Here is a 72,089-nt window from a genome sequence, read left to right on the forward strand (position 1 = left end):
CATTTAGCAGACAGATTTTTTTTATACAAATTTGTTTTCTGCTATGCAGTCTATTTTGGGGTTGATGTATGAAGCATTAAGGAAGAAAGATTATTTTTATGAGTTTTACTGTGTCAACATTGCCAAAAAGGGATGAAAATTAGTCTTCCTTTCCCCAAATAAGCTGAACACATATGTCAGCAATACCGTAAGGAGAATAAGTGAGCTCAAAACAACATTCATCATTACTGTTTTGTTTTGTTCTCCTAAAATCCTAATTTCTAGTCAGTATAATGAAGAGATTGCTTGTGACTATTTGCCAGTCTAGTATTTGGAGAATTTTTATGTGTATTGATCAAATTCAGGTTTCAAAACATTCCCCATTTCACATAATTTAATTAAGCACAAAATGTATTTTGGCCTATGTTTTTTTTTTTTTGTTTGATTATGTACTGTGTTGTTTTGTTTGGTATTGAGTTTCTTAGAAGACTTTGAAGAAACTTCTCTTGCAATTTTTGAGTTCTGAGACATTTCTTTTTTCCTTTTATTTTTTTTTTTCCCATTTTTTGAATGCTTTCATTTCCATGGAACTTCCAGTGGTCCAGTCATTGACTGGATAAAGCTGAGAGTACTTGTAATTAGCTTTACATATGCTGTAGATGTTGCCAAGAATGTGAGTTTGCTTCTGAGAACATTTAGTGCCTCTGGCCACGTGAAATTCTCTGAAATGAAGTCGGAGCTGTACATGGGTTGTATCACAGTGGGACCTGGAATGCCAGTGTGGGTACACACACCAGGCTCCTTTTCGTGGCTGGCAGAGGCAGCTGCAGCTAAGAATGACAGTAATTGTGGATTTATAAGCTGCTGGTAGATCATTCTTTATTAGGCACAGTACTGGGATTTATTCTTTAGAGCAGCTATCATTTTTCACACTTTTCTCGCAAGTACATATTCTTTACTGTAAGGTGGTTTAAGCGCTTAGGCTGCATTAAGGCCCAGATTTGGATCTCTCTCCCATTGGAGCAAATGAGTTCCAAAAGAGTAAATGGAATAATACTATGACAATAGTTTTAGAAGCAGAATCAGCACTCATCAGCTAAGGCGTATTAAAAGTTTATGGGTCAGTAATGGAAGTGTGGATCAGCAGAGCTTCACGAGCTTCACTGAAGATAATGAATCTACTGTGAGTTGGACTGGCTGAAGAGTTGGCCCTAGGTCACGCAAAAGTTTGATATATCCATATTCTGCCTGAAGAATTTACAGTGTTCTGAAGCTTTATACTGTGAAGGATTTTACGTAGTTTAGCAGTAAGTACTTTTTCACCATGAATATCTGCAGTGGTTTGAAAGTTCATGACTTCTTCAAGTATCTAAACTTGCTTTAATGTGCTCCATGTTTCAGAAATTTTTTACTTTTAATATGTATATATATTTTTTTGTTTATTTTGAAAGCAGAAGAATGTGAATGAGAAAATACTTCATCATAACAATCTTGACATGTGTCAAATCCACTCAGGATTTGAACAAGTCAAGGTTTCAGTGTCGGTGATCATCTGTCAATATTGATCAATGTTCTTGTCTATTCTTGCTTTTCTTGTCAGTTGTGGCACTGTCAGTAGTGTGAAATATACCATGGAGGTCATGCTGCATAAAACTAAAGAGCATCTAAAAGCACCATCTACTTATTAATTCTTTATTCGGGAAAAAAATATGGGAAAACTCTCTTAAATGTCATAAGTTATTGATCTCATTGCAGTCATAAGATTTTAAATATTACTGTACTATTCCCTGTATGTTTTAGGAAAGCGTAGGTTGACCAAATAGTTCATTTAAGTATATATAATTTACTGTAATTAGGCTACTCCTGTTATAAGTATATTTTAAAAGAGAATTTGGACCATGTTTTGTATCTGGCGAGATTGAATTAATGTGTTGTGGTGTCTCTGAATGTGACAGAAATCAATACAGTGCTGCACAATGTGGCCAGTGCAAGATTTTGAGAACTTTTGGGAGCTATTCAACATTGGCAGTTTTTACTGTAGGCTATATGTATGTTCTTTTCACTTACAGCTTCATCTACAAGTCTGCTAAGTCTCTGTGGAAAGAGCAAGCAGAGGCAGAAGAGACTCAGTAGTCAGGAAATGTTATTCCTTGAGCCAGCCTTCACAAGCTATAAAATAGTCTGAGATGGAGATTGTGTTTTTTTTCTTTTTCTTTTCTTTTTTTTTTTTTTTTTTTTTTTTTTTTAAGGATACTTTTATGTAGTCAAACTATGGTGTAGTAGGAGGTGAAAGAGAAGAGCCCGCATGCACAGCTCAGCTCATACAGTGGCCAGTTGGCTCGCTACGCTGCCAGACAGCAAGCAGTAATGGTGCAGCATGGACGTGATTCCTGCTGCTGGTGCTGCTGCAAGGGCTGCTCTGTCATTTTGAACTTTGGAGGCTGGTGAGAGTGACTGGGGACAGGCTGTGAAACCACACAGCAAATGGGAAGGGTTGGCCTAGGCCTGTCATTAACTTCACCAATTTTTAAAACCATTTGCACCCTGTCCTTTTAAATACAGCGTGGAAAGCGAGCTCTGTGGAGACAGTCCTCCTCTGCATAACACTTATCAGGAGGAAATGTTGGGATTCACTTCCTTCCTATGTGTTTATATTGAATATAGATTCAAATCTCTTCGTCTCAGAGATTATTCAATATTTAGCCAGCTGTTAAAGTTATCCTTAATTTACTTTAGACATTATTAAAGCTGCAGAGAGAATAGTGCCCTACACATTAGGAAGAACACAGACTTTGGTGCAGACACCTACTTTCTTTGCAATAATGATGGCAGAAAAAAATGCTTTAGTGCTGGAAGTCTCCAGCATGTTCTGTATGCTTCTCCCAATAGTACTTCAGTACTCACAGTATAGCTGTATATTGCAAGGCTGGTCTCAAAAATATGACAGCAAGTCTCTCAAATCAGAGAAGCACAATAGCTTCTCTCACACATTCAGCAGGGCTTTCTCGCATTTCTGGAGCTGTACTATGACTTCTTTCCTGTTCCAAATTCTACTCTGCAGACCATGAGGTCAGGCTGGTCTGTGAATGGAGCTGAAGAAGTGATAACATGCTGCAGCTGGTGACTTGCCACTTAGCAGACATAATTCTTACTAAAGGAACATCACTAAAATTTACATTCTTCCCACTCATCTCATCCATGGAGTGGAGTTTTGTTCAGAAAAACAGAAGCAATTTCAGGGACCTGCACTGTACGCTGTAGGACCTAGATGGTGCACAGCACTAATGTAGTTAAGCCAAGAAGCCTTTTTTCTACCTCAGACTGTAATTATAGATCTTCTCCTGGTATTTGTAGTATTCTTAGTCAGGCAGTGCTACTTCAGTCAGAGCAGTCAGGCTCGGAGTGCTAATTAAACCCATGTGACGGGTTGCAAGGCCAGGCTATCTGGTCAAGTGCTGTGTAATTTTTTTTGAGGGAGTGGAAATGTGATAAAGCTGTAAGTATTGATCACCATAGATAAGCCTTGAATGGTCTCAGTGCAGACCAAGGAGAAGGCAGACATCATGCATATGCCACAGCAGCAGATATGGGAAGACATTTGAGAACTAACATTAACTCTGTTACTTATTTTCCAGTCACACACCAAACTAGGAAGACCGTCAGCACAACTGAAAGCTGTTCCTGTGCTTTTGCTATAACCTCAAGCAACCTTCTCTGGCCCAGGTTAACAGCAAAATTAAATTCAGATCAGACATATTGAGTAAGAACAGCTGATGAGAGAGCATCACCACCTGAATGAGATCCTGGGTTATCTCTCATAGAGATAACCCAGGTTCCCCCATGTGTATCTACATGGGGGAACCCGAAGATCTCAGACACTTACTTGTTTATTGGTGGAGTAAGAGGAGAGACCAGGGAAGGCTCTCTGCTTGCCATACAAATTAATACTTTTATTGTCAAGAACATGAACAGGCAGAGGGTTGAGAAACCTCATGAAAGTTTTAGTGTAGTTGATTCTATGGGCTTTCTGCTGCTGGTCAGACATGTAGGACTGTTTTGGGGGGAGGGGACACACAGAAGAAATAGGGGACCCAGAGGGCAGGAGCAACCAAAATCAGTGATGAGGTTCTGTAAGCAGATTTAATAGGTTAACTTGATTTCAAATCATTGAGATCAACCAAGTCATCAAAGTCACTACAAAGAAAATGGTCATAAAGGTCAGTTCGGCTACTATAAGATCAGTGCAACAAGAAATGGTGCTGAGCTGCAGCAATGGCGCTAGCCACAGCAGCTTTTGTTAAATGAACTAAAATGGTCTGCAAAACTTCCTAACCACTGTCTTGCAGGAGTTGGCTGGTTATGTTGTCACAGACCTTCAAAGATTAAATAAAAAGGACTGAAATCCTCAATACAGGCATAACTGTATGGCTTCTGTGGAGGAAGGCAGAGGGGGGAGCGGAAGAGAGAGTGAAAAATGCTTTTTCACCTCTCTATGATTTTGTAATGTTTCCTGGCATTCCAGTGATTTATAGGAATGGAAACAATCATCACGAATTGGCAACAGTACAGGGGGAGTAAGCTGATGAAAGATGAAATTAATAGCAGTTGTATATGCTTAAGGGATCAATGATGTATTGGTGCTATTTCTTTTTCAATGTCATATACTCTGTTAGTGCAGTAGGTCAGATGATATCTAAAGACACTGACCTATAATCTACTCTGTTTTCTCAATGTCTTGCTGATATTTTATTGAGGGCTTGACTATGCTGCAGCTTAAAACAGAACTTTGCCAAGTGCAGGAAAAAGATACAAAAGACAATTTCTGGTGCTTTGTACAGAGAAAATGAAGCTGCTGGATTTAATCATTAGTCATAATCCTCTCAAACCAGTGGAGCTCAAAACAGCAGTGAGAGAAAATGTCAAACACCTTGCCTTGGTAAAGGATTACAGTCATCATGTTATAGTGTGTGAACCCACAGATCCAGCCCTTTCCCTTCAAACTCCCATTACCCGCTGGAGGAAGGGTCCATGGACCATGGCAGAGGAAAGTGCCACAGGCTCCAGACAGGGGTCGGTATTAGTGCTGCTTAACACTAAATGATGATGGTTGCTCTGCTACATGGTTCCATGCATTTCTAGAGCATTTTTAGTGCAGGAGAATCCACTCGTCTTGTCAAATTGGATTAATTGCTTCAATGGGGTTATTTTCCTTCTTGCCAAAGAACTGTGCCTGGTTTTGGATCCTTCTCCTGCCTGATGGGCTGCATATGCTGTCTGATTCCCTTCCCTGGCCAGTCAGCTACTCCTGCTGTCTGATCCAGCCCTGCTGCTGTCAGATCCTGTTATTTTTATAATCAATTGCTTTCTTTCCCATTCTGTTTATGATATGGCATTTTCTATTTCTGTTGCCTGGTCTTGGGGCTCTCATATCATTTCTTGCTGCCTAATTTCAATGTTGCCTAATACTGCAGCTGCCCCATCATTACATTTGCTGAGTTGTTACTGTCTAAGCGAGCAGCTGCATGTCCTTCTGTTTCCAAGTTCCAGCTGTCTGATCAGCTGATTTTGCCAAGATAGCCTGCCATGGTCTAATCCTATTGTCTGGCTCAGTAACTGTATGACCAGTTCTTTTACACAAATCTTCTGGTTGTTTAATTATATATTTCATATGTCATCTAGTTAATATTCTATTTTTAGGTTGTTCCAAGTATCCAGGTATCTCCCTCTCACTCCCTTTTGCCTTTCTTGTATTTAATTTCAGTATGCCCTAATCACACTTCATTTTTCCAATGAATTCGTATTTCCTTTCTGATTTCTTATCAGCTGCTCCTTAGCATCTATTTTTACTCTCACAGCTTCTGCTAGTCAAAGATTCTGATGTGTGAGCTGCTATTCTTGCAGCCCCATGTCTACCACCATCAATATAATCATCCCTATTGTCTGCTGCTTCTGCTGTCCAATCAGCAGTGATTTTTTTTTTCTTTTGTACAGGCCTTCTATGATTTGATCAGTACTTTCTGCCACGATTGCTCCTGGTTATCATTCCTACCAGACAATCATCACAAGGAACTCTCTTTCTCAGTCTTGGATAATTATCTGCTCTTGCTGTTTTGGTGACTGTTTCTCCAGCCCACAGAGAGAACTTAAAACAATTGTTGGAAGCACATGTTTAGGGTATATGCTGCAATAATGATAATGCTGGACTTTGAGGGGTTAGTATCCTGGAGTTAAATACATTAATGGGCACTGTTAGGTAAAAGCTTTGCAGATAGCTGAATTTCACTGTACAGTTGTCAATGCAAAAGTTTCCATCCTCTCCCTTCGGTTTTTCGTATTTTTCCCTTTCACACATTCCTTTGTGTATGTAGTAAATACATAATGGTTCTTCATTAAGCAAAATCATCAAAGACTAGAGTTTCATCTAGCAATGCATGTTTCCTTCTATGTACTTACCCACCCAGCATAGCTAGACTGATTCCTGGTTCACTGCTGTATTGTAATATAAAATAATAGGACAATACTCAACTGATGTAAATTATCATTGTTAGTTGACTTCAGTGGACCCCAATAATTAGACAGTTCATACTCTCTGGAAAAGATGGATGCTGTGGCTAAAGAGCACTGTCTCCTATTGCTGGCTGAGAAAAACAGATTGATTATCTTTGCTTTCCAGGAGAGGATTAGGTATTAGTTGAGGAGAACAAAAGAATGTTATAGACTTACTAAGAGCTTTAAAAGATATCAGACAGAGAGATGCATTTTTCACAGCCATACAGAAACGTGTGAAGTTTGATAAAGGGGCAAGCTACCTTTCCTTCCTAAAAGATCTCTTTCCCCGCATATATATGTGAGGAGAATGGCTGTGGTTACATTTTGTGCTTTACCTCTAAAGGTTTTAACTGCCTGGGTTACAATGATGATTTATTATTGGAAAGTTAAAACCAACTTGAATTGCTAAATTTGCCCTTTTCTTTTCCCATATCAAACCAGTATGTCATAATCTGTCTCATCTTGTAGCTGCTTAGAGAAAAATTCTCTTCCAGTCCAAAAGCAACAAAGGCCTGCAATACAAGAAAACATAAATCCCAGGGCTTTGTCTTAGGTAAAATCAAAGGAATTTATTTTCCCTGTTAGACCCTGCTGAACAAATGATAGCTAATACTTTTTTCTATTACTAGTTTTGATTGTTTGTTTGTTTGTTTCTGAAAAAGAAGTCTTTGTCAAAAATTTCAAAGTTTTTCTTATGCCACTGACACAAAATAGTGCTTTAACTCAAATTGTTTTGAAATGCTTTATTGCAAAAAATGAACCCACTGTAAAGATTGATTTCTATGTTGATCTTATTAAACATTTTAAAATTCTTTGCAACTGACTTGTTCTTTGCAAGTTCTGCAAATAAAAAAATCTTACTGGGAAGCCTGTACCTAATTGAGAAGAGGGCCATGAAGGAAGGGTGAGAATACTCAAATAAAATAGTTTCATTATAGGTAACCAAGACCTAAAGATGATGCCACTTCTAGCAATAATACAATACAATACAGTACAATAATCTTGCACTAAATCTGTGCAAACAGAAAGGAATTGTAGTGGCCAGATAGGTCGTTGCTGTAGTTTGTGTACTGGGTCTGGCTGGAATGTTAACTTTCCTGGCAGCAGCCCATACAGTGCCGTACTCTGTACTTGTAGCTGGAACAGCAGTGTTATCACACCAGTGTTGTGTCTGCTGCTGAGCAGTAGTGGCACAGTATTGGGCCTTTCTCTAACCCTCCTAGGGGATGGGCAAAAAGTGAGGAGAGAAACATCACTAGGGCAGCTGACCTAAACCAATCAAAGGGATATTCCATACCATGTGATGTCACACTCAGCAATAAAAGGTGGAAACAGGAAGAAGAGGGGAGGGGTGGGCTCTTGTTGAGAAGACGTTGGTCCTCCTCTCAACACCGGCTGCGTGCGTTGAGGCCTTGCTTCAAGGACGTGGTCAATCATCGCTCACTTGTGGGAAGTAGAGACTAATTTCTTTCCTCTGCACTTCCACATAGCCTTCATTTATTTTGTTTGTTTGTTTTCCTCCCTTCTTTTTATTTTCCCTTTTCCCCTTTCCCTTTTTATTTCCCCTTAGTTAAATTGTTTAGTTCATGGTAGTCTTTATTTAATTATTATAATTATTTCCCTTTAATTAAATTATCCTTATCTCAACCCGTGAGTTGTTCTTTGCTTTACTTCTCCCCCTCCTCATCTAAAGGAGGGGGAGTGAGAGAGTGGTTGTGGGGTTTAGCTGCCCAGCACGGTAAAACCACCACAGTTTGGTACAAGTTTTCTTTCCCACAGAAGGAGAGACCTTCAGTTCATATGATGGCTTGGCCTTATCTTTACTTTTGGAATGTTAATACTTTTGCTGTGGTATGTCCTCCTTTGCCCTTGCCAGTCAGGTTTAGGCTGTCATCCGTAGCTTAATATTAATGCTTTTCACCAGGGAGGGCCTATTCTCTTTCATCTAGGTCATGCACGTTTCATTGTGGAAGGCTTTTAGTCAGTTCGTGTTCAGCTTCCAGTTACATAAATGTGAGTGTTTGGCTCTTAAACAGAGAATATTCTACGATTTGTTTACACCTTAGCCAGTGGCATTATTACTTTACAATTTTAATGTCCCTGTAGGCCAAGAATTAGAAATATTTTGTTGAGGCTAAATTGTCAATCCGATATTCTCTTTTCCATATCTGTAAAACACATTTTTAATTATTCTTTTTTTCCCTTTTCCTTTGATCACGTACACACCTTTTCAGTACTTCCCCTTCTCTTTTCCCTCTGTTTTGGCCATCTTTTCCTTACCTACAGTAAAATCAATGAAAAATCAATGAAAATGTCCAACTATCTTCGTCTACAGACTTTGTTGGTTTTTTTTGATCAAAGCCTAAGGATTTTTTTTCTGCTCTGCAATAAAGATAATAAAATGAAATCATCTTGGTATAAAACACTTCATCTTGGTATAAAATTAGATTATAGTTTTTTTGCAAGGTTTTTTTTTAAACAGACTGGACAAAATATGTAGAAAAGTCATGCTGCTGCTTACTACCATTAAAATAATGAATGGCCTCAATCGCAGGAAAACCATAGAGCAAAATATGCTCTCAACATCTCATCTTAAAAATAAATAAATAAATAAATAAATACAACAAAAGACCAAACCTCGGTATCATTTATCAAAAGGCACAGAAGTTTTCACTTGAGATTATGGTATTTTAATGTTTTGTATAAAAAAAATGTTATTTATTTTGGACTCTGTAGTGTCCAAGGGAAGAAGTAGTTAGAACTTTTCTGAATTTGGACAAATTTTCAAAGCTTTCTGTGTAAGAAGCAAGAAGTATTCTTGACTATTTCCTTGACATTTTCAATACTTCAGGAAAGGGAACTAAGATTAAGTGACCTACATCTGTTGAAATTAACTCACCCTGGAGGGATGCAATGATCAGAGTAAACAGGTTTTGCAGTGGGAGGGCAGATGAAACAGCTTCCCAAAGTATCTTCCAGATTCCATTTTTTTATTATTGTCTTCAAACTGAGGAAGATTTATGAAATTTTAGAAAGAGCTACTCAATTGTCAGATAGTATCCCAACTGCTCGCATATTTACTCAAATATTTCTGATTTATTAAATCTGAAAAAATAGAAATATGTAAAAATGGGCAAAAATTTACTTTATGGCACATATATGTCCAAATTTGGAGAAATATTCAATTTTTTTCTCCAGTGCATTGAGTAAAAGCATACATTTTAGAAACATGAGCTGTACAGCACTGTGAAACTTTTTTTTTTTTTTTTTTTTAAGGAAAAATATTTGTAAATATAAAATATGACTTTGTATTATTAGAATCTTTTCATATTGAAGCAGTAGCAAAACTAAATATTCTTCATTTATAGAATCCTTAACAGTAGAAAAGAATGTCACTCCATGCTTGTTTTATCATTCCCTAGCACTGACTTTGGCTGTGACAACTACACTAAATATTGCATCCACTTACACAGATAGCCTTCAAATACATACCTTAAATTCGAAACATACTACAGCAGGAAATCCAGCTTCTTCATCCACTGTGATCTCGGTAGATAATAGACTCTTCTTGGCTTCTTCTTTATGCTCCTTTCTTATCAGTACATCTCTACTTAATTGAATTAATTCTGTCTGTCTTTCCATGCATACAGACATTTATTTAAGTGCACTGACACAATAGATTAATGCCAATTCTTGTAGTGTATTTGCGTAAGGTAGAAATCAATTGTAAAAAAAAACTTTAAAGTGTTTTGATTTTTTTTTTTGTACTTGACATTCATTCTAAGAAAATGTAAAACAGAAAACCAGATGAATGATTGCATGAGTCTCTCTTTCCTGCTCAGTCTGCAGATGTTCAACAGTCTTTGGACTTCACACCCACAATTTTACAATCATGATTTTTATGACTCTTTAGGTAAAGATGAATATTTCATATGTTAAATTTAATGGAGTATGATCCAGTTAAGAACAACAGTTCAGATTGTCCATCTAGAATCCTGGTAAAATAAACCAGGTGTTAAAGTCCAACAAAGGATGCAGAGAATGCAATGAACTGAACCGTGTAGTTCCTTAAGATGATAAAATAAATGAAAAATCATCTTCTACAGGTTTCTTCAAACACATAAAAAGCATTTGAAATTCCAAACAGAACTACAGAAAGTATTTCAGATCTGACTGTGCCTGCAAGTCTCTGTATTTCTCATTATCTCTTTCAGTTCTTGTTAGACTATTTGAAAGCATGGGCAGCACTCACAACAGGATGCTGTCTGCTAATACTGCTGATAGTTATGAACACGGAATGCATTCATAGAAGATTTCAGAGTTTTTCATTGATCAGCACTATACTTAATTATTATAAATTCAGCATTCTGAACAAATTCACTTCTTCTTGTTATGCCTGCCTGGGCATTCATTTTTCATTAGATTAAGAAAATAGTGTAATTCATATAGTATGATGTTTGAGCTTTGAAGTTTCTTCATGAGCCTGATCCAGGACTATGATCTGATCGTGAGAATGACGGATTTTTCCTTTGGCTTTGCTGGTTTATTTAAAAGATTGATGGACCACCATAGACTTAGCACTACCTCTTCTAACAGCCAATAAGATATTAATTAATCAGAGGAGGAAAGCAGTATTTATCTGCTTAAAAGAATATCTTGAAGCAACTATTTTCCATTAGACAAGACATATACCTGTATAAAATAATAATAATAATAATAATAAAATGCTGTTTATATTTAATGATCAATTTACAGTTTAATAAAGCCAGTGAGCCAAATACTGATCTCATTTATTCCATATTAACTAGGAATGGATACAATTAAGTCACTATAATAATCCAGAAAAATTGTTCCTTATGCATTTCAGAGGAAACATTTGTTGGAATGTACCTTTAAATTTGTAAATCAGTTTCCGATAGGCTTACTATGTCTAAATCTTTGCCTAATACCCACAGAAGTCACAATATAAAGTAATGATGAGGATTTGTTGAGCTCATTAATAATTACAAACACTTAGCAAGATAAGACAGTGAAAAGAATTACAGATATCTTTCGAGACTGTTCATGCTAAGTTCCTTATGAACAAGAAGGAAAAAAAAAAAAGCAAACACCTTCATATTCTCTCTCTTTCATTTTACTTATTTTTTATTTAACTCAGCTAATTCAAAGTGAGGCTGTTAATTAACACCCAGAGTACAATCTTTAGTTACTGGATTAATTACAGAAGACTTGTGGGTTTTCAATTCTCTTGGGATATTTTTAAATCTGGTGGGCAGTAATACTGCCATCTGTTTTGTGAGCTGATGGTTAGTTTACTGAAATCATTAAAATCTTGAAAACTACATTGCCTGCTATCAAGGTTCATAAATAGGTGCTTTTTAAAAAATTAAATCTGTTTATTCTCTGCTGTTCACATGTAAAACAACATTCAGTGTACCTCCCACACCTGTCATGGGGAAACAGCTGGTTTTGGAAAGCAAAATGAAAAATGTCCCTATCTAGATCACATAAAATTTTCAGATAGCTAAATGAAAGGTACAGCTGTAGATCTTCATGTTACAGAAACTTTCCAGCAAATACAGTCTTTCAAATACAGTCTTTAAATACAGCTGTTCTAAAAAAGTTATCAATTTGCATCTGATGCTGGAAAAATTGATCAGAACTTGTTGTTGCTGTTCAACTCAGCATTCTCTGTAGCCTGAGAGGCTCATCTAAATTCATATCTCTGTATAAATAAAATTAATCTGACTGGGATTACTGTTTACTGATTACTGTAACACATACTTATCAAGAATTGCCCTAAGGGGGAAAAAATACCTTAAGTTGGACTAATTGTAGATTACAAAGTCCTCTCTCATTCTGAAATAGAAGTATTTTCATTTCTTTTTAAAACCCTCTTGCATGAGATTATTTTCCATCTGTATTGCTGGCATGAACCTGACAGACTTGTAGAGATCCAAATCCTTTCCAGGCAAATTTGTATGTAGCGTTTAATTTAGAATTTTCAATTAATAGAATTGTCAAAATCTGGCTGACGGTCCCTTTAAGTACAGTTAGTTCAAACTGTATGTTTCTTGGTTTGGGATCCTTCATCTTTCTATTTCACGTTATGTACTTTTCAGTGATCTCAGTGCTCTCCTATTTTTTCATCTTAGGATACATGCCTGCATATTAACATGTCATGAAGGTATTGTTTCCTCATTACTTCAACAAAAATCATATATGGTTTATGTGAAAAGAATAATTTTTTATTTTTTTTTTAAAGAAAATCTTTTGAAAGTCTTGTAAAGACCCTAAAGTTACACCATGTTATGTTTCATAGTTTATTCACGTCTATGACTTACTGTATCAGTGTCTGTTAGTCTGGAAAATAAATTGGTATTTACCCATAGAAAAAGCAAAAAGGCAAAAAGGTGTGGTAACAAAACTGTCTGGCTTTCTATGGACTGAGCAAATCCAGAAAACTGACCAAAGGGAGAAAGACATGTACAGTCCATGACTCAACATTGTCAGCCTGGTTGCAAGATTCAGTATTTCCTGAGATAATAGAGATATATCTAGGAATCAATAAAGGGTAAGAAAAATAATGAGTCTGAGAAAAATATAATATTAAGTTCTGTAATCATACACATTTTTAATGTGCCTGTTACTTAAAATAACAGTTTTTACTTGCATCACACTTGAAAGAAATAAACCTTCCGTACTGATGAATAAGAGGAAGGAAATCAATCATGAACTGCTCGGTACTGAAGCGGGTACTAAGCAGCTGTCTTACAGCCCCAGCCCAATATGGTGTTTTCAGATTCCACTTGAAGGAACAACTCAGAATGAAATGTATCTTTTCTGGTGTATTATATTTCAGTACCACTGCTGCAGTGTGAACATACTTTCCCACCCCCAATAAAAATCTCTGAAGCTGTGTTATACCAGCTGGTGTGCTCAGTGCCCACTGACATGACAGAGCGAACTGCTGGTGAAAACAGCTTGACTGTGCAAGAGAAAGGAAAGTGGTTTTTTTTTTTTTTTTTTTTTTTTTCTTTCTTCTCTTTGCTCTATCACTGTTTTAAGATTAATTTCAGGTCTGACCTTCAAAAGCTTAGATACCGAAAACACATGTATTTTAGATATTGTTTGGGCAGAGTAAGACAGTTCCTCTTTGTACATTTCCACTGGGGAAAGCAATTTCCCCAAAATAAAACTTGTGAATGTACTGATTACCATTGAATATGGTCTTTCCCCTCTTCTGCATAAAAAGCCAACCTTACTTTTCCTGTGTAAAGATAAAGACTGACCAGCAAATATTTGTTCTTTAATGAGTTTTCTTCTAAACCATCAGGTAGAAATTATAAAAGTTAGAAATTGTGTAGCAGGAGTTAAGGTATCAATTTAACACATATTAATGCAAATACTGTACAAGAATTCATATAGCTAATTGTATTTGCATATCTGATAAACACTAGAAATACCTTCTCAGGAAGACAATTCTGCAACTAAACTCTTATGCATATTATTTCTGTCCTGAAACTTTGAAACCATGAAATATGCTCTGCTCCCATAGCCACCCACCACAACACTGATTCTGAATACTGTTTGATTTCACTGAAATCATAGAACAAGCATTGTTATTAAAACAACCTTTTACCTGGTTTACAAACTTCTGAGCTCTAACACACACATCCCGTAATGGAAAACATGCTCTTCTTCCTTGTAAACTCTCATTTTCTTAGTGAAATGGTAGTATACTATTTTCACTATTATTTCCGAAATCTGAATACTCATACAATAAATGTTTGTTTGTCTCCTCAAGTACTGATTGACTAAAGTTTTGATGACTCACTGTCTCAGTGTAGAGAACAAGAACTTGGTGCAGCAAGATGCTGCCTTGCCAGGACAATGCGCACCGTTGCTGTCTCCCAGCTCAAACGAGAAGCTGTACATCCGCAGTGCAGTTTCATCATCATAGAGTTACTTCTCCAAACAACAGTGAACTCAGAGCTTGAAGCAATGGTTTAAGACCCCTTTTCTTTTATTGATCTTGAAACCCTTCCTTTCCTTTCCTTTCCTTTCCTTTCCTTTCCTTTCCTTTCCTTTCCTTTCCTTTCCTTTCCTTTCCTTTCCTTTCCTTTCCTTTCCTTTCCTTTCCTTTCCTTTCCTTTCCTTTCCTTTCCTTTCCTTTCCTTTCCTTTCCTTTCCTTTCCTTTCCTTTCCTTTCCTTTCCTTTCCTTTCCTTTCCTTTCCTTTCCTTTCCTTTCCTTTCCTTTCCTTTCCTTTCCTTTCCTTTCCTTTCCTTTCCTTTTTTAATTTTGACTCTGTGTTTGGTGATTTCCTTTTTATCCCTGAAGGACAAATCACTGATGGGCAGGATGGAGTAGCAGGAGAAGAACTTGCAAGATGTCTTTCAGTTACTGTAGGGAAAATGACTGGCCTAGTGCTACTGCTGTCCTGAGGAGTTTTTTGAAAAAAAAAAATAATTTAATATGCAGAGTGTCAGGCTGGAGAATGTTAGATAATCTCTTCCTATGAAAACTTTTTTTGAAATCGATATATAGCCATGATACGTTTTCTTTTTTCTGTCACTTAATTAAACTTTTCCAACTGATTCTAATCATTTAAAAAATTGCATGTTTGTTTTGTTCTCCATATCTTCTCCCAGCCCATTTGTAATGTATTCGTTGTCAACCTTTTCTTTTTAAAATTTTCAGCTGTGATGAACATCTTTTAATTTTTTAGCAACATTACTAATATTTCCTCAGATTTTAACTTTTGGAGTTACTGCTGCCCTGTGTGAAAATATCCTTAGATGAGATACTATCACTTTGAGCTGTCTTTTGAGAGGCTGCTAGTGTTGGAAGGGAGGCATTTTATGGGATTAAGCAGAGAATCAATAGGATAAACATCTCTTTAGCTAGCATGTTTATTTTTATTTCCTGATCATATCTCTCTTTTTGAGAATTGCCTGTGGCAGTAAAAATGAAGCTCTAAGATTAATGTTCCAGCTGCCCTATAAACATTTTTCTAGGGTAAATTATAAAATAATAAGGAAATCACTGGTCTTAGAATCTCAAAGTAGCATCCATGTTAGGAACAGTAACTTTGGAACTCAACAGCAGAAAATCTACATATGAAAAAGAAACAAATAGAATATATTTGAAATTTAGATGGAGATTAGTCTTTGTGAGGTTTTGAATATAAACCATTCTGGATAAATCTGAGAAGCATGATTATATTTAGTTAGCTGTTTTGGTAGGTGGGTGCCTTCCATTCGGCACAAGTCAAGAGTTGGGGAAATTTTCTTTGAGGCCTTTGGGAGTCACCTTGAGTAAGGAAGAAGTGAGAGGTAAATTGTCCTTTAACTCCATCTGTAGGGATACATAAGTAAATATTGTATTAGGTTTTTTAACCAATATATTTATCAGCAGGTTTTCTCCACAACAGAAATTTAATCCACAGGAAACAGTGTCTTCCTTTATCTGTATCAATGAATCCTTAAGTGTTTTCCTAAAATGTTATTCTAGACTATTGGGCCTGATTTACTGCCCATGGGAACTGTTCCAGTATTTCAGAATAACTGCAGAATAGCTGTAGAATAATAATGTAAATGTCAGCTTCTTTACATAGCCAAGACTGTATGACTTTCACAGAAATACTGAAGCAGCTATTTACATTATTTTTCTTTACATGTGCTGGCTTCTGTGCTTTCTGGAAATACTGGAACTATTTCTTTCATCCATAAATGTTTAGTCCTGATTGGTCTCTAAAATAAGAGAGAAAACCCACTAGGATGTGACTGCCTTTTTAATGTTTCTGTAACTTCTGTTAAAGGTCGTAAAGATTAGTGCCTGGGGATTTAAACGTCTTTGAAGTTCTCCCTTATATGTGGTCTGAAAATCAGATTAAACCTATGTGAAAGTATCAATATTTCTCATAAATTATATTAAATAATAACGTTTACATGTTTATTTTAAGGGTTTTTGTATAACATTACATGAAAAAGAAATGTTAGAAGAAGATATTGTGGAAAGCAGTTAACATAGATAAAGACACAAAGTCTGAGCTCTCCACATATGAAAACAATATGTAAGTAGAATGCTGAGTCCAGAACTTGGGCTCATTCTTTGGTCTAGATGAGTACTTTTCATGCTGAGCAATTCTGTTTTAATAGCCCCCCAAACCCTATCAGTGTATGTGTATCTTATCCAGACATCATAATGTGTGTTCCAAAGAATGTAAGATTATAATTACTGTAAAACTTATGGGATATAATTTATGGGGAGAAACATAAATCTTGAAAATCAGGCCTCAATTTAGTACGCTATGTTGAAATTATTCACCTTAAGGGGGTGTGTAGATCCCAAACGCAGGGGAATGATGTAATTTTCCTTTTTATGAAGTCAGAAAGATTCTGAAGCTAAAGCTAAGCAGGGAGAAATAGACTTGAGAGTTACTACAAAAGCTACTAATTTCTTAATGCATGGCAGAGAATCATAGTACTCTGTTTTATTTCAACGATTTTCTTAGTGGCCTTCTCAAAATTCCTTATGAAGCAAAGTGTGTGTGTGTGCGTGTCTCAGGGTTTTTATGGTTCAACTTTTTTTTACTATGTGCAGAATATATACTTTTTCATTTGTCAAGTCATTGAGTCCATTTCTTGCCTACAACTGCTTAGTGTTAGAGAAGCCAAACAATTCCAAACAAACAATTTATTGGCTTGCTTTACTTGCCCTGTACATAAAAATGTATTGCATTGTTTATAATTATTCAGTAAAAAATTCTGTATGAGCCAGACTGAGCCAGTGGGTTACTTACAAATTCAGTGTGTTCATTATGTATGATCTTATGCTTGAGCTGTTGTAATGGGTCACCTGAGTCACACTGTTCTGGTTTTATTGTTTCATTTCCATGATTGGATGCCATAAACTGTATACGTTGCTCTTTCCAAGAATGAATTGTGTTAGGGGGCTCGTTCTATTATCCATACTCAGTAAAATCTGTTACTCCAACTGCACTAGGAGGCAGTTGTACCTGTGCCAGGGACTCCACGAAGGAGTCAAGATGCATTAAATTAGGTAGAGAAATGCCCAAGTAACTGATCAGCTTTTAGCCTAAATTTGGTTCGCATGCTTTAGCTAAAACACCACTGAGAGCTGGTCCAGCAAGGAATGATTTGAAAGTAATCAGATCCACATCCCTAAACCTCGTCATGTCAAACTATCACAAAGGGGGTCAAAATTGGCCGCTTTATGATTATATCCTGCATAAAGGACACTGGACAGCAACACTGCTGCAGCCAGAACCAGCCTTGCTCCCAAGAGTCAACAGGACTTGCACACATTTTCAATGTGGAGGCTTAGTGATCACTTTTCATATATAAACATGGCTGTTGTTTGAATTTGGCTATTGCAAGTGTTTCCCTATATGATGAAAATAATGCATTGCTCGTTTTCTTTTTGTCCCAAATTGTGTCCTTGGTATCATTTGTAAATATCTCATGAGTCAGAATGAACTCTAGGTTGAACTGAAAGTTTTTTAAAGTTACAGATTCCATTTTGGAAATGTTAGTCCAGTTCATTATGTGTATATATATATATATATATATATATAAAATATATAAATGTATATATATAGAGAGAGAAAACTAGAAAATGTTGCACTTTGCTTTACATACATCAATATGCTTAACTCAGGGGAATATTAAGATTTAAATTCTTCATTTTTTTTCCCAATGGGGAAAAGTCAGAAAACTCCTAGATATAAAAAATATAATGAAAAAAAAAAAGAATTAATTTCTTAAGAAAAAAAAAAAAAACAACATTTTTCTATATATGAAGAAAAGATGTATACTTTACTTAAAATCCATCAAATATGGAGCCTATGTTTTTATTCTTCATGTCAAATTTTATTATCTTTCTAAAGAATGAGCTATTCTATGTCCTCTTACGTTTATCACTGTCTGAACTTAGAGCAGGCAACTGCTCTTGGGTTTTGTTGAGACATTGACAAAAATCTCATTCATTTCAAAAGTTAACAAAGAATTTTTCTTGATGCAGTAACTTGGACAATTAGAATTTAAAATGATTACTAATGCTTAATAAAAGGCAATGCTAAAACCCAAATCTGTGAGAGGGCTATTGAAACAAAATGTAAATGTAAGAGATTTTCTACATATTTATTTTAAATCAATATGTTGTCAAAACAGAAATATACCCATCCTTCTGTAAGCTGTATATAACAGTTTACAGGCTGAGTATCCTAATTCAAGAAAGAATCCATGTATGCTTCCCTTAAAAAACTGTTTCCTTACATGACCTGGAGAAAATCTCCTTTAGTTTCTTCCTTTATAAACTGTGTTTTGTCTTAATAGGCTGGACCTGAATTCAAGAAAATTAATCCTGAATTTATATTTACCTACCAGCTTTCAGGTTTCATTCAAATTATAGAAAACCAGAGAAACATGCACTTATACTCCTTATATTGACTATTCTTTTCTGGCAGACACAAAATACTGAGTTGGATCAGATTTTGGAGAGAATCAATACAATATTTTTATGATAGCAGATAATCGTCCTCATCTGCCTCTGCAACATCATTTGTCAAAAGAACAAAAAGTCAGCAATCTTTGTTGTAAAGCAATTACAACAGAGGGTTACAAGAGTATCACAAGTTATTATTACTAGTTTTAAAAAGAAAAACATGTCTAGAATAAGAATAAAAATTAGTGACCTATGGAAAAATCTTAAACAACACTTCTATCCCTAATCAAGCTAAATCTTTCCTTATTAGTCTTCATACAACCAATTATTTTCTACTTAATCATGACTGTCTTTTTAAGCTTTCTTTTAAGCTTATTTTTCTAATGATGTAATCCCAAAGTATTTCCTCCAAATCCTATTTAATATTTAGTAATCTAATTTTTCCCCCACAGTCTGCATTCTGTAAAATTCTTTCTTAGCAATGGCTGCATCTTTGATATTTTTCTAATACACGTCTGATAACTAGAAGAAAGTTCTTAAGTGTTATCATTTATGAAAAAGCTCTATCACTTCATTGTCATGTGATCCATTAAGTTTTATTCTTCATGAAATACAGTGGTAATATTCCTTGTGGATGTTCTAGTTCATTTTCTTACTTTTATAAATCTATGATAATATAGGATATACATCTCCTTTAGTGCTCCAAATTTTCTGTTTTAATAAAAGGTTTGTAATTGCACATCATTTTCCTTTGAAAATGATGGTTGTTTCTAATTAAAAGTGAATCCTTAAAATGTTTTTGAAGAAGTCAATAGCACTGGTGTTGTTTTGTACAGTTGTATGAAATGGGCCAATTAAAATGAGTTTTAATTAATGACATTACACCAACTTTATATATACATTATATTTATAATATACAGTGAGTGCTAGTTCTCAGAATGGATAAAGAAAAGTAAAATTGTAAATAGAGGTCTTGGTAAATTATGTAGTCAATCCAAATACACTATAGAATAGAATATATCTGATGAATTAATTTTATTTCAGTTTTAAATAGATTTTATATATATAAAATGTAATAAATAGAAAACTTGCAATGCTTTCTGAAGCCAAGCACTGAAAGACGGACTTTCCTGTTGCAGGAAGAACGGCCGAAAACACGACAGACACCAGTATGGGCAGATCATGCTCTATTGTATTACCCAAATAGCCTGATTTTTATAGTAAACTTAACAGGGGCGGACAGTGTCTCACACAAGATTATTGGTCAAAAGCGTTCAGACAAACAACCGCACAAAAACAACCCCACCTGCAAGAAAACAACCCCCTTGTGATTAGCAGTCACGTAGACCTTGTCCTTGCAGCCAGCTGCTGACGACAATATTTCTCTAAATTCCTCAATTGGGCGATGTGGGAACACTGTCATGGGAACTTCTCATAGTCGTCCTAGTGGCTTGGTTTGCTCAGCTGCAGTAAGCCATGGGATCTTTTCTGTTTCAAAAATCCCTCAACACTTTCCCAATAAAATATTTAAAATGTTATCAAATATGTAGAATTTATCCACATAGTTCAATTCTTGAGGTCTTGCATTATGAAACTGGGAGGTGAATGAATATCCTTCTGAGGTGATATATCAATTTTTACTAGGCGTAGTCTTTTTGTACTTTGTATATGCTTCAGACAGATCATTTGGTTTTTCATGAGATTTGAAACATTAATGGAAGTTCTTTGTCTGAACAACAAATGCAAGCTGAATTACAATAGAATGATGAAAAGATTAAATCCAATAAGATGTAATAAATCATATATATAGACTGGAAGCTGGCAAATGTTGTGCCGATTTTCAAGAAGGGTCAGAAAGAAGACCCTAGCAATTACAGGCCTGTCAGTCTCACGTCAGTGCCTGGTAAAATCATGGAGAAGATGGTTCTCGAACTTATTGAGGCTCACCTGGGGGACAAAGCAGTCATTGGTCCCAGCCAGCATGGGTTTGTGAAGGGTAGGTCCTGCCTAACTAACCTGATTGCCTTTTATGATAAGATCACCCGTATGGTGGACCAAGGGAAACCAGCTGATGTGATTTTTTTGGACTTCAGCAAGGCTTTTGACACGGTTTCCCATAGGATCCTACTGGACAAAATGTCCAGCATACAGCTAAATAAAAACATCATACGATGGGTGAGCAATTGGCTAACGGGCAGGGCCCAAAGGGTTATGGTGAATGGGGCTGCGTCAGGCTGGTGGGCGGTCACCAGTGGGGTCCCTCAAGGCTCCATTTTAGGGCCGGTACTTTTCAATATTTTTATAAACGATCTGGATGTAGGAATAGAAGGTATTTTGAGCAAGTTTGCTGATGACACCAAACTTGGAGGAGATGTGGACTCGAATGAGGGTGGAAAGGCCTTGCAGAGGGATCTGGATAGGGTGGAGAGCTGGGCGATTGCCAACCGCATGAAGTTCAATAAGAGCAAGTGCCGGGTCCTGCACCTGGGACGGGGAAACCCTGGCTGCACATACAGACTGGGCGATGAGACGCTGGAGAGCAGCCTAGAAGAGAGGGATCTGGGGGTCGTGGTAGACAGCAAGTTGAATATGAGTCAGCAGTGTGCCCTGGCAGCCAGGAGGGCCAAGCGTGTCCTGGGGTGCATCAAGCACGGCATCGCTAGTAGGTCAAGGGAGGTGATTGTCCCGCTCTACTCTACGCTGGTGCGGCCCCACCTCGAGTACTGTGTGCAGTTCTGGGCACCACAGTATAAAAAGGACATGAAACTGTTGGAGAGTGTCCAGAGGAGGGCTACGAAGATGGTGAAAGGCCTGGAGGGGAAGACGTACGAGGAACGGCTGAGGGCACTGGGCCTGTTCAGCCTGGAGAAGAGGAGGCTGAGGGGAGACCTCATCGCAGTCTACAACTTCCTCGTAAGGGGGTGTCGAGAGGCAGGAGACCTTTTCTCCATTAATCACCAGTGACAGGACCCGCGGGAACAGGGTTAAGCTGAGGCAGGGGAAATTTAGGCTTGACATCAGGAGGGGGTTCTTCACAGAGAGAGTGGTTGCACACTGGAACAGGCTCCCCAGGGAAGTGGTCACTGCACCGAGCCTGTCTGAATTTAAGAAGAGATTGGACTGTGCACTTAGTCACATGGTCTGAACTTTTGGGTAGACCTGTGCGGTGTCAAGAGTTGGACTTGATGATCCTTAAGGGTCCCTTCCAACTCAGGATATTCTATGATTCTATATGCTGATTATGCACATATGAATATTTTTTCTCTGTCTTTATTCTATTTGAATAAAGACACGGACTAGTTAATGCATAGTTTGATATCTAATTTTTTATGTTGGGAAGTAGCTCTGAATCTTTGCCTTCAAAAAAGTGCTGCTGCAAAGGCAGAGGCAACACAGAACCAGTGAACAGACAGTCGAGGTATGCTCAGGCAGAGCAGGCACCGTAATAGCATTATTTCATTCATTGGTACATCATATGATGCATTTTCTTTTTAGCATCTTTCATAAAATATTTATTTGCTGTAATGTTTCTCCAGAGAACAGTCTACTCTACAGTAAACTCCAAGAATAACCTCAACCTTTTGTTTGAAAAAATGCTTTTTCATTTTTTCCCACTTCACACGTATTTTTTCCATGATGGCATTGTGACCTTTATGCTTTCAGTATTCTTCCTTATAAATGGTGTAAATGCAATCTATACTTACAGCAGGTACAGCCAGATGAATGGACATGTGGGAAAGCAAGTATCTTGTATCTACAGTGCACAAAGGCAGATAGACGTACTACGCTCAGTTTCATTAGCATAAAGAGAGTGCAGAATATCTTTCTGCCTTTTTTCTAGAACAGACTGCAGAAAATGTCCAGGAGACAAAACACCGGTGCAAATGTTACAATAACAAAGAAATTGGTACATGCATTCATGTCACGGAGACAGCCTCTATTTTTTATTAAAATTCAACTCAAGATATAGAAGTGGAATTCTGAACCCCAGCCTCTACTAACTAAAGCTTAGAAGGCCTGTAGTTTAGGAAACTACTATCCATGTTTGAAAAGAGAAGTCATTAACTTTTCTCTGTCATAAGTGAAAAGTGAGAATCACTTCCAGAGTCAGATGGGCTTTTCCTCTTGGGAAGCCAGTTGTCTCCACTGGTGACAGAGAGTGTCTGAGATAACTTGGCTCTGAAATTAGCATGCATCCTAGCTAAATTTAGTTGTATTTCACTTTTGCTGTGCAAACTAAGTGGACAGAAAACTGTTCAGACCAATAGCAGTGATTGAGTTTATACCTCACACCTTATTAAAGCATTATAGCATCCATTATAGCATGGATGCCTTATGACATTGCTGAACACAACTGTTTTGCTGTTGAGCTTTCAGAGCTCAGCCTGCAATCTCACTTAGTGCTGAAGGTCTTTAACAGATCCAGCACTGAATCAAATGGCTATTCAAGAATATGGTCTGCAATGTTATCTTCCTTTATCATGCCTCTTGTTCCAATCAAAACAGCAAGAAAATCATAAATAAGAGAGAAACTGAGCCTGTAGGCATAAGGTATGAATGAATAAATGGTTGTGAATATGAATTTGGCAATTCTGTATCCTTTGGAAGGATCTGACTTTGCTAGAGCATCAAAGTTACATTGCAGAAAAAGCATGCTGAAAATATATTTATAGCATCGCTTTTTATGAGGTTTAATTTGTTAAAGAGGCAAGTGGTGAATGCTGAGTCATTTCTGAATAGGACAATGCTATTGGATCCAAAAGCTTGTATTTCACAAAGCTATGATATAGATTGGCTTGTTGGGCAGTCTTTACACAGGAAAAGGCCATGGGGAAATTGATGGGAAGGCTGCAAGCAAACTGGAAAAGCTATGAAATATAAACAGTTCTTTGATGCTTGCCAGCTCTTTACCTGGGCTTAAAACTAGAGTCTATCTATCTGTTTCATTTGTATTAAACTCCTTCAAGCATTTCAAGAGTAATTAGATACAAAGAAGGTAAACTTAGCCTACATTGCCCTATATTGTAGTTGAAACCCACACACTATTCTATGATGATACATTTTTAAAGGCCTATAAAAATGCATTTTTGAGTTCTTTTTCCCTCTGAATTCATATAAATGCTTTATCAGCACTTTCTGGACGTGCATAAAACATTGACATGAAAGCATAGTAAGATACTTGCTTATGCTGGCCAAGAAGTACCTTTATACCACAAGGGATAAAAACAAACAAACCTACTTTTTTTTTGGTTGTTGCCAGAATTCATTTCTGTAAAGGGAATGTTGCTCTATCAGCCTGGATGCAATCTGAGGTACTGCTGGGCTGGGAATAGTAGAAAGGTGCAATCCTAATATGAATATGAAGTAAGTTCTACTTACCCACCGTAGTTCTAGAGAACAGTTGTTATTCATTATAAATATACCAATAGCTGGTTCAAGTTGAATAGTACTTTTTATGCTTTACATATTTACATATTTATGTAAAGCACAAAAAGAGAAAAGCTGCTCTTACTGGAAATATTTCTCTGAATTATGGATGCTTATGCTGATTTTACAAGATCATTAAGAATAGAAAAACAAAATATTACTGTAAAGATTAATTTGACTTTTTTTTTTTTTTTCCATAGATTTTGTTTCTGGATATGCTGGCTGAAATTTTTAATCGTAGATATGCCCTAATTAAGTTGATAAAAAATAGATAAGTTGAAAAGATTCTGAGGTTTGTTTTCTTTTACTAATGTCCATATCACTGAATTTCAATAGCAATATTTTGGAAAGTACAGAGTTTACAAACAGCTGTATTTAAGACAAGAATAATTAGCAATGACAACATGATTGTCATAATAACTTAATACTTGTACAAAATAACCAATCACATGGACTTAATGAACAAATATAATCTGGAATATTTACAGATACTTTATAAAAATGACTTAGCGCTGGTAATTAATACAGGTCTATAGAAAACCTAGCAAGTTACACAAATTGCCCTGAGAGTACACTGGCTCTGATAAAAACTAATAATATAAGTTAATATGAAATTAGGTCTTCAACTGAATCAACTTGGCCCTTGAGTCAAATTATCTTTATGAACTTCAGTGGTATAACAGATACAAAGTATTTTTACTGTTATTAAAATTATTTTGTGTTAATTACTTTTTGCATTATGGTTAGATCTTGCTTGCATTTTTTTCCCTAAAATTGCCAAAAAAAAAAAAAAAAAAAAGTTGAAAAGAGAGAACACTGATTTAAGAAACCAGGCAGAGTAAATTCCACAAAGTACATGAACAGACTAACATTTCTTTAGGTGATCATGTCTAATTTTGCTTTTCATATTTGTCCACATGACATTCAAAGTGTTCTTCAGTTTAAAAATTCCCCAAAGAACTGTAAAAAGCTACAAATGAAAAACAACTGAATATTTTAAATTCTTGGGTGAATAGTACTATATAATTGCAAAGTATTCATTTATTCTCATTTTGTCTTCTCCACAAAGAAGAAGAATGCCAAACCTGAAGAAGATCATATGGTCTCAATGTTTGGCTTTCTGGCATAATAACAACTTAATTCTTTATGGCCTGACCTCTGAAAAATAATGCATCTTTAAATAAAACCTGTATTTAACCTTTTATATCTTGGTTAGAAACACTTCCCTTTTGCATATTTTATTCTTTCATGACTGCATGGATTTGATTTTCTCTTGTTAAGCTTTGGGGACTGGAATTATACAGGACTTCTTTGTTACTGCATTTCTTTGCACTTGTGAAAATATATTGAGTTTAGAACTGTGCATCCTATGGGACAGAATTTACCAAAGAGCAGCAAGTTAGAAAATGTCTGCTAGTCCCTGAGGATCTTTTTCTATTACCTACCTCTAAATGAATGAGTAACATAATGGATTAGTCTTTTCACCCTTGATACATGACTAGAAGATTTTATGAACTAGCAGGAACATATTTTGATTTCACTGATGTCCTTCCCCAGCACTACTGCTGAATTTCCAAATGTTTGTGGTACTCAACAGAATCCAGATGAATTCTCCAAATTGTGTTAGAGGCTAACGCTGTTCTGATTCGCTTTTTGCTTGACCTCCATATGTCCCCTTCATAATTCTACCTTTTCCCAGCATCAAGTCAGCAACAAGATCAAAAATGCATCTAGTCAGATAGGAAAGGTGTTCTCAGCTCAAAAGTGCAACAGGAATTTCAACAAGAAAATGCAAGGCAAAAAATCTAAACATGTATATGCATAAATGAAGAGTAATGTATCTGCTTGTCTTGTACATAAGCTTGGATGTATTTATTTTTGAGAGACTCCTTTATATTGCCCTTCAAACACTTACCATACAAGCAATGTATATGGGGGATACCTTTCTGAGAGCCCATTTTAAGGAGATAAAAGCTGCAAGGATGTTTGAATACACCCAACAATCTTTTTATTTGCATGTTATATTTATAGCTATCAGGTAACGTTCAAGTAAATGTTTGGATTTGACTTAGTTATTACGAATCTCAGTGACAAGTATATTCTATTCTAAATACATAAAATAGCAATGTGTTTGAAATGATATAGTTTTGAACTTGGCATTGTGCTTTGATGAGATCTGCTTGCCACAGAAACTAGTGATTTGAGATAAGCTGGAGTAGTTGAATGCTCTGATCTCTACTGTCTGTAGTGCAGGCTAGAGCAAAGTTGGAAAATTTTAGTGCGTCCTATATAGTCAGTTTTGAGGTAATACCTTTGAAATCTTTTTCATGATTTCCTACAGATTGAGCCAAGACTGGTGCCACTATCAGGTGCTCTATCAGTACTGTATCAAGTGAGTGTTTTGGCCTGCCACAGAGCTGTCAGCTAGCCACCTCTGGCTGCCTTCTTGCTAGCTTAAGTTAGCCAATAACTGGTTTGAAATAGTAAACCATGGATTGTGATTTTTATGGATTAAAAAAATAATAAATTACTAACTAGTAACTGTTTCTGCTCCTTTTCTGAGAGTACAAACTGATGATGGTATTAGTTACTCCATCATATTTCTTATTTCTCAGAGCTGAGTAAAATACCTGGTTTATAATGAAGTCATCACAATCCTTTTTCTCATTCTGGTGTGGCACTGGCAGGAGTCAAATATACTGCTATAAACAAGTGTGTTCAAAACCAAGAATCTGCTTCTCCAGTAGCTGGATAAGAACCACTGACCATGAAGTTTGCTGTTCTTTCCATTGTTTAGGTATACAGTTGTTTAATAGAAAACTAAATTATGTACATGAGAAAATTGCTTAATGCAAAAACACATCTGCTTATATAAGAAAATAAATGCCATACGGTCTTCTGGTAAGGAACAGTTTCCATGATAATTGCTTACTTTTTAATTAATTGTTACGTACACTATAACAATACCCATTAAAAGCCACAGCATATGCTGCAGAACAGTCTTTCACAGCCTCTGGCTGAAATCTGAGGGGAAATAAGTCAGAGGTTAGCCAAAAATTGTGTTGTAGTCACTGAACAAACTCTGCAATTAGAGGTTCAGATGTTGACTTAAAAAAGACAAGAAACAGGTGATTTGACATTCAGACTGTACAATAGAAACAAACACAGAAGCCATCTTTAGAAAGAAGACAAATCATAGACCAATAGTTGCAGGGGAACATCACTGTACTCTGTGTTATAGCTCAGCAGAGATAAGCAAACTGTGAACTAAATAAATTGCAGCTGCTGTAAGTTATGCTTCACAAAGAGGGAACAAAGAAAAGATCAAAAGGCATGGGAGTCTACAAGATTAAAACAACTGAAATTGTTCTCTTTGTTCTCACGGTATCAGTTTTGCTTCATGCAGCACGGAGCAAGATCTGGATAGTGCTTTCTGGAGAGAGTGTCTCTTTTGAGACAGTGCTCTCATTATCAAATGAGGATTTCATTTCTTAAAACGACTACAAAACTAACAGAAGCCTTGTGTGTACACATGCATACATATATTGTATGTACACATGAAATAATGTATGCTAGCAAAAAACAAATGTTAGTTTAAAGCATAGAGACAGCATTAAAGAAATGGTTTGGGTGATTTTTTTGTTTTTTTTTTTCTTTTTTTCTGTATATGTGTAGAATCTCTCCCTCCCCCTTGGAAAGTATTGCTGACAACAGGAAATTTCTTTTTCTTTAAGAAAAACAGGACATGAGAATAACAAATCTTTTAGTCCTGGTTATTTTAAGATAACTAAAATTTAATTAATAAAATTTATATTTCATCATATTTTATATTTTTATATTTATTTATACACATATATATATTTATGTATATATATTTATATTTATTATATTTTATATTAATAAAATATAATCAGATTATTTTAAGGTAATTTAAATGTAATTCTTGTTTAATCATCACACATTTTAGTGCAATCTGACAACTATTATGGTAGTGGAACCGCCAGTGTAACAGAATAGCTATGTAATTGAATCTCCTTGCTACCTGAGCACCTACTTATGACTTCTAAATTCATAACTCTGAAGAGAACAGGCACGTACAGCTGTCACACAGCAGTTCTATTGAACAGCTTAACTGACTTCCATAACAGCAAATGTTGAGTTGGAAATTGTTATCTTTTAGTTCAAAACTTTTAGATATGGTAGACTGGAATTTGCTGGTTGAGTGCCTGGGTCTTGAAGAAGCAGGGTTTCCAAAGGGTGAGCACTTCATGAAAATCTCGTGTTGTCAAGAACCTGTTATGTTTATGTGTATTGTCATTAGAAAAAAAAAAAATCTTCTTGTATATATCCTAGCACCAGACAATCCTGGTACTAAGAATCCTGTCAGGAAATCTACATCCAATTTTAGTAGGAAAACATTACAGAAAACAGAAAGTAAAGCAAAAATATTTCTGCAAGTCACTATGCCTCATTTCAGTCTGTTTTCTATAGATACATAGAAGAGATGCCAGTAGATGAGTTTGTGCTAGAAGACTGGAATTTGAATGTAGTAAAACTCTCAGACCTGTATGAGTATGACACATTTTCAGTACAAGGTCAAAAAGTGTCATTCCACTCAAGTCAGCAGATATGAAAAAATGGATTAATATAGACCAGTAAAGAGAAGCACCTACTTTTATTATCAACATTATTTTAAAAACTTCACTGTGATCAATTAGAAGTGTAATAGATCAACATTATCTGAAAATCATCTACTGAGATATGATGATAGAGGCTATTATATTAAAAGAACTTAAGCATCTGAAAGTGCAGACAGGCATTCACTGCGATTTTCAGATGTGCTCCTGTAGCATTTATCTGTGTGTTCAAATGCCCAATACTCTTAAAAATCTGGCCTTTCATATGTAACTTCAGGGACAGCAAATCTCTCAGAAAAAAAAAATAATGCTGCTTTCTTAAAAAAAAAAAAAAAAAAGGGAAGGGCCAGCCTGGTCATTTCTACTTTCACTATCCTGTAGTTCTCTTTTTAACTTGTGTTGTCTTCAGTTAGGAATTGTTTTGATTACATGAAAGATAACAGGTTGCTGTACTCACAAGGTTTGAGCATGGCGTTCCTTGGCACACAATCATGTGACTGTAGACACAGATATTATTATATTATATTAATTATATTATATTATATTATTAATATTAAATTATTATATTATATTATTCAGTATTAAAGGCAGAGGGGAAAGATTTTTCTCCAGACAAAGATACTCAGCTTCAGGAAATAAGGCATTTATTTAAGGGTCTTCTGATTCTCGTACTAGTTACTACAGACCATGTTTGATTGAAGTGATAAAGGCAGCCAGCTGCAGTGTGTCTTGACAAAATAATGGGATCATTAAGCTACTTCAGAGCCTTGTCCCATCAGACCATTACAACCACTGAAGTGGATCAAGTGGTTACATAAGACATAAGAATTAATGGAGTGATTTTATTTGTACTCGAGCAAATCCACCATTGCCTTCCCTTTGACCGACTGGGTAAATATCTGGGTAACCTTAAAGGATAAGCCATTTTCTAGCCCTAAAAAAGTCAAGTACGTCTATCTTTTCCTCATATTTTAAAAGCCAGGTCAATTTTTGTTTCTTATGCTTAATTCTGTCTTTTTAGCAAAGAGGAAGATAGCTGTTTATAAATTAAAAAAAAAATCCTTTATGTTCTGGTGAGTGGAAAAGACGCTTGCAGAGGCAGCCTGAGAGAATCGTATTTTCATTTTCCAGAAATAGGCATGGGGCTGGCACTCAAGACAGAATTCTGTGCATTTTTGAAACAAGTAGCAAACTGGACCTTAGGAGAATGATAAGCAAGTGGCTGCAGGACACCCACTCTACATCCAGAATGAAATGGAAAGGAAGACCAATGCTATTGTTTTTTATTTCCATTTCTTTTCAAACTTTACAGTCACCCACTAAATTCAGAAATTATTTTTCCATAATATTGTTATAAAGATTGTGTCTATATTAAAACTGAAATCCCAAATGTTCTTGGTGAAAGCCTTCTTTGGATCATGATGTTTCTGATGATCACCTACACAACTGGGATGCACAGTAGATGGAGCTAGAGTTTTCTTGAAGTGCACACAGGGATAACACAAGAGGTAATGCAAATTGCAAGCAGATGTAAGAAAATACTTTTTTACTGTAACACTGGTCAAATATTGGAATGGGGCTGACACAAGCCATGAAATCTCCATGCTTGGCTGAAGTCATAGCTTGACTGGACATGGCCCTGAAGAACCTGAACTAAGTGGAACCACCTCAGGCAGGAGATGATCCCCAGGGTCCCTTGTAACCTAGGGAATTCAGGGACAACTGTTCCACTTCAAGTAGACACTCTGGGCCACATCCTGATGTTAGTCTGAATATTTACAGAGTTTAGAAAGAAACAAAGAAGGAAGTAGTGTTGGCAGTGACAGAAAACTTAGAACTTCTCTTGGGCCTAAATTCATTTTAATTTCTAAATGAACAGTTCTTGTCACTGCTTGTTGGATCAATGCTTTTTTGGGGTATTGAGAAGAATTGTTACTCTGTTCTGTAATACTACACACTTGAGACAAAAACTACTTTTTATCACAGATTGTTGGGAATTGGATGTAGATGAATGATTTTGCTTTTGTTTGTTATACAAATTTCTGTGCTACAGCCTTTTAATGTTAACCCACAAGGATTAAGGGCACGATTTTTATTACTTTATAAGATCTATAAAGCGATTGTGAAAAGATACAGTAAACATTCTTTGAAATAAAACTTGTTGATATCTCATTAAAATGAAAAATATAACTTTTGGCTAGGGAAGTTTGCCTATTACATTTATCCCTTGAAGGTGTTTTGAAGCTTGATTTGGGCCATAAACCTAATTTTGACTTTTGACATTGAAATTCAGTCAGATGAGCAGTTTCTAAATGGCAGACATTAATGTCTAACAGCATGCACTGAAAAAAAGTTTTATTGGCCTAACTCCTCTACAAATGCATTACGGAATAAGTTTGCCTTCAAGAGGAGCATGTGGATATCTTATACAGGTGACAAATACTTTGGAAAATTACATTAATCAGCTGAAGACGTTCACTTCTGGCCTTAAGCTCCTTGGTCTGGAACAGGCTACATTGGAAATCACTCAGACTGAAGTGTTGAACTGATGGAGAGTTCTGTGAACACAGTCACTGTACTGTGCAAATCTTTCAACATCCATCATTTAAAGCATCAGCATAAATATATTTTCTATTAAGCTGTTCTTTTGTTAAAGAGTGGCCAGTTCACAGAGTAATTTTAGAAAGTAGGACAGCCAATGAATATACATTTTTAAAAGCCTCCAGCCAGTGTCAAATGGTTGAAGAACTAGAGCTAGTCCTTTTTATCACAAGGATAACTGCTAAGATTGATATTGCTTATTTGACACAATGTAATCCGCACAAACACTGAGAAGAATATTAAATTCTTAAAGTCAGTTGTTTCTTTACATTTAAGTATGTTAGTGATGTTGATTAGATGTCAAAACTTGGATAGTTTGTTCTCTAACACCCTGAACTTGGCAACATTTCTCCTAGAGAGTGACATTTCAGCTTATTTAATTGTTTAGACAAGGAAAGCAGAAGAAAAATCTTAGCCTGTTAAAAATAAATTTTAATAACGTTCTGAAATTTGCAAAAGGCCATCAGACTCTGCACCTGCTGTTTTGACCTCTGCTGACCCTTTCTGACAGAGGAAAATGCACGTATGGTATGAAAAAGAACATACAGCATTAAATAATTTAAGTGGGTAAATTTATTATTCTAAAAAAGGCAGCTTTGGCCCCCTGTCCCAAAATGAAACCAAAACAGCAAATTAGCATAACTGGAGGTAAAAGTAAAGGAAAAGTAAAATGATCATATTTCTAGAAGGTAGCAAGCCTTCTCCTTGTTGCTCTGTACTGGTGAAGCTTTACCAACTTTGATAGAATAATGCCTTTTTTTTTTTTTTTACCAGCTGAGAAGCTGACTTGGTAATGGAATACAATGAATCATCAGTTCCAGCTCTCTCTGAACACAGGGAGATTCCTTCAAGTGCCTAAACACACAGCGACTTCCTTCATTATACACATCTAAGAAATAGTTTGTGTTTGGGTTCACACTGATGATCATACTCCTCAGGATTATGTTTCCTATGGTCTGCAATAGGCCTCGTCTGTGCAGCCATGAAATAGTCAAAGTGGACTAAGGAGAACTGTGAGATAAGGGCAAACGATGTAGAAATTGTTTGTAGCGTTTTTCGTATTTCTTGTAAGTTAATATGTTAAATTGTTAAACCATTAGACTAAAACAACCTCAAAGCTTCTTTCTAGTGAAATTATTTAAATTATTTTGATTTACATACCAACTATCTCTATCTCAGAGCAGTAGCTATGTATTTATCAATGATTCTTCAGGCTGAAACATATATATATATTTTTTCATATTTGGATACTGTTTGCTTTTAATCCAAGTAAGTGAAAATGGAGTATTAAGTGGAATAGTACTACCCAGGGAGGTAATGCTTTTAAACAGCAGAATGTATATTAGCAGCAACTTCTTCAAATCATTTTACACATTTCATATGTGCAGACATTGTTCCTTTATTTTTAATTTAATTTAATTTAATTTTTATTTTATTTTATTTTATTTCAGGCACGGAATGTAGGAATACAGATTTTGAACTTGTGTATGAGTGTGCTTACAGATGCAGATGATTTGTAACTAATTTTAGGCTGCATTCTCCATTCAGATTAATAGATTCTAATGTTAGAATCTTCATGACACATGAAGAATTGTCCTGAGAAGAAAAAATATTTATAAAGATGTCAATCTCCTTTGAATAGAAAATTGCAAATGCATTATCTTTTCTCCTTACTGGTACCAACATGCTATGGACCAAGACTTTGTAATACTTATGCCACCAATCTGTATATCACTGAACACCTGTTTTTTACATGGTCTATTTGAAGATTAATTGCCAATTTTGCAGCAAAAGCTTCTCGTCGGGAAAACCCGGTTATGGCAGTGCTTATCTAGATCATTACGCTTAATGTAACTACATATACAACATGATGATTATTGACTAACCACATTTAAAAATTGCCATTTACAAGTTAAAAAAAAAAAAAAAGGCAAGTATTCTATATTCACTGTCATAACTCTACAGTTGACTACTGAGGAAGTGTCTTTGCCTTTAATTCACACTTGTTAGAGGTAAAGTACAAGTTCAAAGAAAGATAATGATGCATGCTAAAGAAAAAAATCATAACAACTTCTGCATGTCCCCCCCTGACCCCCCCCCCCAGAAAAAAAAAAAAATATCTGGGGGCAAAAACAGGCAAATGATGATGATAATGATGGTGACTATTATTATTTTACAGAAGCAACTTACCTGTAGAAGTGATACCTTGGTTGCAGTGCTCTTCATCACTCAAAATAGTTTTTCAGAAGTGTGAGAAGATGATGGGACTGAGATAAGAACGGAAGATATATTTGATCAGAAAAAAATACGAAGATTTCAGAGCTTACAAAGCAAATGCAATGATTTTCTTGGCCCAATCCACAAAACCATTTCCCACAGGAAAACTTCTGCAACCTTAATGAACTCCAGAAGTAGTAGTTTGTGTGTGTACAAAAATCTTAATGTGTGAGCAACTTGTCAGAATGGTGTTCACCTGAATTCAGGGATCTGTACAACTTTGCAAACCTGAGAAGCACCAAATGGGAGAAAGCCATGTGAAGTATTTTTATTTGTGTACATCTAGCTGAAAGGTTTATTTATTCTCGTATTTAGGCCAAGCACAAGAGAAGCGAGCCTATCTTACCTGATACATGTATGTACTATATTAGTGTGATCACTGTGCTGGAAATGACCAATTTTCTTTTGCAATATTATTCCTACAGTCAGCTGCCAAAAGAAAAAAAAAAAAAAAAGTTAAATTTTTGCTATATTTTCTGCTCAAATTTCTGTAGTATCTATATTGCATATATGTAACTAAAGTATATACATTGGTGACAATGGCTTTTTTGTATGTGATGTGATATATATGTTAAACATCTTGGATAAGTAAGTTGTTGGCCTCCATATTTAATAAAAGCATACAAATACTGAAGTTTTTAGTTTTCTTCTCAGTGTTCAGGCCTAGATAATTATATAACATTACATGTTGCCAGTAGAGCACTTTTATAAATGGCTAGAACTCAATCAAATGGATACTGCTTTAAAAAAAAAAAAAAAAAAAAAAAAAGTATGCATTTGCCCCTACTTGTCAAAAGGACAGATTCAGTACAGGTTGTGTTTTTACTGTGTGGTGGGTGAGCTTGGCCTATGGCCTACAGCCAGCAGTAGGGCACAGGACTCTTAATTTTGGGGTTTCTCCTCATGGAAGCTCTCCATGGGCTGCAGAGGAATCTCTGCTCCGGTGTCTGCAGCATGTCCTCCCTGCTTTTTCTCTCAGCAGCATCGCAGGGCTGCTTCTCACACCTTGTCTTTCTCTCTCCTCAGTGTCATGTAGTACTGTGCTCTCTCTGAGGAGATTTTCACAGTGGCACCACCAGTGTTGCAGATGGGCTCAGCTGGGCCCTGTGGTGGGGCCCTCAGAACCTTCCAGAACCCTCTGGAAGGAGCAGCACAGGGCCTGCCCACACCTGGCCTCTCCTCATGGTAGCACCTGCAGCTCCACTGCCAGTGCCTGGGTGCGGATGTCCCACACATGCTGACAGGAATTCAGTTAAAAAGTTAAAAAGAAATTAGATGCCAACATTCCTTGTGTTGGTGGGAGAGTGGAATCAAAGTCTCAGGTAGCTTGTTGTTGTCCTGTGCTATTTTTTAAATCTAGTTTCATAACTGGGACAGTTTCACAGTAAAGCACAAGCATGGTTTTACAATCCAGTGTATACTTTATATTAAGTTTCATTTCATAAAAACTAAGTCTATTTAAACTCCTTTTCTGAGCATTGTAGAAGTTTTGTTGTGCCTAATGGGTGAAGAAAAACCTTTCACTTGTTTGTTGTGAAAGGTTTAATTCAAGCTGGATACTTTTAAAAATCTCTTTCCATGTTTGTCTTCCTGACTTTCAGATACTTAGTCATTTATATTAAATGAACTTTGCTGCGGACTTCTGTTTCAAACTAGCACTACAGTGTTAAACTGCGAATATGATAGATTATCATCTTGGCTACTACATGATATTGCAATTAAAGACCTCTTCAGCCATTAGTTGCTTTTTCTTTAAACATTACATTTCAGAGACTGTTAATTCCTCAAATCTCTTCTGCCGTGTTCTTTCTCTAGTGCTACATTAGGTCAGAAGTATGGCAGGAAAAGTTATCCCCACAGGCCTGGTTTGGAGATTGGGCTCAACTTCAAGGAAGTTCCAAAATTGTGGGAAAAGTTTTGATTAAATTTGGGCCATTATTCAGAATGACAATTTTTTTCATGCATAAATTTCAAAGTGGATCAATAATGGAGAAACCAATAATTGTTAATACACGTAGGTTAAACTCCTAGTTTTCCACATGGCATTTTTGAAACTGTGAACCGGTGTTAATCTGGAGCCTAGTTTCCTTTCACACATGGTCTGTCTAGAACCATAGAATCGTTTAGGTTGGATAAGACCTTCAGGATCATCAAGGCCAACCTTTAACCTGACCTAATAAGCCCCATGACTAAACCATGTCCTTTAGTGCCACATCCACTTGTCTCTTAAATGGGTGTTTAAAAAGTAACTGACTTTCTCAGAACACATTTCACCACAGAACTTAAATGCCTGACAGCTATGCAGATGAGAAAAGCTTGTCAAGTGTGCAAATCAAAAGAGTTTGGGAAAGAGACTGGGAAAAATTCACAACCTGTACTCCATTCCAGTGCTCTATAGTTATTCACGTGTGTGTATAAGATTAGACCTCTAGAATGACACTCTTGGGATGGGAAGGACTGTTTGAAATACTGAATTGTCTAAAAATTTCATAGGTACACAAAGCCTATGGACTCTGTCTATGACATCTTAATAGCTAGCTAAATACCTAATTTCTCACTAGAATATTACAAAATGTTGTTCCACACTGAACACCTAGATGGCAGCTTTGAACTGAAGTACCTTACTAAGTCTAACCTTTAGTCTATAGTTTCTTGGTGGTATCTCTGCTTCTGGTGAAGTTCATTTGTGCAAAAGAAAATGTAAGATTTACAGAGTCACAAGCAGAACAAAAATTACATGGTTAGAACATTTGTCCAGGCTGCCTAAACAGAAGATGCTGCTTCTTACACTTCCTTCTATTTAAGAATCAATGGACAATGTATAAAAATACTTTATTGGGGAGAAAAACTGGAGGACACAAAACTCATAAAAAGAAAAAAAAAAAAGCCTTAACGCTTAAGCTACAATCATGTTCGTTTCCACAGCCTCCATCTCAAACCCAGTCAGCTTTGAATTATTTCAAAATGACACAGTTTTAACAAAGTATTTCTTCTTTCACCTCTACCATCTTATGAAAAGAGGCCGTAGCATTCAGGTTAGGACAGTCTGCTGAGTGGAACTCCCAGCACCTGAGGCAGAAGCAAGTCTCTCCTTTTCTGCCGAAGTCTCGTGTATGAGCTAGACGTCAAACATTTCCAATATACATTGGCCATACCCCCCTCTTCAAGGTAGAATTCTAGGCTCATTAGAAGCAAAGTTTAATGATTCCAGTATAGGGAACAGCCTTGTAGGAGTTTTTAAATTACAGTGTTTGACAAAAGGCCCCCGTTTTTCTTAAGTCAATTCTTAAATCTTGTTTCTAGGATGTAGGCTACTTCGTCTCTCTGAAAGAGTAAGAGCCAATGAAAACATGAAAATTTAGTTAAATAGAAGGGTCTGGGTGACACAGCTGGAAGTGTGATAGATAATAAATGTAATGATGCTCAAACTCCTATTGGGCTGGCAATTAATGTATAAAAAGAAAAGGGTAGTTTTTTTTTTTTTAAAAAAAACATTTTTTTTTTTTTTAAAAACATTTTTTTTTACTTTGTTTGTTTTGAGGGAGAAGTTATGTTCACTGAACATAAGCAGTAACATTAGTTTGTAGGACAGGAATTTAGCAGGTGAAGGTTTTTTCTTTACAGCAGAGAAAGAAAAAGGTTAGTCACTGTTATTTCAGATATTTTCAATATTTTTGTTACTAAACAAACAAAAAAATGAACTTAAAAATTCACCAGTAAGGGGAAGTGGAAGGGTAAGAATGTAGTTTCTGAAAAGTAGAGTTTGTTATCAAATTGGGCTTAAAAATGCTAAGTGTAAAGAAAGAAGAAAAACAGAAGCAGAACTTGTTACTGCTATACACCTGGTAGAGCTTTAACCCTTCACTTAGTAAATCAGAATAGATCTAGTGGTATGTACTGTGTAAAATTAAATTACTTAGAGTGTTTGTTTGTTTTTGGTTCAGGATATGTGATCAAGGCGGTAGGCCAAGTTCTCTGTGGTCTTACGGTAGGGTTCTTTTCATTGCACTCCATTGATTGAGGGGAATTATGAAGCCCTTTATGATGGGGTCTGGTCTTACTATATCCCAGATCTATGAACTCTTGATTTTAAAAATAATTAGTAGCTGTTAATAAGAAATGTATGGGGAAGATATCTGGTGGCTTTTACAGGTAGAGTACTGCTATTGTCTATAAAAGAAATATGTTTTAATACATCTTTTGCTTTTTATAAATGCTTCTAGGTCCTCTTAAAATAACTAAGGGTATATAGGAGGAAAAAACTCTTTCCTCATTTTGCTGGAAGTCTTGCTGTTTCATGTGAGATAATTGAAGAGTGCTGTCATGTTTTCCAAAGTTAAGATGATAAATGTTTTTGAAATAGTGATCACAAAATAACAGGTTCATGAACAGTTTTTTGTTGTTTTTTTCTTTTCTTTCTTTCTTTTTTTTTTTTTTTTTTACAGTAGTACAAATATATGAATTGGTTGGAAAGTAATTTAAAATATAGTCATTTTGATATTTTATTTTAAATATTTTATACTGGGATACAGCTTTTGTCCTGTCTTGGCAACTGCACTCTCTTCAGCTTCTGGAGATTTATAAAGTATGACCCAATACAAGTATTTTATGAACTTCTACACATGAAATGATTCAGTCTAAATCACGTTTCCTTTTGTTTAATTTCAATGTTATGAGCACATGGGCTGTAAAGCTCCTCAAATGGTCTATTATAGCACAACAATGAATGAGAATGTTTATGAAAGCTTCAGATAGCTGCTGTGTTCATAAAGTGCTTCAAAGTAAATGGAAGTAACTTACATAGCAAAACATCAGTTCAGCTACTAAAGTTGTACTCACAATAAAACAAACAAACAAAAAAAGATTTTTAAAGCCAGAATAGAAATTCCTTTAAAAATGATTTTTAATATGATTTAGGTTGTAAAAAAGGGTGCATCTGGTTTTGAACTAGCTGATTTGTAATCTAATCTAAAGAGATGAGTAGCAGCTAGATCATCTGAGGTATTTATGTAACTTTTATGGAAAGGTTTATAAAAATACTAGCTTTCTAAACTGCAAATAGGGGTTCACATATGTTAAGATTTATGCTGATTACAAAAAATTATGTATGTCACTATCTGCTAGTGTGCCTTGCAGTGTCCAGACTCAGAGTGTTTATAGGTAATAAGTAATTTGAAGGCTCATTTCAGAATAGCACAGCAATGGCCTCGTGCTTCTTGAAAGTGAAGGAAAATGGGTGAAGGATATGCTGATAACTCACCAGAGATAGACACATCTCTGCAAGGATTGTTGTTGGTTTACAAAGTGTTCCCTTGTTCTTCATTGCTGGAGGGGAAAAATGTAGGGATGTTGATAACAATTGGTCTCTCTTCTCAAATCCCCACATCACGTTATTTTTTTAATCCTGGATTTTGTGTTCTGAAAATATGCTCTTTTAGAAAGCATTGTTCTTTCTAATATATTGTACAATTTGCAAATAACTTAAATGATTCCAATCTAAGGAATAAAAAGTGAACACACAAGGTGCTTGCTTTTCCAGTAGTTCATGACTGAAATACTTTTTTCTCAAATAGTAATCTTAGAAATTAAACTGTTTTTATACTAGCATATCGCATGGTGTTAAAGGTTGTTATATTGTTAAAAGACGTTAAATTATTGGTCTTTAATATTATTGGTGATAACTTGGACTCAGAAGAGTGTTTATTTTTGCTTCTTTGGGGTTTAAGCATTGGTTTCTGGCATTTTGTATGTGTTGTTTCTTTAAATACTCTGCAAAAATCTTTTAACTGCACAAAATCATGGTATTTTAGAAGGAGGAGAATAGTAGAAGATCTATAAGGCAAGTAAATTATGCTTATTGTAAAGGGAAATGAGAACTATGCATGCTATCATTAGTAGCATTAACACCTTGAATTTTTCAGCAAAGCCTTGAATCTTCTGAAAATGAAGACAGAAAAGCTGAGCTTCACTGATTTCTGCGAAGAGCTTTGCAGACAATGTCAAACAATACTTCTGTGATAGCTAGCTGTTTGATTCTGTCATTCATTTCTTATTCTCTGTGGAGATAAATTTGACAGTTTAGCTGTTCTCATTAGTGGGAATTCTCTGAAAAATCCGTAACCATATGTAGTTTTCTATCTTGTCCTTGTGCATCTCTTGTTCTAGTTTATTCAAGTGCTTTAGAACTTTTTTCCTAGTCTCTAACATGTTGTATACGCAAGTTCCTAATACTTGAACAAGGTTTACTTCACTAGTTGTTATTAGTCCTGAATACCAGTTTGGTATTGAACTTAGAGTCAATCTAAACCATCAGTGTGTTGATAAAAGCAAATTCTAAGATATGATCTTCCATACCTTTAAAGATTATTTTGCTAATCTGTCTATTCCTATACATTTCTAAATAGTCTCTAAACCCATGTAACTAGAGCATGGTTGTTGGAAAGGCTTGTATACCCAAAGGAGTCTTAACTATATATCCCAATTGGCTAACAAATGTAGTGCTCTGGACACAAAAGGGGAAGGGAATTCCAACACGGAAGGCTTTTTGGAGTACCTCAAACCAACTCTCCCTATGTGTGTGTATTAGATGTCATGTATTTGGTTGAAACGGCAAAAATGTTTTGCCAGACTTCATTCATCATATTATAAATGACCTAAGTCAAACACTTCTGTTATCTGAGTCTCAGTTGAGTTGGATCTAGTAAAATTTGTTTAAAAGAGTTTTAAAACATTTCATTCAGGCTGGATAGCTAGCAAATCTTGTTACTACCATCTTGCCTGTATTTCTGTTGCAAAAGTACATCTTACAGTGAACTGACAAAAGTTTTTTTCCCCATGTGTCTGTCAGATTGTTAACTAGGTACATCTTTTAAATTAGTGGTGTATACATTAGAGCATGTTATTTGTTACCAGGGTCTTGTTGCTTACATGGACTGGGCTGTATGATGACTAGATTAATTTAGTTTTAGCTGAAATATTAGAATAAAAATTATGTAGAATCAAGTATGTTTAACAAGCATACATTAATGCAGCAGGAATTTTGTCTGAGTTTCATCATATGTGTATAAGGAATTCATTGATTATGGCTGCTACCTTTTTAATTATGTGAGGCTAACAGTGTAGGCAGTTTCTTTATGACCTGACACTTAGATTATCAGGGCCTTAAGAATCAATAGCAAATCTGCTGAATTTAATGCAAAATGGGATACGGTGTTGTGTTCATCTCAAACTAAGGCTGCATAAATGACTGGAAATTCTCAGCTGACATTGCTGTTTGTGGCAACATGTTCTTTGGGTATAGCAACAGAAGAGCCTTTAAATGTAAGCCATCACTTTGACTTTTTCAGCCCTTAGTTGAGTGTATTTTATAGATTGAATCAGAAACATCTGCAAGGGACAGAACCACTGTAGCTGCATTAAAATGAGTTGATTGGTAGGAAAATCACTTTTCCTTGTGTACCTATCACCTGTTCTTCCCTGCCCCCTCTCACTTCCCAAAGTACCCAGTGGATTGAGATTTATTTTTGTTTAACTTGACCCCTTGCAGTGTGAATCCTAAATTGCGTCCTTAAAAAATAAAAACCTTTGAGCAATTGCTCGAACTTCGTTGTTTCATCCACAAACCAAATGTCAGCAACTTTTTTTCAGAGGAGGCAGGCACCTTAATATAATGAGACACTTGCTGACTGCTTCTGCTTTTAAGTGACATTGAATTGCTGAGATACTGGCAAACCTGTCCAGTAGACACTCAGCTCATCTTTCTCTGCTGGTTCTAGTTCACTTCACTTATGCTGACTCCTCTATTTCCTTTTGTCATTTGAGAATTTCCTATTCAATGAAAACCTCCTTTCGGGACTAATTAAAACCAGATAGATTCTTTGAAGCAGAAATGCAATAAAGAATTACTCATTCATAATATGAGAATATGGTAACTATTAAAGATTTACATCAAGATCAGCTGCAAAAAGAAATTCAGAATGTACAGTTGTGGTATTTAAGAACTGTACATGTTGAGAATCTTTCTTATTATTCCTGCTGCTGCTTTTGTTTATGTATATCATTCCATGCACTTAATTGCTGCTGCTGTGGAAGAGTAATTAATGAGTGCCTAGTGATTTAAAGTCTGAAATAAACCCTTTCTAATTTCTTAAACTAATTCACTATACAGTAATATTTGAATTATTTCTAGTCCGATTCTGGGATGTTGTTAATTTCATTATACTGCATGCTGTAGATGAGCAGACTGCAGGTGTGGTCATGATAGACTATCTAGAAGTGATATATAACATTAATCTTTTTGTATTGTCTGAGCACGTCATACCCTCAGTTTGTCTTGCAAATTCTGGATGTTATTTTAATCTTGTTTTATATGTAAGAACCTGTGGCAAGAACTATCAAAGGTCACACAATACCACGAAGGTAGACTATGCTCATGTTTCTTATATTGTAGAGCAAATTGCTTTAACTCCCTTAGTTCTACTCCAAAGGTAAAGTTCTCTGTAACGGTAAGCTAAGAGTTCAACAGTTCTTGTGTAGGTCTTCCTGCATTAAATTGTCATATTTGTTTTGTACAAATGTTTATTTCCACAAGGTTTGCAGCACAGTGCTTTTTGCTGGCTGTTAGTTTAAAACTAGTTGTTCTTTTTGACAGTGTTCTACAAGCTCTTGTTCTTTCAGAGTGCAAGACAGCTTGTATATTCTTTCTGAGAAGGGATTTTATCAATATGCTGCTCTTGAACATGCCTACAGCTATACTGTTATATGTGCTAGCTAGTATTTCTTAGCAGGAGGAAAAGTTATGTGAGGCTTATTGGGGTTTCTGAGAAGATGCAATATATTAGTAAAGGCCATAGCAAGATCAAGAAGAATAGCTTTCTCAAAGGCTATTAAATGTGACAAGGAAGATGCAACTCCTGGTTTCAGAAATTCTTAAATCCCTGGCTTTACAGAGGTTGGAATGTTATGCTAGGTGAAGTATCATCCTGTACTTGCTCAGGTCTTACACTTTTCACTTCGGTGTCTTTTCATGGCCCTTGGCTGAATTCTGGGCTAAATGCTGCTTTCTGAACTAATGTCTGTTCTCACAGAGGTGGAACAAACTGTTGTGTAAGTATGACGGTTATCCCCAATTTTAACACATGCATTCTATGAATCTGCTAGCTGATCTTCTGACTTCTTCTGCTATGTCTTTATGCCTGAGCAACTTTTCTATAAGAGTAGCTTTCTAGTATCTTTCCCTCATCTCTTTTCCAAACTTTCTTATCTGTAAACTTCTATTTTTTTCATTTGTTAAAGTATTTGATTTTGCAAGCTACTGTAAGGCAATAGCTGTTGAGTGGCTGCTTGACCTGGTATGTTTTTTTTTATTATTATTCAGAAATGGCATTTTTATACATTTTTCTGCAGTAGTTTGCAGATCAGAAAAATTAAAACTGAAAGATTTTGTATAACCTTTTCAACTTTTGCACACTTGAGTTAATGGAATTAGTATCAAAGGATATAGAAGATCATTCTAGTAATGTTATGTCACAATTTAGGAAAGTTGTGCAGCATAGATGTATGATTTGCCTCGGTAGTAGGAGTGTCATGTAACAGACAGTGATACAAAGGATGATCAACTAAATTTGGTAGAAACTATTACTGAAGAACAATATATTCCATGTGGCTTTATAGAACACTTTGACCAGGTACATCAAATACATGCTTTTAGTAACCCCCCCCAGTATGCAAATAGTTCATTTTGAGTGACTTCTTAAAAGGGGAGGGGGAGGGGGGGAAGGGGATCCTGCTATGGAGACACCATTGAAGGGAGGCAAAGAAGCTTCTGTGTATGTAAAAAGTGACAATTAACACTGCTTAATGTTGCCAATAACAGTATCATTCCGTGATGATTAATACAACAGTAAACCTGCATGCTGCTTCCTGGCTAGGGCACCCTTTTCAAGAGTGCGTGGGTGCGTTTATTCAGTTAAAGATTGAGAAGGTGACAGTGTTATGTTGTAAAAATGCCATGACGAATGATTTAGTGTAGAGGTGTTAATGTTAGGTTAGAAGTGGGAGGGATATGGGATGGCTATTGAAAAAATGCACTTAGATTATTAATATTTTCTGCATTAAATGGGGTAGGCTGCTTTCTGTAAGCTTCCTTCCATTCCAGCTGGCATTAAACACTAAATACTAATGCTATCTTTCTGGAGTTTAGGACTATTGACAAATATGCTACAAATTAAATTGCAGAATCAGGCATCCCTGGCAGCAGTGTCTGGTTATTAATATTGTGAACTTGCACAAGGCTTTCAGGGAAATCCTCCTGCAGGGCTGCCTTGTGCTCGTAGGGAGGAGATAAACCTGCCACTTCTGAAGAGCTTTTGATCACGGTGTCCAGACTTGCGGCTTCCCAAGCCCCATCCCTTTTAATTTGTGTTGCTGTTCCGCCTGAGGAATTGGTACGTGTTAGTATTCACCATGTCCTAATGCTGAGCAAGTAACAGGCATTTTTGCAGTATCTGTGTGAACTCTGATCTTCATATTTTGCTGGTGTTACAATAGAAAATGACTTTTCCTGGAAGAGCAGGATCTTATTTTTTGCTTCAAGCAACAACAGCAATGCAGGCATAATTAAGGTCTGAGTTAGGAAGGTACCTGGAGACCTATCTCACTCTCGCTCTGAGCCAACATTAAAGAATTCATGCTCTTGCGCTGGAGAGAGTGGGTGTTGACACTTAATTTTCACATATATTTTTCCACAAGATATACCAAGACGGCAGGGCAGCCCCTTGTACAGTGGAGGAAGCTGGGCATTTTCAGGAAGAGGAGACCTGCTCGTGTCGTGCTGGGTCGGCCCGGCTCGGCCGGTGCTGCCTCAGGCCTGGCTCAGGGTGCGCAGCGCTGGCGTCCTGCCCGCTGCCTGCTTGGGCTGCGCCTGTGGGCGGGAGGTGAGTGCGGGTGGCTCCTGAGGAGACCTCGCAGCGCTGCTTTTAGCAGCACGGCCAGAAGTTGCAGGCTGGGCCAGAGCTGAGCTGACCAGGCCTAAGGGCCTCCTGGTTACTCAAGGCCCTGGCGCCTACAGACATGGTCACTGCACTTCTGAGCCGTGTTTGCGCTTGCTGGGCAGAGGTGGGAAGGGGAACTGGTGCTGCCCTGTCAGCCCAGTGCCCAGGGGCTGCCCTTCCCTACTGGAGGGACAGCAGTAGACCTGTTGTGAGGGCAGGAGGCCAGCCATATGCTGCCAGGCCCTGGGCTGGATAGGGAGATACAGGGCAGAAGTCAGGATCAACATAATATCATAGTGGTAAAAGGCAGTTCTTAGTGCCTTGTCCAGGTGGAACTGCTGCAATGCTGCCATGATTACTGCTCCTCACTAGGCTCCTTAGCAGTCACTGCAGAGGAGGAAAATGAGCCAGAATGCCAGAGATAAAGGGCTGCAATTAGAAATAGCCCTTGCGAAGCAATGGATGCAATGATGCCATTTAGTAAATATGTCCAGGACTAGCAGCCGCTTTGACAGAGTACTTAATAGCCAAGTAAAGGAGCACATAGGCTGATTGCCATTCATGAGTTTTCAGGTTGAACTAGGTAAAAGATGATGCAGCAGACATGTAGCCAAACTGTACTGCTATGGCCAGTAGGTGGCAGTAGGACGTGCCAAAACCGGTAGGCCTCGCTTTGTGCTGTAGCTTGGTTTAGTCATGCTTGTATAGGTAGGCCTGCTGGGTGCCTAGCATCACTTGAAGAGACATGGCTGTTAGTGAGCTTCCAAACAGCTATTACTCATTATATTAAAGATAAAGATTTAAACAAGTGATTGTGAAAGTTGACTTTCAAAGTTTCTTTGTGCTGCTGATAGGAGAGAAGCTTTATGTGGCTGAAAATCCAGACATTTAGCCTGTCAATTGTGCTTGACAAATACAATTTTTTAAACCAACTTCACTGTATGTAACAACAGAAGATCAAGTAGAGGCAAGGAGGGTGAATCCACAGGTCCATTATCAATTTTTATCACATGTGCTGTGGAGCCCATTACAAACTTATATAGCTGTACAGTAACCTGTACATTAATGGGTCCAATTACTTCAGTCATGGTTTGAGGCCAAGCAGTGATGCTTTGTCACAAAATTCTCCATGTAGGATTCACAAGTTACAGCCAATTGATGGCTGGAACACACAAATCAAGTTCCACATACACAACTGTGGTATAACACAAATGAAGTTCCACCTTAACAGCCTAATTCTTTTCTCTAGCTTTGTTTTACTCATAGACTGTGGTTTTTTTTTTTTTTTTTTTTTTTTTTCCCACACATGATCTGTCTATCCTTTGTTCTTACTATGTTCATGACTATTTAATTGTGCCTTTGTATGCCACTATTGATATTTATATGTTCCAGGTAAATTAACTAGCCATGTTGCCAAATTGTAATGCCTGACTTCTTTGCCACCATTAAATAAATAAATAAATAAAAGTACTGAATATGTAGACTTGATTTTCCTGAGTTCTTGTTTTAAAACTAACCTGATGAAACAGCAATTTACAAGTGCAAACATTAAATCTCTGACACAAGAATATCAAGTGTTGTCACCTCACTGTTGTTTTGTTATTCCCTCATCCCTCTGAACTCTATAAAATGCAGGCTGCTTGACCAAGATAATTGCTGCTGAACAATGCTGTATTATTAACATGCACATCAGCACCACAGCCCAGACCTGCTGGGGCCTTGCTGCAGTGCATATGAGAGGTACAAAGAGCAGCAGAGAAAAATCCTTGAAGACAAATTCGGATAGTTTTTAGCTTTTATTTTTTTTTGATTGAACATATCAGAACTTTCCAGTTTACAGGGCAAATATGAGACTTTTAAGAATATAAGCTGGGGGTCAAAGTAGACTTTCACACTAAGACTGTAGAAGGGATTTTCTATACTGCAGATTTTCTCATCCATGGATATTAGAGAACATTTTTTTCCTCTGCCAGTGGTGAAGAAATCCACCCCACTTAATCGTATTATCCTGTGACTCAGCAATAGTTGTGTCATTATATTGCAGTGTTCTGGTTGGCAATGACTGCTTAATCCCCAGCATAAAAATTTTTGTGAGACTGGTAAGGTCAGCTGTTTGTAAATGAACGGCTTTTTCTTACAAGTTTGAAACTGTGACTTGATGATACAAGAGAAAGAGAGGGAACAAAAAAAGTTACTTTAATATCATTGTGAAATGCTTTCTCAAGTTCTGTGTGCCACTCAAGAGCTTTCTGCCACAATTGTTAATGAGAGCTATAGTCTGAATATAAAATCATAACCTTAGTTTCTGACACTTAGTCTGGATAGCAGTAGTCTGAAGCATTAAACAGTCAGATTCATAACAATGTTAAGTTTAAAAACAAACAAAAACCCACAACCAGCCTACCAAAAAAAAAAAAAATCCACACACCAAAAAAACAGATTTAACAGAGCTGTAGTCAAGGCTGCAATCAAGAACACCGATAAACAATTTTGCAATAATCAGATCATGGTAAAGCCTGTGCTGGTGCTGTCACACGGATCACACTTAAATGAGAGAATTGCTAAAAATATCCATCCTATAGTGAAAAATGGTGAAGAAGCTCTGTCTCAATGTCCTTTTCTTCCGTTATGATCTTTGGCTGTAGATTGTATGCTTCCACCTGGAATTGGTACCTTTTAAACAACAACAACAAAATAATCAAGTATATGTGCTGGAGCTTTTTAATTAAACTGATAAAATAAAAAATGGGATTTGGACCTGTACAAGTCCATTTAAATGGATGAAATTTTGGAAAAAAAAAAAAAAAAAAAAAAAAAAAAACCACTGAGTTTAGATGTTTTGGTCCTGAACTGTAGTTCTCATTCCATATGGACTGCCTGCCATTTTTTAATATCGCACAGTGGAGCAGTGTAAGTTGCTCTAGGTGTTTTATCTGGAGGATTACATCTTATGGGTGCTTTTGCTTTGTTAGTATGCTTTCTCTTTTTAAGGTTTTCCTCTAATCAAATTTGTCAAGTTTTGAGATTAAGCTTGACAAAGAATAGCATAGTACTAGAGATACTTCAAAAATCAAAGCAAGTGTAAGCTGAGACAAAAAAAAAAAAGACCTTACTGTTTCTCACCCTTGGAAAACCTACAGAAAATGTTTTGTAGACACATCTGCATTAACTGAGTGCCTAAAGAAAGGCAAAGCTTTATAAGATATTTGTGAAGTTCAAGGCTGTTGTCAATGCTTTGAAGATTAAAACTTCTTAGTAAATTCTGTTTAACAGGAAATGCATAAAGTCAGCAGCACTACATCACGGTCTGGGTAAGCAAAACAATTTGTAGAACTCAGCAATGCTTTTTAAACAAATTCACTTACTATTAACCAAACAAGTGCAAAAAGGTACTTTGAGTGGGTTTACATTTATGTTAAAAGCTTGCAAGACATGCAAAGGCCTAACATCTAAAAGCAATTACTCATAGAGCAATTTTACTTAATCTATTTCACTCTTCTTAATCGCAACCAGGAAGAATTATTGATTGTAGTAAATTACAGCTTGACAGCTCAGTTTTTTTTTCACTTGTACTGATTCTGTGGTAAGCATTAGTTTCTGTTTTTACTCCATGTATTTCAACCACTTCAGAGAAGAACACAACTTCATAGTTTGTCCATATCATCTTCTTAATACTTTATATAATGACTGTGCATATTTTTCTCCTTGCTTTATGTGAAGGGTATTTCAAAATGTTTTTCTTTTGATTCCTTAGGAGATTTAGTCTTTTCATCACCAGTGTATATTCATTAATTTTTGTCTCACAGGACCTTCTGTCTTTTCCACGTGCTCTTCATTTCCATTATCACAACTCCTTTTGAGAGCTGTACTGAACTGCCAACAGTACTGAACAGCTTTCTGCAACACATTTGAATTCTACTTTTCTGTTTCTAAATGGTAGAAGAAACTCCAGATCATAGTTAATGAGTGAATATGCTTGTTTATTATACTATTTAGTGTAATTTTATTGTTATTAGTTCATCATTTGACACTGTTTTTGTCTAAAAATTTCCAGTTTCTTCATGGTACTCATAGTGCCCCTAACTCTGTGTATGTATTAGTTTTATAGGTTTTGGCTAATCTCCCCATAAGGTTCCCCAAAAAGGAAACTAGGAAACTGTAGGTTACAGTCTTGTACCTGGTTTGTTAATTCTCATTAACTCTGAAGCTGAGCTGGGCAGCACTTTTAGGAAGTCTCATTATAAGTCTCGCTTCAGAGAGACTCGTATTTCTCAGAAGCTGCTGGTGGATGCGCATGAACAGATGATGAATAATGAATATTTAGAATCTGTTGTAGACAATAGACAAAGCAAGATTTGGGTAAAGCTACTGCATGGAATTTAACCTCTGATGTTAATTTAGCCATACAGAAGTAGTATTGCCTCATACTGCGTTGGGAATCTGGTTTGTGTTCCTGAACAACAACAACAAAAAATAAAAAATGAATAAATTGAGTTTACCGTTGAAGAGGTAAAGAGTTCCTGAAGGAAAGCAGATGTCAAAGGAAAAAGGCAGTATATCTTAAACTCCATATTCTGGCCAAAAGCCGATAAACTGCTACTGTCATTAACTATTCTGCAAGGCTTGTTCTGGGTCAGTCTTAAAATCTTTCTGTTAATGGTGTCCATATAATTTAACGAAATTTCTTGAATTGTTCATCACCAGGTTTCTATCTAAGATGTGTCAAAGTGAAGCACGGTGCATTTTCTGGTCATGAATCACTTTGCATGTGGCTTAACTCCATCTGACTTGCTAAATACAGTATTCAGATTGATGGATGAACTGGAAATGGTGACTCCACAAATGATAGATTCATGTACTGGAATGTTCTGGCAATATTTCCTATTACTTCTGCTTTTCTGTATCTATTTTGTTCATGTGCTAGTATTTTATATGGTTAGAACACTAACAAAAATAATGTAATTTCTAATTCTTATTTTACAAATTTGTAATAGTCATCTGCTGGAGTTTTGCAAAGAGTAGGCTCTCCTTCACATGAGCACTGTCTGTGTTATTAACTTTGAAACATGGAGGTTCTGCTTGACCTAGACTAGCTTCTGGGTTTGGAGAAATGTTCAGGGAGATATTTGGGATTTGAGTATTTGAGATTAAACATTTCTTGTATCAAGATTCAAAACCAGTAGTGTGTTAGCAGTTTTATTTGATTACAGACACCTAAATGCTTCTGTAATTCATAAAACCATTAAAATTACCGATTTTCTATATTATATACCACGTAGCCACATAGGATTAATGACAGATGATGGTTTGTTCTTGATGAATAAAAGTAATGCAATTTAAATATTTCTGGTATTGCTGAAAGTGTTTGATGTTCTTTATCAATAAACATTGAAATCAAAACTACATATCATTCTGTAATTGTTCAGCTGCTGGATGTTTCATCATAGAACATTCTGTTGTGCAATACATCATAGCATCTCATTTCCTCCAAACTCAACTCTGTCAAGTTATCTTTGATCCAGAAAATGTGATGGTAGAATTTGTCAGATGTGTTCTGGATAAAGAATGAATCACTTGTATTTTTTTTCAAACCATCTGTAGAGATACTTGACATTAGTATGATGTGATATTTTTCTTTTCCGTTTTAGTTGTGTAAAAAATGAAATTAAGAATTAACATACTCAGAATATATTTATTGGCAACAGATGTCAAGAAAACAAGGCCTGTAAAAGAAGCTTAAATGAGGAAGGCTTCTATCTTCCTATTGAGTAAATAAAAATATTGACTCAAGTTTCAACTGCCTTGCAACAGCATATGAAGGCTTTAACAGAGATGCACCACTGGATGAAAACATGCTACACCATTTTTTTTGAGATCAGATGAGGGAAACTCCCTAGACTTGTCATGACTTGTATGTTGAAGACAGTCATTTGTAACAGAAAGCATACACAAAATATTAACTACTTATTCTCAGGAGTGGGTAGAGATTGGAGAGGAAAAAAACCAAAAAACAAAAAACAACAACAACAACAAAAAACACCCACAAAAAAAAGCAAAAGGGTATTTTGCACTGCTCTGACATTAAATACTCTTGAGATGTGTTCTGAAACAGCTTTTCTTTTGCCAAGAGTAGACCACAACTTCAGTGTGACTGTAGAGGCTGATCCTTCTGGTCCTTTTGCCGTGGCAGCAAAAGTCTTGACCTGTGGTTCCCTCTTAGTTCATCATCTTCCATCACCCTTTTGTTTGCATTCATTTGACCTGATGTGGCCAATAATTGTATGCTAAACACAATGTCTGTATTGCAATTGCAAGCATGTTACTCTTACTTCAACATTTCCACAGGTGCTGCTGCTGCACTTTATGTTCTAGACAAAAAAATATATCTAAAAGCTAGCTTGATTGATAGAGTTAGGGCTGTAAGGGTACGTGTAGTATATAACTAAGTCCCCTAGCATCATTTGCAAACAGCAGACCACCAGACTAATACCTGGAAGACTTTTAGGGCTATGAATTGCCCTGAAAAAAGAGGTGCAAGCCTTCAGAAACAGATTATTTTTGGTCGTTTTTATAATTTCAACTAGCATAACTGGCTGTTATGAGTTTATTATGAAATGTGAAATTTCACAAATACCAAAATCAGTCTCTATCATCTGCTCTTGTGTTGAAAAGTTTTTTGTTTGTTTGTTTGTTTTCTTTTTTAAATCTAGCTCATCTTCATTCACTATATTGTTTCTATTAAGGTTGAAATAGTTACATTTCAATAATAATGCATTTAAAATACATAAATAAACAGCCAAACTGCTGTCTAACTCTAAGAATTGACTGTGTGGCTTATGAAAATTGGCCATTTTATAGAAAAAATGTTTGAAGGAAAATATTTCCTAATTTTAGGAAAAATTAACTTATCTCCACATTTGAATACCTAATAGTTTGAATACCTAATTATCACTTGATCCAAAACTTCAGATGGAAATGAGTATACACGAACACCTGCAAATTGCAAGTTTTTTTTTTACAAGTTTGTAAACGGATCAGCATTAATAAATAACCATTAATTTGGCATGTCAAAGCTACTACAGTAATTACAAAAGCAATTAATTAAAAAAAAAAAAAAAAGAAACAATTCTGAAGCTTTGAATATTTTAAATTGTCATTGCTTTTTAAAATCAAAATTTCCCAGGCCTTCCCACGGTCCAAGATGTAATTAGTGAATTCTACTGGGAATTTAAATTTCCATAACAGAACTTTTTCTAATGCTATGAAAAAAAAATAGCTGATTATCATACCAGTAAGATTTATAAATATATTTTGTAAGGTGTGAAATTATATTTTGCTCTGCCCTAAAATAAAGTAAAATGATAACTGGTCCTTGTGTGCAAAGCTAACTACTTTTTTAAAAGGAATGGAAAATCTTTAATTATGGAAATTGCTTTGGCAAGGTAGGAAAATATAACTGATCCAAGTCTGAGAAAATAGAAAAGACTGTTTCAAGTACTTTTTATGAATAATTTTTAAATGTTATGTAGAATGTGAGCTTCAGGAGTCTTAAGCCCTCTTAGATGATTTACCTTAACATAAATAAATATATTTAGTGGTTGTAGGGAACGACTCCTGGAAGTGAAAAATTTAATTTGAAAAATGTATTAGATACAGTTTTCTATATCTAAAATTGTAGTTTAGATTGCATTGTCCATGATTTTTTTTTTTCCTTTAGCTCTAACAAGTGAAGAATCTGATAGAAGGCAAGAGAATGTTGTTCACAATGGATATGTCCTAGAAAAATTAATGGATGATTTGTGAGGTTACCGTGCAAATAGTGGTACTTCTGAATGATAAAGGAATACAAAGAATTATAAATAATTACATAAAATTACAAAACCCATGAAATACGGGTACCTGGAACATCTGTTCCTTCCTGGATGGTTTAAACTTATTGGCCAGATGTTTTTGTCAACCCCTCTGAAATCTCCTCCTCAAATCAGCCTGTCTATGGAAAATCCTTAGTACTGTTGGCTAAATGTAGACAAAGGCTTATTTACACTGCTCAATATGTGGTTATAAGTGGTTAGAGGTTCTAGAATTGTACAAATAGGTACTGATGTAGTACCACAAAATTCTTAGAATTTCATGTGGCCCTCAAGAAGACAGCTTCTGTGGGACCAGAATCTAAACGGAGTTTAGACTTACAAAAAAGTAGAAAACAGTATGTTGTACTTGGAAAAATAGACCTAATGTCAGGATCAGTGTCTGGTAGTTGGGTGTTGCTGTGCTCTAAAATGTTAAGGGTGCAGATAGCAATTGCTGGAGTCTGCTTTAGTTTGCATAAGCATGGCCATACCAATAGTGGGTTAAATGTACGAGTCTGTTGTGCACAGACTATTGTATGGAAAGATCTTTCCCAAGTTCTTTCCTGCATATCTTCCTGTCTGTTAAGAAACTTAAGTTTGTTTCCCTTATGTCTGCGTACTACTAATTTATGTGCAGCTGGAAATTGCTTGTACGCAGGAATTCTTGGAACAAACTGATCTATAGCTGAATCTCTTAGGCACTGTTGCAATATAAAGAAAGCTTTTTTGTTGTATAGATTATTGAAGATGATGTCAGAGCATTAAATGTGATCATGATTATGTGAGTGTATGAAAAGTATTAGGAAGTTCTGAATAGCTTTTCTTGTAATTTATTTACTGATCAGTGGACTCTCTACAATTTGGTGTATCCATACTTTTAAAGGGAAAATCATGGCAGTAAAATTGGATAATTAGGAAGTTCTGCTAGCAAAGAAAAATTGATAGTTACAATGGAAATTGTCTGAATTTTGGTATTTGATATTAACTTCAGTGTTTAGTCTAGGAAAATAAATTAATTCTGATGATTTTGTAAAGAACTTGTTCAGATAGTGAACAGGGAACTATTGAAGAAAATGTTGCTTCAGTTAGGGTAGAAATGATCCAAGAAGAAACACTGCTCTTTAGATCCTGTTGACCAAAGAAGCTAAAGAAACAGAGCACGAGAGAAATGTCTCTCACTTGTAAGTACAGACCAATCTTGATGGAAAGCAAAAAAAAAAATTGACTGGGTCATATACCAAGTGTTTAAGAAAATGTGTTTTTATAAAAAAAAGTTCTGTTTTAAGGAGCTAGTCTTTAAGGTCTCTGGGTCTCCTTGGGGAAGGCATATCCTTATGTAACTTAAGTGCTTTCAGCAATTTTAATATTAAGGCTACTTAGAGCAGATTAGTCTGAAAAACAGTGTTTCTGTGCTTAATGATAACCTAAGGTAAGGATAGAATAAGTGCAATTATTCAAAGCCTGAAACAATTTAGAAAGAATCTTAAACATGCACATAATAGCTGCTAGAAAATTCATATAATGAATAAACTGGTGGAAATTCTAGTCAGAACCCACTGGAGTTAAATGACAAGTGTTTTCACTCTCTCTAATTCATCGTTATGACTGTCTGGGCATGGAACTTTCATATGAGAAAGCAATTCTCATTCTGCAGTGAACAAATTCTTTTTACTCCTCAGATGGTTCAGTTCTTGACTACAGGCAAAATATATTGGTGATGACTTGCATTGCTGTTGTACAAGGGAAACTACAGGTTATTTCAGAATGTTGTACAGGCCCTTGGCTTTGCTTGCTTCCTTATGATTTGGTAACCTACATCTTGGAAATAACCAGAAGTAGCTTTTTAGTGGATGGTAAATCATTTGAAGAGTGAGTTTGCAGTACTCATTCCTGAGAAACAGATTTGGGGAAGAGGTTCATAGTCGTACACACAAACAGAAATCAGCTTACTCACAGAAACGGAAAACTAACATGAGAAAAGGAGAAGACTGAAACAAGGTTTTGGGGTTTGATGGAGAATGCTCAGTTAAAGCATCCTGTTTTGGGCTGGGAGGCTGGGTACAGTGTAGAAGAGACTTGTATTCAGTTCTGAATAATGAACACCTTCTTTCCCCATGAGGGCAGACTAGTACTGGAGCAGGTTGCCTGGAGAGGTTTAGTACCCTTTCGCGTGGTCAGGACCAGACTGGATAAAGACATGAGCAACCTATTCTGACCTCAGAGCTGCTTCTGCCTTGGGTAGGAGTTTGGGATAGGGACTCCCTGAGGTCTTGTCCAACCTATGAAACTCAGGCTAGAAAAGGAGGCATTTTGAATGTGACACTTGCGAGGGAAGAATTTGTAAATTGTCTTGGTGAATTCTCAATTGCCAGATATTTCCGAAGGAGGACTTGATTTTCATCAACTAGAGGGTAGAATACCCTCTATTTTAAATCAAAATCAGTTCAGGAGACACATATGGCCTATATTATAACAAGGCTCGGCTAAAATGAAGTAAGGCTAAATGATAGTAATCTTTGTCTTTTTATAAATGCTTTTATAAGTGATGGGAATACACTGAGTTTTTCTTCTAGAGTCACTTTTTGTAACTTTGATTTCCCAAAGACATTTCAATCTGCATATTATATGGGAAAGGCATGTGGTTATCTGCTGTTTGTTCTGTGTACATTTTGACAGAGGTAAGGGCAGAAATCGCATGGCAAATATGCAAAAATTTTACTAATTTTACTTTTGAAAGTGAGGCCAAGGGTGTTTCCAACCAGTCAACTAAGTTAAAGGATTTAAAGCCACTGCAGGAAGAGCTACCCTGCAGATTGACCAGGGATTTTAATAAGAACATCAGTTTCTTGGAAAATACCCTAACTGGATAGAACTCTGGAATGAATCAAAAGCCTTGGGAGCAAGCTAAACTAAAAACATGTTAATACGTCATGAAAATCTTGGTCTAAATCCAACCTTAGAAAGATTAACATAGGAAAAATATAACCCAGATTTTCAAGAGGCTCTAATGGATATAGAATTTGAACTCTACTTTCATTGCCTTCTTATCAAATTAAGCTAACTAAAAGGATATTTAATGTAATTCTTGGATTGGGATCCATTTATTGCTAAAGCTCTGTTCTTAGGCTTGCTGTCTCTGAAATAAATACTGACTTGAGATTAAGTAGTCCCTATTACATTCCATTTTCTCAGCTGTGCTTGTTTTAGTACAAGCTCACTCTCAGGTCCCAGCTGATTCACTAATTCACTGAATTCATCTCCTGTCTGTTATGTTTGAGTTCATCCTGGTACAACTTCTCTGCTGTTACACATAGATCCTCTTGGAATTCTTCCCCAAGGCAGGAGAATTTGGTTTAATATGCAATTAATCTATTAAGTACTTACACAATGGAAATGCACCTTGGCTTGGAAATGTTGACTTGGATACCATTTGTATCGCACCTGGGAGTATGGCAGTTCACCTACATCTACAATTTAGAACAAAGTTAGCTTCAATGCTGATGATAAGATGTCCTCGAGCATGATGTATAATTTCAAGATACTCAAATGTTCTAATCATTTTAGCAGATTACCTAATCTGAGGATGCCAGAGTATTGGGTATATTGCTTTCTGGGACTAGTGCTGCTGAGATGGTAAGGCATTCCTGTTGCATAATTCTGGTGGCTTTCTCACTGAAGAGAGAATTAGCACTCTGTCATTAAGTGAAATGAGTAAAGAAAAAAAAAACATTTCATCATTTGATTATTCTAAAGAATAATTAGTGTTTTTAAACATGTAGGCTTGCTTAGATTAGAGGTTGTGAAGAGAACAAAATGAACATATGCTGCTTTCCACTATTAGAGACAATTTAAATAACACAGATGATGGTAATGATTTTTAAACAACTGGCCAGTTTGGCTGCATTGACTACAGAATGAAAATATCTTAAATCTGAGAGAAGCTTTCAATACCTGCTTTTCATTGGGAAATGTGATGTTTTAAAGAAATTCAGTTTCATATGATAGAATACTATTAACAAATAGCTAAAACAGGAAAGGACCAAGCTAGTATTTATTTTGGACCAGAAAGCTGTCTGCACTGAATACTAATATATCCTGTCTTCTGCTTTGTGCTACTTCTTCAGGGCTTAGAAAATTGTTAGGGGAAAAAAGGTGTAATAAGGTACAGTTCAAGCTAGAAGATCTGGTGTGCTCAACTGAAATAAACAGATCATAGCTTGAACACAATTGCAAAAATTACTATCATTGCATCATTTCTGTTCCAGTTTCAGTAACAGCACAATACTACTTTGTCATTTCTTCTGAAGTTCTCAAGATAGTTGAAATGCTTTTTTGTATTGTCACAGGAAAGGCTAGAGTCAGGTATTGGTTCATCTTTGGTCCATCTTTCTTTGGAAGACTATGCTGATATACTGCCTTATTTTCTTTTATTTATTACATCAGGAGTCATTACCTAGGTCATAAACCCATTTCTAAATGTTAACCTCTTTCATTATTGTCTTACTCATACCTTGCTTATGAGTGCCCAATACCTCTGACCATTTCTTTTTGACAAATCATGGTGATATTCAGAAGGTAATTAAGGTTAAATTCTTTTATTCATCAGGAAGTCAATTTACATTTAGAAGGTGTAACATCCATTGCTAAAACTAAGTAATTTATCTTTAAAGGATGTCATCTGTCATTGTTAACTTTCTGGCAACAGTAATACTACCAGCTATAAGGAATAAAATGGCTCTGATGGTAGAAACCAAGCGTTCCAGTATGACAAACTTAAAAATAGGTGCCTGGAACACCAAAATCAATAGCAAAATTATTATTTTATTTTATTTTATTTTATTTAGCAACATGTAAAGGAAAAATTTAATTCCAAAATAATTATATTTGGTTAACGTTTTATTTCACTGGACCAAGAATCCAAGTTCTGCAACGGACACTTGGAGATCATTTAATTACTTTAAACTCCATTTTCTTATGGGAGAAAGGGGGAGTAAAAAAGGAACCTGCACTCTTATTGGTATTGTTTCTTAAATCTGCTTACAAGGTAAAATTGCAGCTTGGTTGGATGCATTGTCCTACTCCTTGATTTCCTTTTTTGTTTCATGCAACACTCAACACTATATAAAAAAAAAAAAAAAAGTATGCAACAAAATAACACTAAGTATGGAATTAGTGATTGTATTCTTACAACTATGATATTATCACTAAAATAGGAAAGAAACAATGTCTCCATGCACCTTGAGAGTTTAGAATGTAAAAAAATTTGTTTTTCAAAATACTCATTCCAAAGATTCAAGAAAAGAATCTATCTTGTCAAGTCTTGGATGTATCTTTGGAGTGTGGAAACACCAATTAAAAACTTTGAAATGTGCAATAAATTATCAAAATGCTGTGGCATCATATGTGTGACATCTTATGGTATGGAATATCCTTTTGGTTGGTTTAGGTCAGCTACCCTAGTGATGTTTCTCTTCTCACTTTTTGCCCACCCCCTAGAAGGGTTAGAGAGAGGCCTGATGCTGTGCCAGCACTGCTCAGCAGTAGACACAACACTGGTGTGATAACACTGCTGTTCCAGCTACAAGTGCAGAGCACAGCACTGTATGGGCTGCTGCAGGGAAAGTTAACATTCCAGCCAGAACCAGTACTGCTGGAAGTATGGGGTTTTCTCATCCATTCTTAGGAGGGATTTTGCAGCCTCGAACTCGTCTACAGCCTTTGGACAGAGATGGAACAGGAAATGTGCCAGACTGGCACTATGCTAATAGCAATGAAACTTTGTGGAAGCACAACCATTTTCCTTAAAATATCTATGCATTTATGCCATTGAAATAAGAAAGGGAAGAGAGCTTTCAAAGGTCATATTCCAACCCACTCCCCAAAAACCAAGTGCCCTTTTCTGCTGACTTTTAAGTTCTTGTTATTTCTCTTGGCAAATTCCATTTCAAATTCAGTTTCTGTTTTGCACAGCATAAAAAATTGTGCATGCTATGTGGCATAATGAAGCATTATTGTAGTTCTGACTTCCTATTACAGGACTGAAAGTGAATTTAGTTAAAGCAAGCAGGCAGAAGTCATTATCATCTGATAGCTGCTAAAGGTCACAAATGACAGGCTCATAGGCATTCCTTTCATAAGAATATCATCCCAGTTAACAAACTAGAAATTGCTTTATTGTAATGTTCGAAAGAAGTATAAAATTTAAGTGTATAATACCGTAAGGATAAGAAACAAGATGGTTAATAGATAAAGGGCATGCGGGTTACTTATGCATGCACGTAGGTCAAGACATTTAGCAAAAATGCTGAAATGACTGCTTAAATCTAAAATATATGTAAATCTCATACAGACTTCAAGTTAGTTGCTTCCCTAAGATTTTAGCCTGTGTTCAAGCATTGCTGGAACAAAGGCTCAACTGTGTGATGCACTATTGAAAGCAGGAATATTTTAGGCTTTTAAATACTTTTTAATCTTTTGGATAACTGCCTCATATTTGGTTTTGGGTTTTTAATAGTAAGCATGTAATTCAAATTCAATTGCTTTCTTTAAAAGTAGGAAAGTGTTCTGGCACTACTGAGAATTTTTCTGTGTTTTAATTGTGTCATTCATCAGAATTACCTTTGACATAAATAGCTTAAATCAACTTTTACAAATGTGCTGAGAGAAGATTGATATTGTAAATGTTGGAAATGTAAAATCAAAAAGCCAAGGATTGCGATTGCTGGGTTATTTTTTTATTTCTTTCTTTTTTTTTTTTTTCTCTAACCTACCTGGCAACATCAAGTCACCTTTTTAGAAAAAAATCAACATCTGACACAATTCTGCAATAACTCTTCTGTGCTTTCCTATTCTACAGTTTTTCTTTTTTGTTTTTCTTTTTTGTTTTTCTTTTTGTTTTCTAAAAAAAAAAAAAGTTATTTTAAGGATAAGAATTCTTATGTATTTTGCCAAATAAATAGGAACTCTTTTAGGAGTACTTATGTTTTATTTAATGTTGCAATAGCAAACTTAGAGGTAAATCACCCTTCTCCACTCTGCAAACCCACTGTGGTAGTAAAACTCAGATTGCAGAACTTATTAATGAATGTACATTTTTAAAGTAAAATATCTGACTTGAAAACAAAACAAAAAACTTATCCCAAATCTGGCAAAGGCATATTTGAGTTAATTTTCATCTTTGAGCTCTTTAGCAATAAAATAAAATAAAATAAAAGTGACACCTGTTTTTTTTCCTTCGTGTACTTCTGAGCAAAGTGAGATGTATGGGCTAAGGAACAAATGAGCAGCCAGAGCCAAGATCAAGGTTCCCATGTGGTTCCCAGGGTGTCTGAATTTCTGCAAGCTTACATTTACTGAAAATACTACGAGTTCTTACTTCTTTCCTGAAGGAAAGGTGTCAATACATATTTTAAAATGCTGTTGTAAAATTTGAACTTGTATGTGAAATGGTCTCAGTTTTACTGTGAGTATTTACAAATAAGTTTTTATTAGAAATGAACTGCCTTGATAGATCAAGACTACCCTTAGCTTTTAATTTTTCAGGGAAAATATTTTCAAGTATGTGTAAAGCTCCCCTCTCTTAAGAAGTGTGGTTTCTGTGACCAGCTAAGGGTAGGTTTGTCAGCAGCCTGCAGGTGCTTATTCTATTCAGAGAAGCTCCACTGTGCCATAGCTGTAATACAAAACACTAATGCAATATTTCATTGCTATCAGACTTATGACATTTCATTTTGTTTGTTTGCTAGACTTTTATTTAAAGTGTTGTATTTGATATGAGGAAAGAGAAAAGTAAGGTCCTCAGGGTTATTAAAATTCACAACAGGAAAACAAATAACCACAATGTAATAGAAAAGATTCCTGTCTTTCAGCCTCTAGCTCCATGCTTGTTTATACAAGAAAAGTTCATGTGGATATTATTTCTGTGGCTCTAGGCAATCATGTACTAAATTTCATTCCTGCTTCAAAGCAGGGGTGGCAGTGTTTTATTTTGTGAGGGGAGGGGAATCTGAAACAACTTGAACCAAAAATGTACACTTGTGAAAGGATGTCCACATCGTTTCACAGAAATACTGACCATGTCATGCTTTGGATTTGAGTTTGTAGGGATGCCACCAGTATCAGTGCTAAGAGCAATTATTTTTGTGTTTTCATTTTATAGCAATGATAAGTCCACTTTATGAGCAAAACATAATTTAACATTCAATTTGATAGTGTCAATCTGACTTCCCAGATCTTAACTAAAAGAGATGGATTAAATTCTAGTTATGTATTTAACCTTTGGCAGAATTAAAATGAAAACATTTTTCTTCCAGTCTCTAATGATGCTTTTTTTACCATCTGAAATACATTATTTTTGTTGCTTTCAGGTAGTGTGGAGTCTGGTGATTTAAAATGACCCATCCTCTCTGAAACTGTTAATTAACATTAAGCCCACAAAATGAGTGAAGTTTTACTATATCAGTAAATGTATTTTAATGCCTTGTGCTGTTTTAGGATGACAAGCTCTGCAAAAATTTGCATAGAACATCTGCTGATGAGCTGTTGTCTGATTAAAACAGCATTTTGGTTCACAGTCCAGGATGGTGGTGACTGCCATTGAGTTTTGCATGTTTGAGTTTAGTAATTGGTCCTTTGTTAGGTGAAGTTTTGAAGAACAGACTGCTGTGCTGAACTCACTGGAGTAATTAGCATCTACTCAGTTAAACAAGTATGCAATCTAAATATCTAGATCCAGAGGTGGAAAGTGAAGAATATTTTAGAAAAAGACAATTTTGCCTTTACCCCTACCAATAAATAAATAAATAAAATCTGAAACTTATCAACAGTTTCTTGCTGAACTAACTAGGAAATGTCCCTCCTGAGGTAATTATGGCTATATTCTGTAAGGACAGAACAGAATCCAAGTCAAACTTAAATTTGAATTTATATTTCCATCTATTATTGTTGATCTCTGTGGTCACAGAAGCTTTTAGTCAGTGAAGATTTTTATTATTATTATTTTTTTATTTAAATAACCTTTCAAGTTGTAACCTCACAGAAAATGTGCTGTTATAGTATAAAGTCCTATGATTTGCTATCCAGTCCAAATAGAGCAACTCCTGGTACTGCCAGAAAGATGAGTACAGGCGGCAATTCTGACACCTTGAAGGAAAAAAAAAAAAAATTGTTGGAAGTCAGTAAAGCAAATATTGCTTCATTCTACATCAAGCCCCAGTGGAACAGTTCTCAAGATGGACTATAGATGTCAATTTGAGGACTTAGCCACGTGGACAGGCTAGTGGACTTCACTTTGCAATGAACATACTAAGATCCTGGGACTAGGGAAGGGCCCTTGGAAATGTCTGATAAAACTCCCCTCTCAGAGGAGAGGAATCCTGAATTTAAATAGTGTAGGGGCAAGTAGCACCTCCAGCAGAGGGGAACAGGTGAGGGTTACGTTAAACAGTGCAGCTGTTCTATGTCTTGGTATCTTCAGTCACTAATGGAATTAGAACACACCTGATATTCCTCGTACCCCGATGTGAGGAACAGAGGAAGTCTGTGTTCTTAAAAGCCTTCACATTTGTGCACCCCTTTGGACCCTGGTGTGAAGGCACACCCTGTTGCTTTTATGAAACATACACAAGTATGTTATGTTGTGTAGTATTCCACTGGTCATTCAATCATGGTCATTTATGTTATAACAATAAATGGAGTACACTATAAGTGGAGTTTTGTTACAAAGACTTTAATCTCTGCCCTGATGATCTGTGTGACCTCAGTATTTTTACTTTTCAAACCTTTCCTTTATCATGACACTAAATTTTGTTCTCATGGCACTTTTTGGTCAGCTTTATTTCTGCTAGTTTTTATCTCAACCCTCTCAATTTCTCAGCTGATTTACACTTCAGCAGTATCTTTCTTACAAGGCTAGGTGAAATATCTTTTTTGCTTGGGTCATCTTCTCTTATATATTACTATGTGAGTCTGCCAATGTTTCAGAGGTGGAGCAAGATCACCTCACACCACAGAATTTTGTGCCTTTGTTCTTTTGTTTTGTGATCAGCAGTGTCATCAGGCATACTTCTTGCAATATTTTGATCCTGATAGAGAAACAAAAGTTCCAAGAAAACTCAGGTGTGCACAAAGAGCATGCAAATCTCAGAAGCAACTGGGGGCTCTTCAGACATAAGTCAGTATTCAGATCACATCAGTCTTATTGGTTTTGACCTTTTCACTTAGGAAACTGGATAGGAGAGATGTCAGACAAAAACATGCTAGGGTCTTCTGTATAGTTAGGAATGCTGAGATTAAACAAGAGTTCTTCTAAATGGTATTTCAAGACCATAAAATAAAACCAAAACAGTTATCTGAAAAAAAGCTGGTAAATGGGAAGGGAAGTATTTAAGGGGCAGTGTGTTCATTTCTCTCTGCCAGAAATCCTATTACATGTTGCCACTTCAGACTAAAAAGAACTGGGGAATCTGATTTCTGAAAGACATCCTTTTATAAACTGCATTGGTTAATATCTGTTTCAGTCCTTATTCTCCTATATTCATATCCTGGTTTTCTTTGTTACTTCAGACATGTGGGATAGAAAATGCTTTCCATTCCTCTAAGTGGGGAAAAAAAAAAAAAGCATGAAGGAGGTAAATTGACATCTAATGGTTGATACTTTTTGTTGTGCCTCCTTACTCAACCTGTGTGTTGAAAGTTGAGATTAGCAAGGTGGTCTTTTCTGCATATAATCTACATAGTTCTATGAAAAATGGCCTGGACTGACACATTATTCATGAGTGATCCCTTAATATGCGCATTTGGTTACAATGCTGTTGGTAAACTGGGTCTATGGGTAAGCTGGGTAAACTTACTATTTGGGAAGTTCTTTATGGAGTCTTAGTAGAGACCCTAGACAGTAATGGGAAGAAATCTTCCCATTAATAGGCAGACTATTTTACTAGGGAAAAAAGAGGAAATAGCAAGATTAGTTATGCTGTGCAAACAAATATATTCAGCTTTCTTTAAGCCTTTTTTTTTTTTTTTTAAGTATTGTTTAGCTATTGTTTAACAAGGGTCTGTTTGGATCCATACATATCAACCAGTCAGATAGAAACATTTGTTTTTTGAAGATTGTTAGCTGACTACTGGTTTTAATAACCTTAGAAAAGCAACCCTGGTTTTCTTCCTTCTGCTTCTTCTCTGATCTCTTTGTGCTCTGCCACCCTCAGTGCTCATATATTTAGTAGAGTCCAAGACCATATAAATAAATAAAATTTGACAGCCTGTCACCTGCAAGAGACATACTTATTTTTATTGCTTTGTCTTGGATGTGTGGTTCTGCCAAACCTTGACCTTGTCTTTGCAGGTGGTTTGGGAAGGTATTTGCTGAGTATATCCAACTTAAAATAGCCAATATGGAGCTTAAAGTGAACTCAAACCCTTTTTGATATTTGTTTATGCAACATGTTTCCTAAATACATAAATTAATAGAAATTCAGTTCATGCCAAAATAAGTGTTCTTAAGGACTAGATTCCAGGCTCTGTTGCACCAAAAAAAAAAAAAAAAAAAAAAAAAAAAAAAAAAAAAAACATAGTGGAAAAGAGAAAACAATGAGACAGGTTCTCTTTTCTGCCTTCCCTGTGAGAATAGTTAAGCACAAATGTTGAGTCCAAGTTTTGGTAGCTAATGAGAGTGTACTTCAAGAGAAAAAGCTGTACTGCAGTAAGTGGCCTACCTGGAGCTGGCAATAGCATATAGCTAGATTTCACGCTGGACTTAGAGCGGTGATACAGATAAGGGGCAGTGGGGAAGAAAGCCATCTGCAGTTACATAGGGCAGGTAGAATCACAGCTTCTGACATGAAGTGCAAGGATGCTGGTGGGATACTTTCCCAAGTTTGCAACTGTGAGAAAGAAGGGAATGGATAACCAGGTGTTTACTCGTACCTGCTTACATTACTGATGAATGCATTGTAATTAGGTCTTCCTTTTGTGAGGGAGGGGCAAAAAAGCTACTTAGTCTGTGGTACGTGCTCCTAAAGCTTCATTGCTAAGTATAAATACACAGAACCTACCTGTATAATCTTCAGGTTCAGTTGGAGAATCATAGTAGAAAGTGCTATGAGGCGCAGTTTCTCCAGTCTGCTCTCCCTTCCCCAAACTTGCTGTTTTAGTCCCTCAATTATCATATGTAAAACAATCTTTTAACCTGGCGTTATGCATACTGTGTTTGGGTCTCTTCAAACTTGATCCTGTTAGTAGAACACTGAATCACGCAGAATGACCAAACTATTTGAACTGGGAGCGTAAATGTGGCTATGGGTAAACTCATTCCTGAGAGCACTTCCTGTAAGTTGGAGATCCTTACTTTAAGTAATGGTCTTGGAAAAGTCTTTTAAACCTAAAAAGCTCATTCACAACCATATTTTCCTTTGGCTCTGCTCTAGTCTGCAGGCAGAGCCTCTAGCCAAGAACTCTTGACCCTTCTGCTACTGCAATGGCACTTTAGAAAGCTTAATTCAGGCCTTTAGTGTCACTGGGTTCCCTGAAGTTAATTATGGAGAACTGCTGTGTGAAAAAGGCAGTCTACTTTCTTGTTTCTGCATAACATTTATTGACCCCCTGGGATGGAGAAAGATCAGTATGGTATATACAGGTCACTCCAGTTACACTGCAGCTGGAAGTTTAACTTCTAAAAGTTATGATTCTAGAAAGTATGATTAAGTTCTGTTCCTCTGCTAGCTTGTCTTTCTTAATTTGTACTTATTGAGATAAGACAGCAGTTAAAATTCTAAAACATATACTGTCTTGGAATATCGCACATAGTTCACTTAGAACTGATCTAGTTTTGAGAAATTTAATTTTGTAAACAACACAATTTTGTCCCTGTTTAACAAGTTTTGAAGAGAGAAGTTACAACTATGTTTATATTGTGATCTAGGTTTTATAGTGCTCAGGCACCAAAAAATGTTGATTCCTCATTTAAAACAAAACAAAACCAAAAAACAGCACAACAAAATCCAGACATGCTCAAGTATGTCAAGTCTATGCTGCTCTGGTGTTATGGTTAGTTGATGAATATAATTGAATAAACTTAGTGTAGACTCATATTAGACAACCTTGTGGCAGTCTTTACTACACTTGTTCTTGTAAGTGTTGCATCTGCTCTCCTGATGGGAAATTTTTTTATATAGTACCAAATGTATTGTGGCTCCCACTTCCAAGACATTTGGTCCATTTCCTGTTACAATAAGTGATTGATTTGTAGCTCTTTTCCATTTACTAAAAACGAACAGAAAAACAAAAAACAAAACAAACAAACAAAAAAAAACAGAATGAGAACAAATACAAGTAGTAAAGTTCAACTCTAATCAAGAACCTGTGTATAAAGTGTAAATGTTCTGATTTCTACAGTGTAGCCTTGACTCATACAGCAGATGTTGCTTACTTTTGTCAGTGAACAAATAGCAATAAGTTCCTTTAAAAAGAAGTGTGTTCTGTATTTCTGTATCAAAGACATTAGAGATGTGAAGGTGAGATGAATAGGAAAAGTGGGCAGAGTGGGAGTAGGAAAAAAAAACAACAAAACACAGCAATCTTCTGAATCTGCTTGATGTGCTGTTTTCGGTTACTTTACATGTTTCTGACTTTTTTTTTTCTCTCTCTTTTTTTTTTTTTTTTCTCTCAGAGTGGAGGGTGGGGAGTGAGAGGAAGCACTAATTTGTAAGTAGGTGTAGGCTGATGTAGAGGAAAAAGACCTTTTGAAGAGAATTTGAACTAAGGGAGATTAATGGGTATTACACAGAAGGAAAAAAACTCAGTGATTCAAGCCTCCAACAAAAGTACAGGTTTGGCCCAGATTCCCCAGGAGACTGAGAAATCTAGTATTTTACCATGTAAAAACAGGTAGGAAAAAGGGCCTTGGTAGGATATTGCTCTTTTTGCTGGATAATTCTCAGTGTAATCAGAGTAAGATGGATATTTAATCTAGATGACAAAACAAGCAGGTATTGAGCTGTCTAATGCTTTTTACTGAGGAATCTGTGGATTGGGTTGCCATCATGCATCAGATGAAATCTAATAGGAAACTAGTTAGAACTAAAAAAGAATCCAGTGGTTTTTAAGTCTGTTGTTGGAGCTCTAGGTAGTCCCCTATTTAGGAATAGTTCTTTACCTGAAGATCCAGTGATACTTGAAGAAGTCAAAAATCCTTTCAAGATTGTTCCTTATGTTTATTGCTACTGTTCTGTAAATGGAAGTGGACGTGATTGAAATGGTATTTTCAATGTTCATAAAGGAAAATAAAATTAAGAAATACATATTACCAGGCAGGGCAAAGATGGAAAATTCTGATGAATGACACAGAATGTGTACACAACCTGTTCTAACAAAAATGCATTCAGTTAATGCATCATATTAGAAGGTTTCGATTTCTTCACGTCCTCTTAGCAAATTAAGGGAAGAAAACAAGAATCCAAGACAGAAGTTGAGATAGATCCCTGACAAAATCTGGAATTAAGAACTTCAAAATGCCACAGTAACAAAGTGCTTGTGATAAACGTTTTTTGGGAAAAAAAAAAAAAAAAGCTAAATAACTGTTGTTGGAAAGAAAGTGTTTCACTTGTCTTTAGCAGAATAATTTTGTGATCAGAGTTGTCATTAATGAAATGCAAATTCAGTCAAAGGCAAACATTCTGGTTGCCCCTTTTACTGGTGCTTGAAGTGAAACAAATTTTAAACTATTTAATTATGGCATAAAAGTCCCCTCTTGATCTGTATTTAATAACGGTATTCCAATGTAGTTTATAAAATTATAAACTTCAGATAATACTCCGATCCCTGTTAAAAAGTGACACTAGTTCTACTTTAGTATTGAAGGACTGTATTTCATGCAGCTCTAAGCACAATCTTTGTTTGCTATCCATGGTCAGTGTAGTACAACTCTGGATCACCCACAAATTTACAATCAAGTTAATTTTTCTCTGGTGATGGATGTTAGATGATAGATGATAGAATCCCTACTGATTAGAAAAGCAGGCTTTGAGTCTAATGGTTATTAGATGCCTAAAAATAAGCATGTTTCATTTCATTCTCAACTTTATTTTCCTGATTGAAAAGATGTTAAATCCAGTTATTTCATTCATTATATGAAATGAAAAACCCATTGTCTGGCAAGAACTCCTAATCGCATGTGATTTAACTTATCTCAGAGATCATCATACCACAATGGCCAGGTATCCATGGGGATCAGCTACCTGCACGTTAGCTGTTCATTGTAAGAGCTGTAAAATGAGCACTGATTTCAGAGTGCTGAAAAAGGTGATTGTAACCAAATGTGTGGAATGAATTTGAAAACACATGGATGATTAGTCTTCCTCAGTGATGTTATCATTCTGGGTATTTAGAAAAACGATTGAACAACTACTTTATGGTTTGTTAGGTAGAAGGGCAAAAACAAAACCAGGCACCTCCTACTCCTGGGTAATATTTCTGAAATTACTTGACTAGAATATTATTACTGAATGTATCACCAATCATAGTGTCACCAAGTGCACATCGATGGTGCTTAGAAGCACACATTGGATAAACAAGTCTATAACAAAATGACAAGATGTGCAGATGTGTCAGCAGGAAAGTAAAGGTGTTACAACCAGGCCAAGTTTGTCTTGGTAGTTGAATGTTTGGATATGTTCACCTGTAGATGTCAAATATCCTATGTGCTTCCAGTCAGGTGGGTGCAGGATCACTTGCTCATAGCCTGAATGTTTCATCCACATTCTAAACAGCTTCTGTTTAGTACCAGGGTAACAGTGCTTTGCCTTCAGAACAGAATCGCTGTCACAATGCCGTTGGCAATACTGGTTGCGTTCCCCTGGTATCTGACAGATGGACACACCTTTCTTTAGTTAATGCCTTCAGAGACCATCACTAAACCTAGAAGCAAATATTTAGGAATTATTTGTAGTGCACATTCTCTTTTAGAAATAACAGAGATACTGACTTAGAGTGGTGTTAGTCTGATCTTGTGTGGTCTGTGAATACTAGTCCTGGCAAACATAGCTAAAGACAAGATTTCATTTGCTCCAGAAAACTCTTTTGAAAAGTGATCATGCAAGAAACTGCCACTTTTCTCCCATGTGAATTTGGTTCACTTGGGAGAAGACAAATATATTTAAGAATTCAGGTCTTTCTCCCTGTTTTTACTATGTTATTACTTTGAGACACTGTACTTTTTTCCCTAGTTCCACCTAGGAATATTTTTTTCAGTAATGTTGGCTGCTTTGGGAAAAACTAAAATGAAAAATTTTCACCTAGTTCTGCCACTTGGTGACTTGAACAAGATATTAACAACTTTCTAGTTTAGGCCCTGATTTTTCTTATTAATTGTTCCACACGTGACTGGTGAAAGTGGGAGATGGAGTTCAGTGTTCAGGGATCTAGAATAACCTTTTAGATAAAATTGGATATTGTTAGTTACTGGTAACCTACCGAAAAAATGTCTTACTGTTGTTTGCCTTATGTAGTCACATGTCATTTCATCGAGTCATCAGGCATTTGAATCCACCTATGAAGGCAACAATCATGTTTTGTTGGCTCTGAGATAGCATTAAAAAGTGAGATAACCACTAGGTTCTCTCCAATGCAGAGTAACATTTTTACAGTTTTAACTAAAATCAATGTTTTACAAAGAGTTATTAATTCCTGCCCTTAGAAATGCCCTCAGTGTTGTAACATACAGTTAGTATGGCTTTAGCACCAGGTAGTTCCTAGGTCTTTGTCTTCACCATCAGGAAGCTTCATGTGAACTGTGTGATATTTCTTTCCATCTTTTATACTCCTTTTTTTTTTTTTTTTTTTTTTTTCCTCCATTCAATGTATTCTGAAAAAAATCAGGAAAGAAAGGCATACCAAAAAATCAATCATTGCATTTCTCTCCAGTTTTCATTGTAAGTTCTGTTCAGCTGGAAGAGAAGCAAGTCCAATGGAAGCTTTGTTGGGTGCCTTCAGATCTGGATGGGTCATGGAGCCCTTCTCCTTTGTGACTTTCTGTCAAGTCCAAAAACATATCTTAGAATTACCCAGCGTAGCTAGCATTAAATTCTCAGTGCTGCCTGAAAAAAACATAGAAGCTGGGCTTTCAGAAACAGCACAGACTACGGTTGCAAATCAAGCAGGGAGAGAACTCTATCCAAAATGAAAACCTCTGAAAAGAAATGACTTAGTGTATTGCTACAATAAGAAAGGAAGTTTCAGAACAAAATCAGGTGTCATAGGGGCCAGAAAAATCCTAACTGGGGAAAACATCCAAGTAGCTTTGGATAGAGCTTTATGAAAAGTTGCCTTCATGTTCAATGTATGCTGAGTTGCTGGATTCTGATAAATACGGGAAGTAGCACCCTATGTGAGTAGGATAAAAGTTCAGGTTTGATCCTGAAAACCTGCAATAATCCACACAAATGTTGGTTAGATGCAGTACATCTGCTTCTGAGCTTTTAGCTAAAATCTACTGGGGAAAAAAAAACAAACAACACAACAGGTGACTGAAGCATGCAAAATAATACTGGTGAGAGTAATCACCAGCTGCATGACCTTCCTGCAGTCTGTAATCCTTGCTGTATCCATGTACGAAGGTGGAATGCTTAACAGTGCTTTTAATTCCTGTAACTGTTGATACCAAAACCTTTCTGTTAAAGGGAAGAGATGATATCTCAGAGCTGTGCTATAAGTATATATGATCTTGTGGCTTGCCATGTTAGGGCGAGACCTACATTCTGTTTCAGTGAATGTTTTTATTTTGTCTGTGTGTTTCTCTGCAGTCTAAGAATGTTCATCTGTGTGAATAGGATGCATAAGGGGTTATATGCGGTGCACACATATAAATATTACTGCTATTAACAGGTATTTTTCTGCTTCTTAATCATTACTAATTATATGCTTTTGTTCTTCGTTGGCTCACCAAAATAGTCATTTGAACTTAAAGCACAGATTGCTATTTTAATGGGCTCCATGTTGTTCATTTAGTAGACTGTAATAACATCACTATAGGGATTTGTAGTATTTTGAGCACAGCTTGCTGTGTGCAGGTACCTATTTGATAAGAGCTTATTTTCTGGAATACTCATAAATAATGACTGATTCCTTGGAGGAAATTGCCTGCTATAAAACAAACAAACAACAAAACTTTAAACATAGTAACATATTATTAGTATTATCTAATGGGGAGTTAGAGTAGTCAAAGTGAAAAGAAGCCTTGTTAAATGTGTCCATTATATTTTAAAAGTAATATTCTGAAAATGATAGATCTTATTTGTTATGGTCTTTCACTTCCCTCCATCTGTAAGTTGCTGAAAAAAAAAACAAACAGAAAGCTGCATATAAATCTTTGATATCTTTGTTTACAAAAAGGCGCTCTGTGCTGGAGGTCTATTTTGGGAATGGTAGCAAAAAAAAAAAAAAGAGTATATGTAAATATAAACACGTACACTATAAGAGAAGGTCAGTGAACATTTTGCAGGAATAATTCTTTTTCCGGGAACCTATAAACATAATCTTTTGCTGCAACCCCACCTAGACAAGCATTGTGAAATTTTGGACTGAAGTAATATTCTTCATCTTATCTGCACAGGGAATAAGATTATCCTTCCTATTTGGGAAAGGCTCATCTATGCCGTTTTGAGTGTGGACACACATTTGGACTACAGTTTAGGTGAGCCTCTGCTCATACTGTGGGAGCATAATAGCCCTTAGCAAGAGACTAAACAAACTGTTTTCTGCAGTAGGAATGGGGGACACAGCTTTGATTTCTCTGGCTCCATATTTGTGCTTGCAGCACTGTCATACTGCTGATATTGAAAAAAAATCAGATTTAAGCTCCCTCTTAAAAGGTTCCCAAACCAGAACTGGGAAAGCCTGCCACTTACATTCCAGCAACACAGTTTGTGGGGCTAATTTACAGTGCTGTATTTTTGCTGCTCTGAATATGTACACTGGAGTTACAAAGCTAGTGAGGCTTTAATTTCCTGTTTATTGTATTTTCTTGCAGGAAAGCACAGCTATATTAGTTGGATTTTTCTAAAGAAATTTAATGGAATGTATTTTTCATCAAATGTCAATTTTTTGAGGGATTCGGCATCAGCTCACTGAAGAGATGGCCTTTCTTCTGATGCTGTATTTCTAACTTTCAGTTAGATGAGATACAGTAATGGTCACTGGTAAGTAGTTGTTCGTATAAAGGCAATGGGGCTTTGGTAAGGACAGAGAAACTTCTCATACTTGTCTGAAACAGACTATATTCAGTAACTGCCGGTGTGCCAAAAACATCAGATGGAT

The 72,089-nt window shown here is 36.1% G+C and overlaps 2 long non-coding RNA genes across 3 annotated transcripts; one reads left to right on the plus strand and one right to left on the minus strand.

Moving 5' to 3' along the window:
- Positions 1–33,072: 33,072 nt before the first annotated feature.
- Positions 33,073–37,303, minus strand: LOC137864404 (uncharacterized). 2 transcript variants are annotated; one of them, XR_011101489.1, is made up of 4 exons: positions 37,187–37,303; positions 34,287–34,369; positions 33,854–33,930; positions 33,073–33,259 (listed from the first exon to the last, which is right to left on the minus strand). It is a non-coding gene; the product is annotated as an uncharacterized lncRNA (long non-coding RNA). The 2 variants fall into 2 exon arrangements; XR_011101490.1 differs by lacking the exon at positions 37,187–37,303 and adding an exon at positions 34,728–34,748.
- Positions 37,304–37,434: 131 nt separating this feature from the next.
- Positions 37,435–50,338, plus strand: LOC137864405 (uncharacterized). The gene is made up of 3 exons (XR_011101491.1): positions 37,435–37,579; positions 37,885–37,928; positions 49,636–50,338. It is a non-coding gene; the product is annotated as an uncharacterized lncRNA (long non-coding RNA).
- Positions 50,339–72,089: the final 21,751 nt, after the last annotated feature.

The sequence above is a fragment of the Anas acuta genome, chromosome 14, assembly GCF_963932015.1.
Source record: "Anas acuta chromosome 14, bAnaAcu1.1, whole genome shotgun sequence".
Taxonomy (NCBI): domain Eukaryota; kingdom Metazoa; phylum Chordata; class Aves; order Anseriformes; family Anatidae; genus Anas; species Anas acuta.